Source organism: Ipomoea triloba, chromosome 5 (genome assembly GCF_003576645.1).
Source record: "Ipomoea triloba cultivar NCNSP0323 chromosome 5, ASM357664v1".
NCBI lineage: Eukaryota > Viridiplantae > Streptophyta > Magnoliopsida > Solanales > Convolvulaceae > Ipomoea > Ipomoea triloba.
The window spans coordinates 2,122,669-2,185,999 of record NC_044920.1 but is presented as its reverse complement, the minus strand read 5'-3'; the positions used below and the strand labels follow the sequence as shown (position 1 = coordinate 2,185,999).

The 63,331-nt window shown below is 34.4% G+C and overlaps 6 protein-coding genes across 6 annotated transcripts; 5 read left to right on the top strand and 1 right to left on the bottom strand.

The window, feature by feature from the left end:
- The first annotated feature begins 8,419 nt into the window (after positions 1 to 8,419).
- On the top strand, positions 8,420 to 11,914 carry LOC116019304 (probable LRR receptor-like serine/threonine-protein kinase At3g47570). The gene is made up of 2 exons (XM_031259456.1): positions 8,420 to 11,149; positions 11,441 to 11,914. Exons 1-2 carry the CDS (start codon positions 8,458 to 8,460, stop codon positions 11,809 to 11,811), a joined length of 3,063 nt encoding a protein of 1,020 aa, XP_031115316.1. The 5' UTR covers positions 8,420 to 8,457; the 3' UTR covers positions 11,812 to 11,914.
- A 2,070-nt stretch (positions 11,915 to 13,984) lies between these two features.
- Positions 13,985 to 20,179, top strand: LOC116018954 (putative ABC1 protein At2g40090). Its single transcript, XM_031259010.1, has 12 exons — positions 13,985 to 14,263; positions 15,354 to 15,508; positions 15,662 to 15,787; positions 15,994 to 16,089; positions 16,173 to 16,273; positions 16,560 to 16,596; positions 16,697 to 16,915; positions 17,193 to 17,304; positions 18,305 to 18,396; positions 18,492 to 18,671; positions 18,967 to 19,080; positions 19,457 to 20,179. The coding sequence occupies exons 1-12, from the start codon at positions 14,080 to 14,082 to the stop codon at positions 19,661 to 19,663; spliced, it is 1,623 nt and encodes a 540-aa protein (XP_031114870.1). The 5' UTR covers positions 13,985 to 14,079; the 3' UTR covers positions 19,664 to 20,179.
- A 9,245-nt stretch (positions 20,180 to 29,424) lies between these two features.
- On the top strand, positions 29,425 to 32,984 carry LOC116019305 (GDSL esterase/lipase CPRD49). The gene is made up of 6 exons (XM_031259457.1): positions 29,425 to 29,705; positions 30,515 to 30,592; positions 30,696 to 30,836; positions 30,972 to 31,045; positions 31,222 to 31,371; positions 32,339 to 32,984. Exons 1-6 carry the CDS (start codon positions 29,595 to 29,597, stop codon positions 32,550 to 32,552), a joined length of 768 nt encoding a protein of 255 aa, XP_031115317.1. The 5' UTR covers positions 29,425 to 29,594; the 3' UTR covers positions 32,553 to 32,984.
- A 1,978-nt stretch (positions 32,985 to 34,962) lies between these two features.
- Positions 34,963 to 38,545, bottom strand: LOC116021030 (CTD nuclear envelope phosphatase 1 homolog). Its single transcript, XM_031261626.1, has 6 exons — positions 38,079 to 38,545; positions 36,650 to 36,778; positions 36,425 to 36,545; positions 36,262 to 36,343; positions 35,478 to 35,631; positions 34,963 to 35,374 (listed from the first exon to the last, which is right to left on the bottom strand). Exons 1-6 carry the CDS (start codon positions 38,415 to 38,417, stop codon positions 35,240 to 35,242), a joined length of 960 nt encoding a protein of 319 aa, XP_031117486.1. The 5' UTR covers positions 38,418 to 38,545; the 3' UTR covers positions 34,963 to 35,239.
- Positions 38,546 to 48,710: 10,165 nt separating this feature from the next.
- Positions 48,711 to 49,886, top strand: LOC116019641. The gene has a single exon (XM_031259916.1). The coding sequence runs from the start codon at positions 48,711 to 48,713 to the stop codon at positions 49,884 to 49,886; it is 1,176 nt and encodes a 391-aa protein (XP_031115776.1).
- Positions 49,887 to 54,876: 4,990 nt separating this feature from the next.
- On the top strand, positions 54,877 to 57,914 carry LOC116018947 (PHD finger protein ALFIN-LIKE 2-like). The gene is made up of 5 exons (XM_031259002.1): positions 54,877 to 55,037; positions 55,138 to 55,170; positions 55,281 to 55,503; positions 57,200 to 57,320; positions 57,400 to 57,914. Exons 1-5 carry the CDS (start codon positions 54,944 to 54,946, stop codon positions 57,679 to 57,681), a joined length of 753 nt encoding a protein of 250 aa, XP_031114862.1. The 5' UTR covers positions 54,877 to 54,943; the 3' UTR covers positions 57,682 to 57,914.
- The last annotated feature ends 5,417 nt before the right edge of the window (positions 57,915 to 63,331 follow it).

Genomic DNA, 63,331 nt, shown 5'->3' with positions numbered 1-63,331 from the left:
TAATCATTAATATAATATACATATTATCAAAAACAAACCTGCAGATTACATTGATAAAACTTGGGTTAGAATCCTACAGATTACAAACACTGCAGAAACTTACTTTAATTCTTCAAATTACATTATATCAAAACACGATTTCTAAATAAAAAAAAAATATTATATTATCCAAACACTGCAGATTTCTATATAAAACAAACACTGCAATTACATTGATAAAACTTGGGTAGAATCCTACAGATTACAAACACTGCAGAAACTTACTTTAATTCTTCAAATTACATTATATAAAAACATGCAGTTCATAATAGATATATATATATATATATATATAAAAAACACTAGATTACATTAAACTGGGAATCCACGATTACAACTCGAACTTACTATACACACTAGATTACATATCAAAACACTTAGATTATAATTAATCAAAAACACTGCAGATTACATTAATATATTATATATATAAATAAATAAATAAAATGAGAATACATGAAATATATATCATATACACGCAGTCCAACCATTCAAGTAATACAAGTAATACAATGAAATATATATCATATACAAGCTTACGGATATACGAGATGCAATAGTAATCATTAATATAATATACATATTATCAAAAACAAACACTGCAGATTACATTGATAAAACTTGGGTAGAATCCTACAGATTACAAACACTGCAGAAACTTACTTTAATTCTTCAAATTACATTATATCAAAACACTGCAGATTTTCATTAATATATATATATATATATATATATATATATATATATATATATATATATCAAAAACAAACACTGCAGATTTCACAAAACAAACACTGCAGATTACATTGATAAAACTTGGGTAGAATCCTACAGATTACAAACACTGCAGAAACTTACTTTAATTCTTCAAATTACATTATATAAAAAACACTGCAGATTTCATTAATATATATATATATATATATATATTATATAAAAAACAAACACTGCAGATTACATTAATATATATATATCAACCTGTAGTATCAAAAACACTGCAGATTACATTAATATATATATATATATAAATAAATAAATAAAATGAAGGAATACATGAAATATATATCATATACACGCAGTCCAACCATTCAAGTAATACAAGTAATACAATGAATATATATCATATACAAGCTTACGGATATACGAGATGCAATAGTTTTTTTTTTTTTTTTAATATTTCTATTCAAGTATTCAACTACTAATGCTTGTTTAAATTGGATTATTATTATATTATTGTTGTTGTTATTTCTAAATTAGCAATATGACATCAACAAATGATAATATGGATGGAGAGAATTTTAAGTGGACCAATGAGTACATGGTGGTCTTTTGTGAGATTTGTATCAAATATATTCGAAAGCATGGGCGTGGATTAATGAAATGGAAAGAAATTAAAGAAGAGTTTGAATCTACTGCCAAACGGAAAATTTCAAATAAAAGTTTAAAGAATAAGTGGGATGCTATGAAAAAAGAATGGAGAACTTGGAAGCAGCTGAAACGTGAAGAAACTGGTTTAGGGTGGGATCCTAGTACACATAAGATTAGTGGCTCTGATGAATGGTGGGAGAAAAAAATCAAGGTTAGTATTATAGATTTTTAAGATTAAAACATAATTATATTTTGGTGTTGATTGTAAACTTATTCTTTTCATTTCTTTTGTAGGAGAACTCCGAGTATAAAAAATTTCGTAATAAATCCATCGATCCTGCAATGGATGATTTGTGGTCTAAATTATTTGAAGATAGCTATGCAAATGGTGAAGGTTGTGTTGCACCCACTATGGATCCTCAATTAGTGCAACCTGTTGATATTGAGGAAGAAAATATAGAAAGTGAAGAAGAGAATAGGACTACGCAAGGATTTGAAGATTTGTTATATTCTCAGGATAACCAACATTCTTCCCAATTGCATGATTTGGAGGTAGATGAGTCTTCATTTTGGAATAATTTCATGAGTGAGGTGAACCATTGTGTTGGTAACCAGGATGTTAGTGGTACTCAAGTACCTAGACAATCTCAAAGTAATAATGTTAAAAAATGTGCAAAAACTCAGAATATTGGTCTTAAACCCACTCAAATGACGCGTAAGAGGAGACAATCGGGAGGAGCAGCTCAACTTTCTAGTCAATTGGATAGTTTGATTTCAAATTCAAACCGGGCATTAGACGTTTTAATAGGGGATAGTACTGTGAATACTCAAAGCACTACAACTGTTAGTCTTGCTGCAGCAATAAGTGTTATTAACCGCATGGTTACTGATGGTATTATGGAAAAAGGTGGAGATTTGTGGTGTTTTTCTCTTAGCTTTCTTAAAGATGATTTGAATAGGGAAATTTTTTCCAATATTGATGATGACTTCTCTAGAAAAGCTTGGTTGAAGTATATGCATGATACAAGCAAGTGAATGCTCATTTTATTTCAATATGTTTTGTTGTAATTTCAATTTGACATTTGTGTGTTTGAACATTAATTTTTGTATGAATTAATTTTATGAACTATAAACATTTTGTTTCACTTTATATATTTTAAAATATATGTTCTTATGTTTGAACATTATTTCAATATGTTTGGTTTTCATTATTTTATATTTATTAGGTACATCATGGAGTTGGAACGGAAAAGAAAAAAGAGAAAGCATGCACTTTGTGCAATTATAACATCGTATGCCACAATTGCTTTAACCAAAACATATTACTATAAATATATTTATAAAGAACCTTGTATGACTTCACTTTTTAGAGGACAGGAATGGATGAGAGAAGTCTTGAATGGACATCCTATTCGATGTGTAAATACATTTAGAATGGATTCCGCTTTGTTTAAGAAATTAACCTCCAGATAAACAAGGATATTTGGTACCGTATCCAAGAATAAGGTATCATCAATCTCAATTTGAACAAGAGCCGCCAACTAATGCTCAAGAAGCATTCAATCGTGCACATTCTTCTCTTCGAAGTTGTATTGAGAGGTCGTTTGGAGTATTGAAGAAGAGATGGAAGATACTTGCTAAAATGCCACAGTTTAGTGTGGAGACCCAAATTGATGTTATTATGGCCACATTTGCCTTACATAATTATATTCGGAAGAATTCACAAGATGACATGATGTTTAATGTGCTTGAGCAGCATCCAGATTACATACCGCCCGATGAACTTCAAGATTCAAGTAGTAATACCTCCACCAACGAAAGTTTAAGTCAGACCTCTACTGAGATGAAGGAGATTCGCAACAATATTGCTACTTCATTATGGGATGCTAGATCATGATTTGCTAATAGTTTTATTTTCAAACGTTAAATTTTAATATGTAAACAAACAAATTTAAATTTTATGAAGATGCCCTTTTTAGTCTTTTTACATTTATCAGCTTATCAAAAAGCTAATTTTACCAAACACTTTTAAGCATAACAGCTAGCTTAACAGCTCACCTGTTTCAGCTCCTAACTTATAGCTTTTCAGCTTTCAGCTCCTTTTCAGCTTTCAGCTACCTTTTCAGCTAGGTTTGCCAAACATAGCCTTAGTCAAAGTTGGTGTTCTTTTTTTTTTTTTTTTTTGAGAAGTTGGTGTTCTAATATTACTCCGTACTATTTAGTATTTTTTTAAAATGAAAAAAATACTTAAATATATTACCTAAAATGATATATATAACTTACTGACAAATTATACTCTAATCGAAGATTACTATAACAGAATCTTAATTTATGTGAAATCCACTCAGCATTATTGGAATTGGCCATGCAAGTGGGAAATACTTTTTCAAACAATTATGTAAGTGATTAGCTTATTGATGATGATGGGGGACGTACACTACGTATAAGACTTGATAAAAAAATATTAATAAAAAATAAATTTGTAACATCTCTATATCTCTATATATATAAAAGCCACAAACATGGTCCAAGTATTTTTTCGGCTCATTTGGAACGAAAATTTTAGCAAAGGGTATTGTCAAAAAAAGAAAGAAAGAAGGGATCTGATCGTTCCGAATTTCAAGGATACTATATTATGATGACTTTTGAATTTATCATATTATTAAATTTATGGCCTTTATTTATGTGACTTTTGGATTTATTATATTATTAAATTATTAAATGTTTGGTTACCCAATGAAAGCCTCGATATCCGAAACCATCTTTGAAATTCAAGCTTGTATAAAACCTCTCATCATGGCAACTTTATGCCATTCTAAAAATTAATGCAGCGTTCGACACAGCGTATACACTACTGTGGCCGTAAATTTCCAGTTGCTTCAATACTCAAGCAACAAGAAGATTTCAACAAGAAAAATCAATAATCAAGTTCGGCAGCAAATTTCCAGACTCGAAGACAGAAAAATCATGGTTGAACAAGCAATAAGAAAATTTTCAGACTCAAAGAAAATTTCAACCCAGAAATCAAGGAGAGGAGACCGAAGTTCCTTGACAGTAGAGGCGACGGAGCAGGGCAGCCGGCAGCCGTGGATGCAGGATATGGACGAGTGGTCTCTGGTCCGATGACGAACAAGGTTAGGGATTTGGAGATGAAGTTTTGGATAAACTGACCGGCGATTTGGAGATGGGATTTGGATCTCTGGTCATGAGCTGTGTTCCATTGGAGGTGAGCACGCGAGGTCCGTTGGTCGCTGAGCATGCGAGCTGCCGAGCGGTGTTCTACGGGTTTGTCTTCGTCTTCACTTTGTTCGTTGTAAATCATATTTAGGAATTACTCGGATGAATTCAGAAGATAACTTACTTTTATGTGCACATATTTTTCCTCCGTATAAATATTTAAATTTCTTTTATGTGCAAATTATTTCTAATATAATTATTTTTATACTCCTTTTCTATAAATGTTTTTTATAAAAAAATGAATAATGAAGCAAAAGGAAGATATAAATGATGTTTTCTTTGCTTCTCTGCTGAACGAAAGAAAGAAGAAAAATGGCGTTTCTACTCTTTTTCTGCATGCTGCAGTGTTGCCCAATGAAATCAATTTTAAATTGAGAGTTGAAGTGAGATACAAATACAAGTGATGATATAAGTGGGTCTTGCGAAAAGAGAAAGAGTGGGAAAAGTTACAAAAAAATTGGCATTCCGCATGCATTGCTGTCTCCCAAACCTTTAGTTTCTTCCCATGCATTTAATATAATGGTTGGTTGAAGGTTTAATGGTTGTTCTTATGGAGTTTTTCAGGCTGTTTCATTGCATGCCGGAGAGCCCCTCGTGGGGCAGAATGAAGAACACGTGTGGTGAAAGTCAAACATTTTACAGGGCTCAATGTTGGGATTATTTTGTATAGAGTTTGGGAGGCGTGCTAATGGATTAAAATTTTTGAGCACAAATCATGGAATCTGGCATGTCTAATTACCTTTGATGGATGTTGTGCTGGAAATTTACTTTTTTTTTTTGAAACCTGCTGGAAATTTACTTGGTGGTCGACAAAGCAAATTTATGGTTTTTGTGTTCATTTTCGAAGTGTTGATTTTTATGCTTAATATATATATGTTGTGTATATTTTATTATTTGTAGTAGTATATATATATATATATAAGTATATAACCATTGTTTTTAATATTCGTCATGTATTTTCGTCGCACATACAATTCTGTCATTAATTTTTTTTAGAAAATAATTCACTTTGTATAACGAGGTATTTAACATGTAATTTATTTTTTGTTCTCATTTTATACCTTTAACATTTATTACTTTTTAGTTTGCTTACATTTTAAAAATGAAATTAATTACAAGAAAATACGATCAATTTTTTACGAGCATAAATTAAATAGTTACAATGTATTTATCGTGCATCGCACGGGCAACTTACTAGTTTAAATATAAAAATCATACATCATCTACTTAATCACTCTTTTCTGAGCGCAACATCAGTTCTTTACGCGTGCAATATAATCACTTTGCGTAAAAGACTTGATCAAGAAGGGTGCATGCATGCCTTGTTCAACTCCTCGTCTCCTTCCTACCAAATTTCTTTACATTTTTTATATTTCCCCTTCCTTACCTTAATTTAAAATATACTTGACTTCTACTTATTGGAAGAAAAAGAAAAATTAATCCAGGTTTTGGTAACCAACTTCATTTTTTCCTCTATTTATTTATTTGTTTATTTATTTATTTACATAGTAGGTAGTTTCTGAATGTTGTTAGTATTATTATGTAACCACGCTCAAGATTCCTAACTTAACTGTTGACACTATTATTGGTAGTGTCCAATACAAATAAACATACTTATTTGATCATATCAAATAAATATTATCACTTTAAGGGTTGGTTTAAAAATTCAAAAAAATATTTTTTTAAATAGCTTATTTTTCATAAAATAATTCAAAATTTTAGTGTTCGGTTGATATATATATATATATATATATATATATATATATATATATATATATATATATATATTTGTTTGGTTCACTTAAAAAAAATAAAAATATATTACATATGGTGGGTTGGCTTTTACAGAAAATATCTTCAAAATAAACATCTTAGAAGAAATTTTTGCTAAAATGAGTTTTTCTCTTTAAGCATAGTGAGTATTTTTCGTTAATTTTATTTCCCTTAAATAATCAAACACCAAAAAGAAAAATTAAATATTGACTTTCATCGGACTTCCAAATGCAACTTAAAATTGAAATATTATAAACAATTAAATTGTAAATAATTCAATTAAACCTGGTTATGTGAATAATAAGTAGTTTCTGAAAAAGTAGCTATGAACAGATACTACATTGTAACAGAGTCAGTAGTACTCAAAAAAAAAAGTAGTTTCTGAGAAGGATTCTTCTATTACATGAATAATATAATGAATATGAATTCACATTTTGTATTAATAGATTAATTTTTTTTGGACAAAGTATTAATAGATTAATTAATTAGAATGTTGCTTCACTCTTTTATATTTATCACTTACACAAACTCACTCACAGTCATTTGTGGTAAGTTAAGATTTAAAATTTAAAACAAAAAAAAAAAAAAAACACACACACACACACAAATAGCGTTAAGGAGTAGTTAAAATTATGTGATTTTTGTAAGGATGGAAAGTATTTATTGATTAATTAATACATAATTCAAGAACAAAAAGAATGTACATATATTAAACTTGATGATCAAACATCGTGTCGGCGTCAACGGTCAACGTCAACGTCAAGATCAGAGTCAGGCAAATGGGGAGCCGAGGGCAGTATGGGCAGTGCACTGTGTTTTACTAAGAACAGTAATGCCTGCCTAATTGTTCTGTCTGTTACCATAACAGTTCAGACAAACATAATAATCAAGTTGACATTATGTAATTAATTAATTAGTAATCACTGTAAGAGAATCTTCACGTGAAATCCAGTAAACATCATTGATTAATTGGAATGCAGCACTGAATAATACAATAAATTACGTAAAATGTCTCATCAGACAGTGTAGAGTGTAGACGGGTGTGTGTGTGTGTTTTTTTTTTTTTTACTTTATTTTTCATTCATCACATCTTGCAGATTAATGATTTAGATATATTCACAATTTCTCACCGGTGAAATGGTTATCGGTATTGTTTGGTAAATAATTAATCTATCAACCAATTTTGGCCTATTTGACTATTGTTCTTTTTTTTTTTGAAACGCCTATTTAACTATTGTTAGTTGTTTGATTTGGTTAAAATATCAATATAAGTGTTGGTTAATAAAGTTTTTGTAACTCCAAAATACTAAATTTCAAAAGGCTACTCAAAGCAACCTTTTTAATTAGACTTTTGAGAAAAGAAATTATACAAAACAGCTATCAGCTAATTTACCAAACACTTTTCTACAATGGCAAAAACTTGTGTGAGACCGTCTCACTGTGAGACGGGTCGGGTCGGGTTGAGTCATGAGGTAATGTAACACTTATACGCACAAATGTCATACTTATATGCTCAAATGTAATACTAATTAGGAATAAAATTTTTGTTACTTATAAGGGTAAATGTAATACTTTTATGGGAAAATATAATACTTTTACTTTTCAATTTAAAAGTATTACATTTTTCCTCAAAAGTATTATATTTTCTCTTATAAGTAAGGAAAAATTGTCAACATTACTTATTATGAAAAATGTAACAATTTTTCTCTTATAAGTAACAAAAATTGTATTCCTAATTAGTATTATATTTGAGCATATAAGTATAACATTTTCACGGTACTTCGACCCGACCCGATCCGACTCACGAATAAGGATCCGTGAGACAGTCTCACACAAGTGTGACCCTTTTACAATTAGCTAATATTATCAATTAATTATACCTTCTAACATAATCAGCTAACAGTCATTTATCAAACAGGCTCATTGTATAATTAGTAAATAAAAATACTTGCATTGTGGCATTATTTATATGCCCACTCTACCATTTTAAATCTTCACCTTGTACGCACCTTGTGGCTAGTGTCATCTTTCAACACGCACATGATGCCTTTTCCCATTTGCTCATCACCTTTCAGTACTTCCAACTTTATCATTTTGCTGTATTTCCTGAGTTTCTTACTTCCAGCTGCCTCCAAACTACAAGGCAATGCAACAGATAGGGATTCGCTTCTTGAATTCAAGAAAATGATCAAAGGTGATCCCTTCGGTGTGATGAGCTCGTGGAACGAAACCATCCATTTCTGCGAGTGGCCCGGTGTTTCATGCGGCCGCCGCCACCGGAGAGTCACAGCCTTAGGCCTCAGCTCCATGAAGCTGGTGGGGTCACTTCCTTCTCACATTGGGAACCTAAGCTTTCTCCGGGTTCTAGACCTTCAAAACAACAGTTTCTCCGGTGACATCCCGCCAGCAATAGGTAATTTGCATAGGCTGCAGGTTCTGCTTCTGCACAATAACTCATTTACTGGCTTCATTCCTTCAAATATTTCTGGCTGCATAAACTTGGAAGCTCTGAATTTCTCAAATAACTATCTCATGGGCAGCATTCCATCACAACTTGGCACCTTAACTAATCTCCAAACCATTCATTTTGTTCACAATAACCTTACCGGTAAAATCCCTCCTTCTCTTGGCAATCTTTCTCTTCTGTATGAATTCTTTGCCAATAAGAACAACTTGGTAGGAGAAGTACCTGATTCTTTGTGCAGAATATCAGGACTACAATACCTTATAGTCTATGAAAATAATCTTAGTGGCACACTACCCTCCTCTCTATTCAATCATTCATCCATGTTGGCTATAGATGTGGGAAACAATTTCATAGAGGGGTCTTTGCCTCCCAACCTTTTTATCACCCTTCCTCGCCTTCTCTATTTTAGTATTCATAATGATACTTTCACTGGAAATATACCTCCCACATTATCAAATGCTACAAACCTGCAGTTCTTCTATATTAGCAGGAATGGACTCACAGGAAAAGTACCTGACCTTGGAAACTTGCATAAACTTCAAAGGTTCTTGATAGCATTCAATCATCTTGGGGAAGGGGAGGATGGTGACCTGAACTTCCTGTCCTCATTAACCAATGCCACCAACTTAGAGCTTTTAGAGCTTAATACGAATAACTTTGGAGGTGTCTTACCTGAATCCATCTCAAACCTTTCAAGAAACCTTATAGAAATCGGCCTTTCCTACAATAAGGTTTCCGGGAAAATTCCAAGGGGGATTTCCAATCTCATTGGCTTGGAGGCTCTATATTTGGCTTACAACAAATTCAACGAGGAAATCCCGCCTGAGCTTGGGTTTCTTAGTGGATTGCAAGAGTTGGCTTTGCTAGGGAACCATTTATCTGGAAAAATCCCATCCTCTTTTGGAAATCTAACACTTTTAACCCGACTTAGTTTGAGAGAAAACCATCTCCAGGGTATCATTCCTTCAAGTTTAGGTAAATGCCTGAACTTGGCCCTGTTGGATCTTGGTCAAAACAACCTCAGTGGCTACATCCCACAGGAAGTTCTTCAACAGTCATCCTTGTGTTTGGATTTCTCACAAAACCAATTAACAGGTTCCATACCAGAAGATGTTGGAAATTTGAAATTTTTAAACTACTTGGATCTGTCTTATAATTCACTGTCAGGCCATATCCCTAAGACACTTGGGAGCTGTGTGCAGTTGGAAATGCTGAACTTGACAAACAACAACCTTCAAGGCAACATCCCCTCTACTATGCAAAATTTGAAGAGCCTGCAATTTTTGGAACTCTCAAATAATGGTTTGACAGGTGAAATCCCAAGCTTCTTCAAGAACTTCAAATATTTGCAGAATTTGAACTTGTCCTACAATGACTTTGAAGGTCCAGTCCCAAGTGTAGGAGTTTTCAATGATACAAGTTCTTTTTCAATCATTGGAAACAGAAATCTCTGTGGGGGTATATCTCAGCTCGGCCTACATGAGTGCGAAACTACAAAACCAAAAAAGAGCAAATCAAGTACTTACTTGAAAATAGTGATCCCTGTCATTTCCGGGTTTCTTGTGCTGACATTGGTAGTATGTTTTCTTAGCATTCGATGGCTTAAAAGATCAAGAAAAGAACCCCCTCCAGATTCACAAGAAAACTCCATCTTAAGAATGTCTTATCAGACTCTCCTCAAGGCCACAAATGGATTCGCCTCAGCCAATCTGCTTGGAATAGGTGGTTTTGGAGCTGTATATAAAGGAACTTTTGATCATGATGGCACAGTTTTTGCTGTCAAGGTTCTTAACCTCTTGCACTCTGGAGCTACCAGGAGTTTTATGGCTGAGTGTGAGGTCCTGAAGAACACAAGACACCGTAATCTTGTCAAGGTGCTAACTGCATGTTCGGGTGTTGATTTCCAGGGAAATGATTTCAAGGCCTTAGTTTACGAGTACATGAAGAATGGGAGCCTTGAAGACTGGCTGCATTTCAGTCCACAGGAAAATTCTCAGAGTGAGGAGCACAAGAAGCTAAGTTTTGTTCAAAGGTTAAATATTGCCACTGACGTGGCATGTGCTCTGGATTATCTTCATAACGACTGTGAACTAGCCATAATTCACCGTGATCTCAAGCCAAGCAATGTTCTCCTTGATAACAACATGACTGGACACGTCAGTGATTTTGGATTAGCCAGATTCGTACAGCCATCTATTCTTTGCTCTTCAGCATCTCAGACAAGTACTGCAGGTGTACGAGGAACTATTGGTTACATGGCACCAGGTACGTATAACAAAAGCAGAGTATTTAGTTTTGGATGTTTATAGAAATATTAATTAAATGGCTTCCAGCATAGTTGCTGAAAGATGAAAACTAAACCAAAATAAGCCAATATGTTATGCAGTGAGACTAATTTTACAGTGAGATTTCTTTCAGTCCTTTTCATGATATAGAAAATCAGGCATGACAGAAATGATTGTATAAACTGCTAAATGCTTTATCAACCCTGTGAGCAAAGTTCAGATAAAAGTTTTTATGACTGTTATTCATGAGAGTGGGATATGAAAATTGCAGAATATGGAATGGGAAGTGAGGTATCAAAATCTGCAGATGTATACAGTTTCGGCATACTGATCCTGGAAATTTTCACTGGGAGGAGACCTACAGATGAACTGTTCAAAGATGGATTAAACATTCATAACTATGCCAAGGCTGCATTACCAGTGAGAGGGATGGAGATTGCAGATCCTATACTTATCCAGGAAAGAGACGAACAGGCACAAATCAAACAAAATCACAAATCCCACAACAGGAATGATGAATTTCAAGAGTGCTTAGTTTCTTTGCTTGAAATTGGGGTCACCTGCTCTGAAGAATCACCTAGAGATAGAATGAATATTGGTGAAGTTGTAGGTAAATTGAATATATTAAAGAAATCCCTGTAGGAGACATGTAAAAAAAATGTAATTCTAGCATAATAAATGACAGTTTCAGAAATTGAGTTTCATGGCTGTACACTTCAATGAAAATCCAAATCAGTCTGATCCAGATCTACTACTCATTCCCAATATTAGAAGCACTGAATCTATCCTTAGAAATTACTTAACAGGCCTATTTGCATTGGATAATTAGGCAATGTTAACAGAACACTCAAATCCAATTACTAATCTGATACCTAAACTAAAATCAAAGTCATTCACAATGTAGGCAATGATTGGAACAGAGCTTTGATTCTAAGTTAGTAGCCTTCAGTAATATGAATTTTGTTATTCCATAATAAGTCATAGTATAAATATGATATGAAAATATTTAAACCAAAAATGGATATGTAAAATAATACAAATATAAACAATAATTCAACTTCTTACCTGTGGTTCTTCTTCTCTATTATTCTCCACCGCCGGCGATTGAAACGCAACGCAAGCCTATTGCCGTCATCTTATCTCCTCTGCCCGGGATAATGAAAACAAATACCAAAAAAAAAAACGAAAATTCCTTAGCTCATACAAACATACACTCCTTACCTTTATGTATCCTTTAAGGCATAGATTATGCATTTTCTGACTCGATTGGTCGTTTGGAGAGGCGACGGAGAAGATGCGGCTGCGGTGGCTGGTGCAACTGAAACTCCAGTAGAGGGCGGGAACCCGTTGCCTGGCCGTTCAAGCATTTTGTTCCGTATATAAAGTCCTAAATCACGACGTCGTTTGGCATAAAACCAATTAATTATGCACATTTTTTTTTATTTTGCTTTTTTCATTTTCTTCCTCCATGTCTTTCCTAGTTGGAGAAAAAAACTTGAAGAAAATTATAAACGGTTAATGATATGCTCTTAGAAAAGTAGAATCAACATGAATACGTGAAAAATAAAAAATTTAAAAATATATGATGGTCTTGTTTTCAAAAAAAAAAAAATATATATATATATATATATATATATATATATGTATGTATATGGTGGTCCTCCATTGACGATCACACATTAACACACTAACTTAGTAAATAGAGTCAACTTTTGTCTCTCCTCTCTCCTCTCTCGTCTCTCACTCACCTAAGCTAAATTGAGCTTTTTGCAGGAATTGAACAAAAAGAAAAAGATAAAAAACAAAGAAGCCAAGAATGAGCATGACTTGCGCATCCAACTAGGAGCGTTAGGGTGGTCGTCAACTGGCAACCACTTTAAATTTAAAAGTAATAATATAAAAACTAGCAAGTTACTAAGATAGGCAAATTGGGGTTATAAACTTCGTGCACTAGGTTCATGTGAACAAAAAGTTTGATGCATACGCTAATTTGGAATATATAGGATGTAACGTATTTATGAAAATACATTACATTGTAACCGCGCCAATAATACAAAAAAAAAAAATCAACATATTTTTTATCGGGAAAATGACACTTTTTCCCCCTATGTTATGTGCATATAGCACTTTTTCCCCGTGTTATTAAAGTGGTAGTTTTTCCCCTGAAATGTTAAATTGACATTGTTACCCTTAAAAATAATTATTTCATTTATTTTTCTTCTCCAACAAATTATTACTTATATGTATGGATGATCATGATTCGGTTCGAACGTAACCAAACACTGTAACAATCATACCGAAATAGTATGGACGGTTTTGGTTACGATTCAAAACCGAAAAAAATAAAATTAAATAATTGTTGAACCGTGAACCGGAACTTAACCACAGTCATATATAGTAAAAAATGATCAAACACTTTTTTTGATAAATTGCTACGGTTCGGTTCCAATTTCGATTTTGAACCGCCAATCAAAACTTATTTATTTATTTATATAATTTTATTTTTTATTTAAAAATAGTCTAAATTCAACAATTATTTTATTTTATTTTAAGGGCAAAAATGTCAACTTAATATTACAGGGAGAAAATTATCACTTTGAAAATAACTTAAGGGGGAAAACTGCCGCTTTAATAACAAAGGGGGAAAAAGTGCTATAAGCACATAACATAGGTGGAAAAAGTATCATTTTTACTTTTTTATCCAGCCCCTTAGTTCCTACAAATTTGATTCACCATTTAGCATAATAATTAATTATGACAGCTGTACTAGTACCTACTAACGTCTAACGGCACCTTGGTCTCTACGCAAGAAGCGCGTAAGTTCATCGGGCTGTACGCTACTGGTACGGTCCATCTTCTACCTCTCACTTAGAAATTCTATACGGAGGAGGTAGTAAGGGAGTAGACGCCATGGCTGCGCGGTTTCTGTGGCGTGCCCAGACGAAGCTGCTATTTGGAGCCACCGCCGTTGGTGGCGGAGCTGCCGCCGCGGCTGTTGCCAATTCCGACGACCCCGCTACCGCCCTCAAGCTTTGCACCCTTGTTCCCCTTCGCCTCTACCGCGATTCCGTCACCGCCGCTGCCATAGCTTTCGGTACGCCTCTCCTCAGTAAATAAAGAAATTTAACTACTCATATCTATGATCTGCCAGCTCAAATGGCTGAATATGTAAGATAAGTTCAGTAAAATTCTATCGAACTGAAGCAATTGAGTGTAATTGAGTAGGTTTTGGGGTTAGAATTTACTGTAAAAATTTGCATTCCAGGATGTTTTCAATTGTTCATTCTGGATTACAAAATTACAATGATGCTCTTGCTCGCACTGCCAATTGAAGCAATTGAGTGCAATTGGAGATTTGGAGTAGGCTTCAGGTTTAGAGTTTACTGTAAAATTTCAGGATGTGTGCAATTGTTCATTCTGGATTACAAAATTACAATGATGTTCTTGCTCGCACTGCCAATTGAAGCAATTGAGTGCAATTGGAGTAGGCTTCAGGTTTAGAGTTCACTGTAAAATTCCAGGATGTGTGCAATTGTTCATTCTGGATTAAAAAAAGTACAACAGTGTTCTTAGCTCGCACTACCGATTGAAGCAATTGAGTGCAATTGGAGTAGGCTTCAGGTTTAGAATTTACTGTAAAATTCCAGGATGTGTGCAATTCTTCATTCTGGATTACAAAAGTACAATGGTGTTCTTAGTTCGCACTACCGATTGAAGCAATTGGAGTAGGCTTCGGGTTTAGAATTTACTGTAAAATTCCAGGATGTGTGCAATTTTTCAATCTGGATTACAAAATTGCAATGCTCTTAGCTCACAATACCAACCTGTTTCAAAGGACAAATCTTAATTTATATTAACTCCAAAGAGAACCAAATTGTTCATGTGAAGCTGACAACTTTAGTATTGGAGTTAAAATTGCAGTAAAGATGTAGTGTTCCAGCATGTGTCAAGTTGGTCATTCTGTATTGTAAACTTACAATGATATTCTGAGGCTCTGAGCTCATGAAATCAATTTGTTTCAAAGGATAAACCTTGGTCTATATTAACACCCAAGATGACCTATTTGTTCATGCGTTTTTATAGAATCTGTTGACAACTATGGTATTGAAGTTAAATTTCATCACCAAGGTCAAACCTTTGTCTAAATTGAATTAATGAATTTAGAACTCTTGACCTGTTATCAGATTACGAGTATTCTCTCTGGGGACTACCAGAAGGTAGTGCAGAAAGACAAAAAGTCAAACATGAAGTTCATTTGAGGAGTGCACGTAGACTTGAAGAACTTTGTTTTAAAAACGGTGGAATATATATAAAATTTGGTCAACATCTTGGTCAGCTGGTATGCTACTCCCTTCCTCTTTAGGTAATTGCAAAGATATTTGATTGGATCATGTTTGAGCTTTATATCATGACATAGCAGAAGTTTAGTTGACAAACAATTGCATATCTATTATTATGTTCAAGCCTTCAACTTTTATCTTTTATTTTTCAGGAGTACTTAGTACCTGATGAATATGTTCACATAATGAGGGAATCCATGCTAAATAGATGTCCTCAATCATCTTATGAACAAGTTTGTGAAGTTGTCAGCAAAGAACTTGGAGGAACACCTGATCAAGTACACATGCATTAATTTCTCTCAAAAATGATAAATAATAAATTCAACATAAACTATAGTGTCTACATATGACCAAAAAGAAAAAAAGAAAAAAGACAAAAATAATGCATCGTATTAAGATATTGCTTAGACATGAATTTCTTAAATTGGATTCTTCGCTTCTTCGCCATACTAACTATTTTTTTTTTAAAATTTTTTTGTGACAGATATTTAAAGAGTTTGATCCTGTACCAATTGCAAGCGCTTCTCTTGCTCAAGTACATATTGCTCACACACATGATGGGCAAAAAGTTGCTGTGAAGGTTTCAAAAATGTTACTGTTTATATAGTATTCATAAACAAATTTTCTAGTGACTTATCTTCATCCTCTTATACTGAACTGCAGGTTCAGCACACCCACATGACAGATACTGCTGCTGCTGATTATGCTACTGTGGGGTTAGTTGTGAACACATTGCATCGGTTTTTCCCTGATGTTGATTACAGGTTTGAAGATCATTCTTTCTTGTGAAATGATTTTAATAGATTTGGTGTACTGAAACATACCTTTTGTCACTGTGTGGGCAATGATAACATGAGCAGACTTATGCCCATGCATCAGATATAAATTTGATTCCCACACTTCTCATGCTCCATATATGTGTAACATTTATTGTATAGTTAAAATCAAAGCCTAGCTCCGGAGTATTTCACGAAAACTCCTGATGGTATAATCCTCATATATCCTGTTTCATTGCCATCTATTGCTGATCAATTTTCCTGATTTATATAGGTGGTTGGTTGATGAAGTTCGTGAAAGTGTACCTAAGGTTAACACCTTGCTTTCTATATGTTTTTGTTTCTACTATCAGTATGCGCTATTGATTAGTTTTTGATGAAATGTTGATAATCTTTAGTGGTGTCTATCAGGAACTAGATTTCTTGGTTGAGGCCAAAAACAGCGTAAAATGTATGGATAACTTTCGGAAGCTATCTCCTCATATTGCAGATTATGTTTATGCCCCTAGGGTATATTGGACTTTAAGTACCTCAAAGTTGTTAACCATGGAATTTATGGATGCTGCACAAATAAATGATGTGAAGACCATTCAAACTCTTGGAATCCGGCCAAGTGATGTTGCAAAATTAGTAAGTTTCAGGACTTAGTTCCAAATCCATGTGATATGGACATATGGTGGAAAATGATTAGTCTATGCCTTTTAAGCATATTAATATTTTGACTTTTGGCTGTATTACAAAAAGTAGTGGATGCCAGGACCTACTTGGTTGGTTATACCTTGAACCCAGATTTCTCTGGAGCTAGTTTTGGTTTTATCTACTTTATCCAGATATTTTCATTCAGAAACTATGCACACATTTTTTTTTTTCTCATTTAACTAATAAATGCTTATATCACTTTGTGCAGGTTAGTCAGGCTTTTGCTGAAATGATGTTCAAACATGGATTTGTGCACTGTGATCCCCATGCTGCCAACATGTTAGTTCGCCCCATGCCATCTGGCCAAAGGACCCTTTTTGGTAAGGAATTCAGAATTTTCATTTTGTATTTATACTTATATTTAAAATAACTATGTTTGCCTTCCCCTTTTTGTCACATGATAGATCAGTATATTATTATTTTATTTTTTGGGTACAAAGATCAGTGTAATCTTTACTGCAACTTTATTTTCCAAATTCCTCCCTCAATTTCACAACTTTAAGTTGAAGTCTGACTCACCTACACATTGCTTTAGTTTGTGTATAGTTAGGAAGTTAACTTCAAAAGTTATATTTCTTATTCCATTCTATAGTGTTAGATTCTTTGTGGAGTCCTTGAGACATCATATCTCTCTAAATAACTTCAATGGGTAAATTGCAATTGGTCCCTTAGCTTTTGTTTGGTTCACAAATGGTCATTTACTTTTGATGTTTGCAAAGATCTAGTTTTGAAGAAAAATTACCTTAGCTTTGAAAATTGGCAGAATGATAGTGTTTGTCCTTTTATTAATAGGGAAAAGAAACAGTCCCTAACATAAATTGATTATCAACTAAACACATACACTATGTAAATCCTTTTGAATGCTGGTAGTTCATTGATATTTAAGGCAAAAAGAAAAATGTGAAGTTCTGAATTTTGTTTTACTTCAATTGTAGCAGGAATTGTGTCTGTTTGTTCTTTTATTGTTCTCATACTAGTAGCTATCCGTTCGTGATGGATACAATTCCTTTATAAAGTTATTTTAAAAAGAATGACAACCTTTTTTTCTAACACCCTTAATAAGACTTTGTCTGGTTATTCTGCCATAGACTTTTAGTCTTTTGATTGTCTACAGAAACTACATGTAGAAATTTCACTTGATATGCATGCACAAACACCACTATGGTAGATTTCATGGTAAAATCTCCTGGCATACAAACAAATTTGTTGGCTGAAATTTTTATGAACCCCCTAAGTCTGCTATACTTAAATTTGAGAATTTGTTATTCTTGTTTTTCTCTCTGACCTTTTTTTTTTTTTTTTTTTTTAATAATTGAATAGGAAAGAGAAAGCCACAATTGATACTTTTAGACCATGGCTTATACAAAGAACTTGATTCCTCTACAAGAATGAGCTATGCTGCACTCTGGAAGGTGAGTTGCTCTGTCCAACAGAACGAGGTGTGGCTCATCCTTTGCTGCATATTTTATTTTTTTTCTTACCAATTATATGATTTTTTTTTCTATAGGCATTGGTAAGTTCTGATGCCAAAGGTATTAAGGAAAATAGTGTAAAACTGGGTGCGGGCGAGGATCTTTATGTATTGTTTGCTGGGATTCTTACAATGAGACCTTGGAATAAAGTTGTAGACCCTTCTGTTGATCATTTGGTGATCCAAGGCACAGATAACGAGCGTTCTGAACTCCAGGTGATCACTCTTCTTAGAGAAGCACTTGCATTGATTTGTGTCACTGTATTAGAGATCGAGATTTATTTTATTTATTTATTTTATAATAATTCTTGGAAAGAGTAATTTTATATAATTTGCCAACAGTTTTTAGTTGTTTCTGTTTGTGAATAATTTGGTTGAGGTGAATTGTGATTTCAATTGAAGTTTGGGGGGTTTTTCATGTAACCAAAAACCAAAAAACAAAAAAAAACAAAAAACAAAAAACAAAACAAAAACTTCAAGCAAGTTCACTAATATTCATGTTGTTTTGCAGATGTATGCTTCTGCATACCTCCCTCAAATTACTGAGCTACTCAGGAGATTGCCTCGTGTTATTCTTTTAATGCTGAAGACAAATGACTGTCTACGAGCAGTTAATAGGACCTTGGTATGACTTAGCTAGAAGTGATAATTAAATTTTTTTTTTATTTATAAAAAAACAGTTTGTTTTTGCTGTGAATTTTGCAAAGTTCTGTCCAGCCACTCCAGCACTCTAGCCTTGCATTAGACTAGTTTACCATGAAACACAAAATAACAAATAGGTACCAGATTTAATCAATGCAAGATTACTAAAACTATTCTGCCAGACTAAAAAAATAACAGAAAGGGTCAAAGCATTAATCAAACTTCTACAAGATTTGATTTGAATTGAATTGACTCTCAAATGCATGGCATAAAATTCTTCATGAAGCATATTTCCTACAGAATTAATTTCTTCCGACATATCAAATAATACGAGTCTTCTCTGTTATGCTTTGCTACAGGTCCAAGGTTCCTCTCTCGAGTCATTTTATATCATTGGGAAAGTTTCTTCTGAGGCAGTTCTTGACTCAGTGTGGGAGAAGAGGTCGTTATTATCTTGGATCAACTTCTGGTTGCAGAAAATATTGTTAGAAGCCCGGCTTTGTGGAATGCAACTTGCTGTGTGGCTTTTGCAGCTTCAGAAAGTTTTGACAATTGGAAATCACTAACCACCTTGAGCAGTGGTTAGTCTGAAATTACGTGACATTTTTGCCGCAGGCATAGGTGTTCTTTGTCTCAGGAACCATCCCTTGCAGTCTTAATAATAATTTGAAAATAGAGCTTCAAATCTGGCGATTCTTTATGAATCAGATGCATGAAAGACTGCATCCGACAGAGGCTCCTTGCCCATTAGGTACAATTCTTTAACTATACCGAATATAAACATTATTTCACAGTGATTCCTTCCCGATTAGATACGATTCTTTCACTGTCCCGAGTACAAGCATTATTCCAGTGGGAGTATTTGATTGCGTTGTGATCTCCTCAGTTGATTGATTTTAAACATTTTTTTACAGTTTATTAAAGAGAAATAGTGATTATGATACAGAGTATTTATTATTCATTAGAATTGAGACATGTCAGGGAGAGGGTGTAACTCATTACTACTACAACAAAAATCAAACCAAACATGAACATCCATGATTGTTACTTGTTAGCATGGGGGGCCCATATGGGCTACTGCATTTTTTCCTTTTTCTTATGTGCTTGAAATGCTTTACTTATTATGATGCTTGATGTCTTCTAAGGTTGAAATATCTCAGTATTAGATTTAGGTAGCACGGAAACAACGTGGGAAAACACATCACACACACACGCACATTAAAAATCTTGTGTAAAATCGTGAGATATATAATAATTTTAACTAAAATGTAATACTATTCTACGGCCCCTTAATAATTACGGAGTATTACATTTTAGTTCAAAAGTATTACTTTTTAGTTAAAATGTAATATTATTCTATAGACTCATAATAAGTATTACATTTTAGTTCAAAAGTATTACACGCTTGATGTGAAACGGCATTATACAAGACTTATTCATATATAAAATATAGGGGTTTATCTTGTAAATATTTTTCTTTAGTATACCTAAGTATTAACAGGCCGTTTGGTACTTTCCCATCCATTAAATTTCTAGAAAAATGTTTCAGAGAAATATGTTTGATGGAAATTAAATTTCTAGAAAAATGTTTCAGAGAAATATGTTTGATGGAAATTACTCTACAGGAAAAATTAATTAACATGTTTGGTGAATTGGTGTTATCTGAAAATATAATAATTAAATTACCTGAAAAATTAATTAACAATGTTTGGTTCGTTTAAATTTTCTCAGTACAATTATTATAATCGCTAATATATCTTTTCTATATAAAAACATTAAAAAACAAACAAATATTTAGAAATTTAAATTACTTGTAAATTAATAATTAGGAGTTTAATAATACGGAGTAGTATTCAAAATAGTATTCAAAATACAAAAGGAAAAAGGGTCAAATAAGCCCCCGAACATTTCACGAAAAGTCAATTAGGCCCATAAACTTTTAAAAAGTGCAATTAAACACATCAACTCACAATTTTAAGGCATTTAACTCCATTAGCAGGTTACCTCTAAGGTAAGTTCCGGTAAATGCTTATGTGGCTCGCCACATAAGCTTTGTTTTGATTATTTGGCTTGTCACCTAAGCATAAATTAAAAAAATTAAATTAAAAAATTAGAAGAGGATTTAAATATCAAAATTCCAGATTTCCAGCTCCAATTCTCAAAATCTTCATCTGCATTTTTAAACAATTGCTTCGTCTTCTTCACCGTCTCCAGTAGTTCTTCACCGTCGAACGACCATCACTCCTCCACCATCGTCGCTGCACTCTAGTAGCAGTAAAAGACTTTTCTTTTTCTTCTTCTTCATCCTCCTCTTCGTCTTCTTATTTATGGTTTTAATTTTTGAAGATATATTAAATATTTAATTTTGTGTAGCTTTTCAGAATTAAAGAGTTTCTCTTTTTCTTCTTTCTTTTTCTCTCTCTAAATTTCTTGAAAAATGGTGATTTGACACCCAAAAAGAAAACACAGAAAGAGAAAATTTTGGTGGTGATGGTATTACATTGGATTGTAAAGCGTGTGCTTTGCTAGGAGATTTGTAGTTGAAAATGTCTGGCCGCAGCAAAGCGTGGTGGTGATGTTGGAGATCTGGGATAGATGAAGGGTGGATTTAGCCAGGAAAGCAAAAATGATTTGGTAGCACTGGTGAGAAATTTTCTATAAAATGGAAGCATTGGTACACCAGGAGTGCTGTTATGTATTGGTATAAACTCCAGGTTGCATTATTTAGTTTCTGTATTTTTAGATATGCATAATATATGCAGGGACGGTGAAGAAATGGAGAAAGAAGATGATTAGGAATTATGGTCGGACATGAGAGGGTTAAATTCTATTATTATTATTTTTTTTTTTTCTTACTTATGCTTATGTGGCAAATCAAATTTTAATATTTTTGCCAAGTAAGCTGCCACGTAGGCGTTGATCATAGGTAACCTGATGGTTAACCGGCTAATGGGGTGAATTGAGTTAAAATTGTGAGTTGACGTGTTTAATTGCACTTTTTAAAAGTTCATGGGCCTAATTGGCTATTCGCGAAATGTTCAAGGGCTTATTTGACCCTTTTCCCAATACAAAATAATATGCATGCATAAAAAGATCAAGTCATCAAATTAAAGTACCTAATGTGTGTGCGCGCGTTTATATGTATCTACTATCTATCTACTATACTAATAAGAGCCAAAGAAAGTTATGCTAGAAAAAATGACGGTCAAATTATTAAATCAAATGGAGTTTATATGTATCTACTATCTATCTACTATACTAATAAGAGCCAAAGAAAGTTATGCTAGAAAAAATGATGGTCAAATTATTAAATCAAATGGATGGTTCAGATTGTTTAGATTTATATTTTTCCTTGAGATTTTCTAATTTATCTTTAATTATATGATTATCCGTTAAATATTATCTTTTTCATTAATATTCTGTTTAACTTTTAACTTACCAATTAATTTTTATAAGTAAGGTCTTAGGGTCGAACCTTATCCCAATCAAAGTTGACATAATTGTTGAACATATACTACAAATATGTTAGAGTATATTATTCAAAAGTAAATACCGCACTCTATTACTCTTATTAAATTAAATAAATTAGTAGTTACAACAAAAAAATAATACATATGCATTTTTTTATTTTATAATTCGATGTCTACAATGCCTTTATTCAAAAAAAAAATATTCATTATCAAAAAATTTAAAAAAAGATATAATTTCATTAGTTATATTGTCTATATTTTTTACGATACAAAGATTCTTTATCTTCAAATTTATTAATTAATTATATTCACTACATTGTTCATTATTTTTTTCTACACTATCTTGTAATTAAATATCAAAGTTATACTAAAAAATAATTATATATATTTATTTACCAAGTATTATTATGTTAATAACATGGAAATTTTTTTTAAAAAAAAAAAAGTTTAAAGTCAATCATATTAACTACTTAAGAGAATTTGTTGACAAATAAGACATTCAAATAACTCAATAAATTGAAGCATGAACATCTCCTATATAATATTGCATATACTTTGAAATACTTATTTAAAAATAAATATTGTGCATTATCTCATTCGCGCAATGCGCGTGAAAACTAGTATACATACTTAATAAAAAGAAAAAAAGAAAAGGAGGGGAGGGTGTTTTGGGGGGAGGGCGATCGTAGCAAAGAACAAGAACTCACATTTCTTTTGATTTTTTTTTCTTCTTTCAAATTAGATCATTGAAATGCATTTTGAATGTATTTTACATTTAGGAAGCGTGCCTTCATTGTTTCTTTTAGAAGCACTCCACTTCAAGGGAGTATTTGGTTCGATGGAATTTTTTTCCAAAGGAATTATAATTTTTAAAAGGAGCTTATTACCGAAATAGTCCCTCGACTATTGCGAAATTACCAATTTGGTCCTCTATAATTTTTCGTGCCCAATTTAGTCCCTCGACTTTGAAATTTTTAACCAATTTGGTCATCCGTTTATTTTACCGTTAAACATCCGTTAAATCGGGACCAAATTGGTAATTTTGCTATAGTCAAGGGATCAAATTGGTAATTTTTCAATAGTCAATGGACCATTTCAGTGAAAAATTAGTTACCAATTTGGTCCCTTGACTATTGAAAAATTACCAATTTAGTCACTTGACTATAGCAAAATTACCAATTTGATCCCGATTTAACGGATGTTTAACGGTAAAATAAACGGAGGACTAAATTCGTTAAAAATTTCAAAGTCGAGAGACTAAATTGAGCACAAAAAATTGTCGAGGACCAAATTGGTAATTTCGCAATAGTCGAGGGACCATTTCGGTAATAAACTCTTTTTAAAAGTAGAAACAAAAAATCAATTATGCTTTGTTGATTCATGGAATTTTTTTCTAAAGGGAATTTAAATTCCTTAAATATGAAGAAAATATTTTCTTTAGCTATCTTAGATATCTTTTAAAATGGCACTAGGAACAAAGTTTAACCTAGTATGAACAAATTAGCTTAGTATGACTTGATTGTATCGAGCATAGTTTAGGGATGAAAGTTATCAAACAATGCCCTTATTTAAACATTACTATAATATTTATTATATTATTATATAAATTATATAATTATAATATTGTAATTCAATTTTTAATTTTTAATATTTTAACTTATAAATTATAATATTTTAATTTTAAATTATTATTATTTTTATTATCATTATTATTGTATAAGGACATATTGATATTTATACTCATTATTCCTCACAATTTCAAATCCAACGAAACAATATAATCAATTTTTCGAGTAATTTTTTCCATGAAATTTAAAGTTCTTTCCTCTTCAATTATTTTCACGAACCAAACCGCCATAAGGCCTGTTTGGTTGGATGTAGTTTGGGGGGAATTGCAATTCAGTGAATTCCCAAACTACAGTGTTTGGTTGGAGGGAATTGCAATTCTGCGGAATTGCAATTCCCTCTAAATGATGAATTGCAATTCGGTGGAGAGGATGGACAATTTGTTTGTGTAAAGACAATTTTTGCCCCTCCCATACCCTTTTGTCTTTTTTTTTTTTTTTTAATTTGAAAGAATAATTATTATTATTATTATTATTATTATTATTATTATTATTGCTACTACTACTATTATTACAACATCTACCACAACATAAGCGAATTTTAGTCATTTAGTCGCTTATTACGTTTCAATTCCCTGTACTCCTATTTCTGCATACCAAACACTGTAATTTCAATTCCTACTTTATTCATTGAATTGCAATTCCACCGAATTACAATTATTTTCCCTCTTAATTCCCTCTTTCCAACCAAACGCCCTGTAAGTGTTGTTGCACATAATAGCATCACAATTCACGTGTCTTGTTTACTTGGAATTCATGATTTTGTCACCTTCAAAGTGCAATTGGTCAAAATGAACCACACCAACTCCTCCCAATTTAGCATTTGAAAAATAACATAACATATAGAGAATTAAATGGCACAACTGCACAAGTACAATGCCTCAACAACTCAACATATTGTTATGTCAATTGTTTTACTTTGGGATGATGTTCACAATTATAGTTGCAAAATTCTGGTAAAAAATTGAATGCACAATGGTCAGCAAGTGCATTTATTGTGTGTTTGAAGGGGGGTGGGTGACCCTCTTCCACCAAGAAGAAGGTGCCTGTATTAATGTTGGACGTTGAACAAATGAAATGCTTACACAATTTGGTTGGACTCTTTACTCCCTCCTCCTACCAAACCCAATCTCATTTGGAAAGTGCAAGTAGTTTTTTTTTTTTTTTTTTTTTTTTTTTTTTTTTTTTTTTGTGGTTGGAAGGCAAGTAGGTTAATTTTTCGAGAGTAATATTCTCATCATGTGTCCCTCGTTAAATAAAAGAGAAAGAAAAAGGAGAAAAAAAACCTCGCTTATGATCAACAATGGTTTGTTGCTGCATCAAAAAAGAGTAAAATTGGAGTACATGAAGATGGTGAAATATTACTCTTTTCATTTAGGGCAACTTTTTTCTTTAGGCAAAATTACTTTTTTTTTTTTTTTTTGGGTCATACATGGATCACTGGATGATCACAAATTTGATTATTGTCAATATTTTTTTCTGTCAAACTCTCACATAGATGGTCTTTTTAGTATGATTTACCTTTATGTGTAAGCTACTACAAAAGAGCGAGACTTACATAGTACACATTTTCAGCGGATGAATTTCTCTCGTTACTCACAAAAAATTATTTTAGATAAGATGGATTGGAGATTGTATTTGTGGCATTTTATCTTAAAATTACATGTTAACCATAATCCTGGTTTGGACTTACTAAGGGTGTGTTCGGTTCGCACATGGGAATCAGAATCGGTATGGGTATCGAATACTTGGTAAGGGTAATGGGTTTTAGTAAAAGTATTTTGCATGTTTGGTAGTAGGGTGGAATGGGAATGATTATTAATAGTTGGAGAAGAAATAAGGAAAGGGAATGAAACTCTTATTTCATTAGGGTCAGGCCCGTTCCTATCATTTTATAGGCCCGGGGCATAGCATAAAAAATGGGCCTTATATGAAATTAATTTATATATGCGTAAGGAAAAAAAAACTAATGACAAATAACTTGAAATAAGATTTACACGTTTTTAACAATTTTGCATACACAATAATAATAATGAAAACAACTCTAGATGCATGCTGATTTCAAAAAAAAAAAAAAAAAAAAAAAAAAAAAAACCTAGATGCATGCTTTCGTTAGTTATGAATGAATTTTTCTTTGTTGGCTTAAAAAATACCAAATATTCAATATTTGCATATGTGTCTTCATAAATAAAGAATTACAGTTAATAAAAACGAATAAACAATTTAAAATCAAATAAGCTTATAGACAATCACATTGTTATTATAATAAATAATAAAATAATTAAATTAATAATAATTATAAAACACAACTTACAAAAAAGAGTAGAGCATGAAATCTTAATTACTTGGAGCAATAAATCAAAATACTTTAAAACGTAATAAATGGTATTCGTAACAAAATATAAAACATGATTAATTGGATAAAATAGTTTGAATAGAAAACACATTATAAATCACACATATTCTTTATTGATATCATATTTATAAATAATTTTCTTTTAGTAAGATCAATTTCAAATTTTTTTTATAGATTAATATGAATACAATGAGTCAATGACACATAATAGAACTTCTAAACTACATTGACTAGATAATTCATAAAAAAATAAACTATCTTTTAAAATTATTTCATAACTAAATCACAAAATATATTACATATACTTAAATCGTTATAAAGTTCACAAAATAACACATGTTCTAAATATTAATAAATTACTCGAATATAAATATATTCAAAATTTGATATGAATCACAGATCAATCTATACTATAAATCTCATTATAATTATAGAAATGTAAAATAATCACATAGTTACAACTCAAAAAATACAATTAGAAATAGAAATAAATTCCATATGTTATAATTTGAATACTATAAAATATTTTTAAATCATCTTCTAAAGAGTATGGAGGGAAAATTAAATTTCATAAGTTATAATTTTATTTTAATTTTAATATACTATATATAATATCTCTAAATTTGTCTTGGGAGGAAAAATTTAAAGTATCCATGGGAATTCAAAAATTTAAAGTTTAAAAAGAAACATATGTAGCCATAAGGTTTTGACCCCATGACCTCAACATTGTGGGCAATAAGTCCCACCAACTAAGCTAAATCAAATTTATTCTATTTAAATGTATATTAAATACTTATACCTAAAACTTTATAGTATATATATATATATAAAAAGTAGTGGGCTAGGGTGGGCCCCTTTCAAGCGTGGGCCCTGGGCAAGGGCCCAGCCCGCCCTTGCCCAGGGACGGGCCTGATTAGGGTATGATTTTTCTAATTAATGAGGTATTCCAAACCCATAGTAGTATTCTAAAAACCTATCAACCAAACAATAACAATCACTTTGATACCCATACCTTATGCCTAAACCCACCAACCAAACACACCCTAAATATGACAAACTTTAAAATGATATTGTAATCTTAACCAAAATGAGAAGTTATCAATTTAGTAAAATATTTATTACTTTCTAATAAATAAATGTCAGGATAATGGAATTTTCCTCCAATAGGGTCTTAAAATAGAGGATTTTTTTTAAAGGTAACAATGAAGATTGAATAGTCATCCAAATGAAATTTGATAGCAACTTATAACAAGCTCAATAGAAATTTTTGTAGGACAACCTTAACAACTAACTTGATAACTATAAAGTTACAAGTTTGATTCTTAACAATAGTGAACTATTGACCTTTTTTATATGAGTCATTACTTGCATGTATAATAAGCACATGCTCTTCACATGCTTGTTAGTTCTGTTAGGGTGGTCACCAACTGACAACCACTTTAAGTTTTATTTATTTCTTTATTTTTTTTAACCTTGTACAATTCACCAGGCAATTAAGCTATAAAAAAAATTGTAAAAATTTCTAAATCATTGAAGTTGCTCTGATTTAGTCAAAACTTTCTTCTTCTTCTTTTTTTTTTTTTTTTGGGAAAGATTTAGTCAAAACTTTCTAAATCGACTAAAATGCATTGGAAGAGTTCATAAAAAAGGAGACAATATATTGGTTTTGAATTGATCAGACTCATAGTGTTATGTAATTATTGAATATCAAAAATTATAAATTAAAAAGGGAATTTTTCAATTAAAATTCATACTTTTTTTTTGTTTATATATTATATATAATAAGACTTATAATTAGATACACATATAATGAATAATATTACTTATTACATGTACTTAATACTGAAACAAAATAATTGAAATACAATTGTATCAAGTAACAATTTAAATTAATAGTTTAGATATTTCAATTTACGAGAAAATTTATCATCTTTATCTAAAAATACATCCGGGATAATATTTGCTTAATAACTCTAATTGACGTAAAACCAAAAAAATATAAATAATTTATTATTTATATGATGTGTTCTATTTTAACTTAAAAAATTAAATGGATATGAAACTAAACTAGTTTGGTTGGCGTATGTAGTCATACACTCTTGTTCCTTAAGGGAGGTCGGGAGTTTGGGAGGTCATGAGTTCGAATCGAATTCCCTCTTGTATGAAAAAAAATAATCAAGCTAGCACATCGAATCCCCTCTTGTATGAAAAAAATCAATCAAGCTAGCACTTTGCCCCTTAATTGGGCCAGACTCATACACTCCGCAAATTTTACTGTGGACCATGCATCAAAATGACGTTGTTTTGATTGTGGACCATGCATCAAAATGACGTTGTTTTGATTAATGACAGTTAACTTTCAATTTATATACACTGACACAACTGCAGTTTCTTTTCGATATAACTGCAGTTTCATTCGACATTATAAACTCAAATATGTGAAATTTTTATTCAGTTTCCTTTCAACACAACTACAGTTTCTTTTATAATATACTGCAGTTTCCTTTCAATACAACTACAATATCATTTCGATATAACTACAGTTTCATTGGACAATATACATCCAAAAATGTAAAACGGTTAATTATTATTATTTTATATACACTGCAGTTTCCTTTCAACACAACTACAATTACATTTCGATATAACTATTGTTTCATTTGATAATATAAAAACAAATGTGAAACAGTATCTTTTGAGATGAACTATAATATCTTTTATGAAGCTCTGCCGCAATCGTTTCCTTTACTTAATGAAACAACGGCGTTTCTTTTACATTGTGGACCCTGGTCTGACAAAAAAATTAACGGGATATATTATACATTTATTTCCATATTTATTTCTGGATACTGCCATACTGTGAGTCTGACCTCAAAATTGGCAGCTCAAAGAAAACGGTAGCGACTAGCGAGCTACTTTACACCCCACTTTGTAACAAACACTCGCGCTGCTACTCACCGGAAAACTAAACGTTACGGCGCCGGCGTCGGATACCGCGATCCGTAAAAGCTTTCCTCTCTAGCGCATTATACTGCGAGTCACAGAAATGGTGGGGCCACAGAGACCGCAGTTTGTGCTGTTCGGATCGTCGATAGTTCAGCTCAGCTTCAGCAACGGCGGTTGGGGTGCCATTCTCGCCGATGTCTACGCTCGTAAAGTACGCAACTCCCTCTCCCTCCTTACAGTTACAGACGCATAAATACATTTGAATTTTGAATTGTTTTAACTTTTAAGCATTTGCCAGTATGCCTATTGTTGTTCGTATGGAACGATCGTCGAAGATATGCTAAATTTAACCAGGTTTTGATGTCATGATCCATATATTTCACTTTTTTTTTCTTTTTTTTTTTTTTAAATTTACGGCTTCTTATTTCTTAGCCGCTTAGCTATGTTGTAATTCTGAGATCGTTGCTTTGAGCTTAAAGTTTGATGCTCTCTAGCGCAAAAACAAGAGGAAGTAAATTGAACTTGTCTTTATTGGTTTCTGAATGATGATAATATGATAGCCATTCATCCGGTTTAGCAGTCTTCATTTCTGAAATTAAAAAGTGAAATGAGAAATCAGGCACTTCAAATTTGTTCCTAGACTACTTCTCAATTGTGGTAAATAATTATTAAAATAATTTAAGTTGTAAGGCTTTCTACTTTTATGGCCGAGCAGAATTTTTTTTTTTTTTTTGAGTGACGAGGAAAATGCAACCACCAGTCTAGGTAGGCCGCTCTCGTTGTAGTCGAATATGTAAACTTATGGAGTTATGGTTACCAAGTCATTAGCGTGACCAACTTGGCAAGCAGGACTTTTTATTACAATGATAGTAGGATATGTTTCTGACTCGTTTTTGTATGTACAGTTCATAAGATGGTTGATCTGTCTCTTTGTTATACATTATAATTCCAATAAACTGACTTACCTTGGGTGTCTTAACTTAGTGCAAAAATATCATCTTCTCTACTGATTTCTTGTAGGCGGATATAGTATTACGAGGTTATTATGGTTGGAACTCACGACGTGCTGTCCAAGTTCTAGATAAAGTTTTTCCTAAGGTAGTGTCTTGTTCCTAATCGAATCTTGCTATTTACTGGGAAAAGGTGTATGCTAGACTTTTTTGGTTCCATTATACCAGCACAGTGTTTTTGGTGTTTGCAGGATGCTGCAGTTCAGCCTGAATTGGTGATAGCTTATTTCGGTGGTAATGACTCGATGGGACCACACTCTTCTGGGCTTGGTCCTCATGTACCACTCCCTGAATACATTGAAAACATGAGGAAAGTAGTACTTCATCTTAAGGTAGCTTATCTTGGAGCAAGAATATGATTTTATTATAATTCAGGGAAATATTTGCACCTTCTCTCTCCTCTTTCACTTGGTAAAGAAATTATCCAAATTAACTGTAATTTGATTATTTTTGTTATGTGAAATCAGAGCCTTTCAGACACAATTCGGATAATCTTTCTCAGTTCCCCCCCTGTCAATGAAGCCAAAGTGAAAGAGACCAGGTATGCTTGCCAATCAGTTCATACTCCACCCATGCTCTAAGTCTTAAATCCTGATTTATAATTAATGGAGCTGTTTTCTAGGTATACTTTCTTGTCAACATTTTTCCCCCAATTGGATTTCTCGAACACTGATTTGACACCTTCTTTCTTCTTTAACAATTTTCTCTTTCAAACAGTTCATATTTCAGCGAGCTAGTTAGAACCAATGATTTATGCAAAAAATATTCAGATGCATGTATAGATCTGTGCAAGGAGCTGGGTGTGATGGTTGTTGATCTTTTCACTTCAATTCAGAAACGTGAAGATTGGGAAAATACTTGCTTTATGTAAGCATTAAGTTCTCCTAGCTCATTTTCTTTGTTTTTTGTCTATGTGAGATGATCTATTTTTTAATCTATAAGGGCAATCAACAAAACCCTGGATACAAATTAGTCCTGCTTAATTTTCTCTCCTGTTTTAGCAGACATTTTAATATTTTAGTATAATACTCATTCACTCCTTAGTTGCTTTGAAAGTTAAATTTTCTGTGTGCATTTCTTTTTGACTTTTGTACTAGTTAGACCTTCTGCCATGCATATGGGTCAATCCAATTTCTTTTACAATGTTGCTGAAATTTAAGCAATCTAGTGACACAGTCATTTCCTTCTTATATTTGCTTTGCCTTCATTTTGATATCAAACATTTGAAAGCCAATCTAGTCTCACAGCATAGTTCCAACCTGCACTGATCTCTAGGTTCTAGATGTTGGATCACACAATTTGCACCTAACTGGTCATGCCTAAATAACCTATTAGTGCTACCATTTTGGTTTTTCAAGTTTACTATGCTTGTGCTACGTCTAAATGTCTAATATTTTGAGGTTATTCCACTTCTGTTAAATCTGACATGTTCTCGGTTTTTCATGAATGATAAACATCATATCTACAATGTAATACGGAGTAATATTTTGGGGAATGATCAATATCAGCTCCATAATGTTCTTATTAACAAATAAGGGATACCATTCTCTCGGAATGCTAAAATGCAGATCTGTCACTCTGCTATCAAAAATCGCAAATTCTTCCATTGATTGGTTAAGAAATTTGCCCTGTTTTGCATTAGGCATTATATGAGAAAACTAGTCCGAAATGTTCCTGGAAACACAGCCCAACAGAAAAAACAGGTTTCACCTTTTCAAGAATATACTTTTTGCAGAGAGCATAATGAAGTTTCTAACACATAGTAACACTCCACTTTTCTCTTTTGGCATACTGTGTCTCTCTTTCTAAAACTTGGTCTCTTATACTTTCCCAGTGACGGGGTTCACCTAGCTGAAGAGGGCAGCAAAGTCGTCGTTGAAGAGATTCTCAAGGTTCTGAAAGAAGCCGATTGGACGCCAAGCCTACACTGGAAATCCATGCCTACCGAATTCCCCGAAGATTCAGAATATGATCTAGTTGCTTCTGATGGGAAAACCACCTTAAATCCCAGTGAATGGACATTCCATCGTGCAATTAAATGGGATTAGACAACTAAACTGGAAAAAAAAAAAGGTTTGAGCCAATGTATCCAACTCCTCACTTCAGAAGTACCAGCATTAGTCATTAAGGTAAGTATATGACTGCAGAAGAGCAAAGATTTACAGACTTGCAGTAGTTCCCAGGGAATTGTTATTGCTGCCAACTATAATTCCCACCTATATAATGATTATTTGCTTATTTGCCCTTCCATACATACTTCACTACTATTATACAATGTAGTATCTGATATATACTTTCTCAAACGTTTTCAACCCAAAGAATCTAAGCCCTCACCACCGGGGTTTGAACATATGACCACCTATTTGGAGTGGTAACCGATATGCTATTACATTGCATGGTAGTTGGCTCATTACTATTACTCTCTATAATGTAGTTGTATCCCAACTTTATGTAAGTTATAGAGTTCATTTCAATTTTGACCTGTGGACTCATGCGTTGTTATTTGTTTTGATATTTTGAGTTCAAAATTGACCAAATTTAGCAGTCGTTATACCGTGGACCATGGGCCATGGCTGATACTGCAGTTGTGTTGAAAGAGAACTGCAGTTGCACGGAACAGAGGCCGTTTCATTCGTCTGAAACTGCAATTGTGTTGAACGGATGAACGACCTCTGTTCCGCGCAATGGTTCGGGTAATATCGAGTGTCTTAGTACCTAACCCTCTCTACTCTGCTCCCAAACCCTCTCAAACTCTATTAGGATAGATTCATAGATCCAGGTAATTAACAATCATTATACCGTGGGCGGATTATGGTCCACCTTGACATACAAATTCATTTTTAAAATATAGAAATTAGAAAGTTGATTTGCTAAAGACCTTGTGGTCAAGCGGCATCTGGTGTATACTCCCATGTGGGAGGGAGTAGGTTCGAGCCTTAGTGGAGGCATCTGTTTCCTTGACTCCTCTTTGCGCTTCAGTAGGTTAGGTTGAGAAAGTGGTTATGTTTTACAATATAACAGTTGTTATGCCAGGGATCCGAAGGTCCATGTTCAACAATACAACACAAGTTTTGAATCTATATAACAAAATTGTGAATATTGAGTAATGTAATTTTGTATATTGAAATCTAAAATTATCAATATATAGTTCCAAATTTGTGAACATAGAGTTCTAAATTTGTAAACACACACACACACGCACACACACATATATATATATATATATTGCATTCTTTCATTTAGTAGTAAAATATTTAGAAGTATTTAAGTTAAATTTTTTTATTTTTATAAATTAAAAATAGCGTCGGGGATTCCCCGTTCCCCGATAATCCCCGTGGGATAGGGATGGGGATGGGGAGATTTTTTCCATCACCGATGGGGATGAGGATTGGGGGAGAAAGTCGGGGGCTAGGATGGAGGGTATACCCCCGCCCCGTTAACATCGCTAAGGGGTCCTGTGGGCTTAGAAAGTCATTGACGCAATATGTCAAAATTAAAAGAATAGGATTAAATGTGACAATGTCACAATAGACTAAATGTGACAATGCCATAATAGTTGAGGACTAAAAGTGAAAGTTGTTCAAAGTCAAGGATGTAATATGACAAAATTAAAAGAATATGACTAAATATGACAATGCTACACTAGTCGAGGACTAAAAGTGGAATATGCTCTAATGTTATATAACATTGTTGGTTCAAATTAGGTAATTACATAGATAATCTATTATTACCACCTAGGTAATGTTGGAGGTAATGTGATTGCCCATTTTCTAAGAATTCTTACATCGTTTTTTAATATTTAAAATTTACACTTATCAACTATTTTTATCAAATAACAACAACATGTATTGATACATATATAAAATAATATACAAACATGTGTGTGTATTTATTTATTTATTTATATAATATAACCTAAAATATAATATCAACTAAACATTAATGTTACATTTTCAAAATTCCAACTAAACAAACAATGTAATCTTATATTCTCGCCATCTTACATTATCTTTCTAAAGATAATATTACTCAAAGATAGTCTCACAAAAGTAACAAAACCACAATTTGCATTCACTCAAATTTTGACACATCTAAGGGATCTAGTTACTAGTTTCATGTAGCTTCATTTAGCTTCTCTTTTTTCTTTTTTCTTTTTTCTTTTTTTTTTCTTTTTTCTTTTTTCATTTCTTTTACCAAAATATAAAAACTCATCGAAAAATTAAGAGTTAAAGACCCAAAATAATAATAATAATAATAATAATAATAATAATAATAATAATAATAATAATAATAATTCAGTAATACATTTACTTTTGAATCTCTTTAATTTAAAAAGTAATTCAAAATTATTTTTTTTAAAAAAAAGATAATGAAAAACATTAATAATAATAATAATAATAATAATAATAAATAAATAAATAAATAAATAAATAAATAAAAGTAACCACAACCTAATTATTTGGGAGAAGGAATATAATAAGAACAATTGTACATACATTAACGAACACCAATAATACAAGGTAGCTATAAACAGAGTTATACAAGAATCTTCGAATCCACCAATTATACAGGCTGTCACCATTGTCTGAATGGGAGAGACTACACAACCTCTTTTCACTACTTCACTTCACTTCACTTTGTCTATGCCATACTCATTCAGACAAAATCATGCTATACAAAAATTCCCTTTCTCAGAAAAGTAACTTATTATCACAACAATAACATCTTCTTCATCCTACGTTGTCAATCCAGAACTTGGGATTCCATGCTTTTGAAACCATTCCGGCATATGGAACCTTTGGTTGAGCACCGGCCGCACGTCCTCCTGCTGAGAGAGATGCTTGAGGAGCGGAAGTATCACGTCCATTAGCTGATAGAACGGAAAAACATTATTAGACACGAGCAAACAACGTGGGAAAAAGCGAGAGAGAGGATTGAGGAAGGGTGCGAGTTTTTGAGTTTGCGAACTAGACCTGCTCATCGTGCGGCTGTCCAGCAGAGAATGGAATGCAGGGAATCCCGTTTAATGGTTGCAATAAGAAACTGAAGGGGTTGTTGTCAACAATAACAATTCGGGATAAATCATTTGATATGCCAGACAAATCCTTCACGTGCTCTCGATATTCCCTGTGATATAATATAGCACACCCCATAGGTGTAAGGTGAAAGCCCGGTTTTTAACAAGAAATTCTCCATGCATAGAATCTCAATAATATCACAGAATAGGGTTACAAGGTGTAGTGGCTGCGGGTTTCCCTCGTCATCCAAAAATAATAATAATAATAATAATAATAATAATATCACAGAATGGGCTTCAGGAATACAGGACCATGGTAATATTTACATGCATAATTTCTAAAAACAAACAAAATTCATGATGATTGCCACAGAAGACTATGGAGTACGGCCTTTTAAAAATGCAAATGTAAAAACGACATGAAAAATTGAAAGTAGATGCCCCGTGAAAATGAAGTTGAGGTCAAGCATAGGTTAAAGAGCCTCACAGCAAAGCACAGGAGACTAGATATTAGGCATTTACGTTATTCTTGTATTGTATTTTCTCATTTCTAATTCCTATTATGATAGTTTATGTGCTAACAGAGTAAGATAAAACCTGAAGTAAATTTATAAAATGCGAGCCTCCAGATAACCAAAAGGGTGCAAGACAAGAGGTGGCTGCAGATACTGTTTGAAATTAAAGAACTGATAAATCAAAACCTAGAGAATACAGTGTGGCGAAAGAGCTGTGATACTTACGTGCTAGTGGTCGAAGGCCTGTAAAGTCTGCGAATAAACCGATTTTCAACATCTATCTTGTCAACAAGGGGCCTCGCATAGCCTACAGGGAGACAATAACCAAACATCAATAAAGGGCACAGTTCAGGGGAAAGAAAATAAAACCATGAAGAGATGAACAAACCTTCAAGTCCAGCAGTAAATAACACAAGGTCAGCAAATGTGCCAAGTTGTTTCAGAAATTCATGGAGTCCAGGACGTTCAAACACCGTGACATAGTTGATCTTAGGTTTGCCATCGCATTCCTTGAGAACAACAAAAACAAATTTTAAAAAATAAAAAAGAAAAAAAAATCATTTCAAAAATTTGCCTTGTAAGTAATTGTAGAATGTAGATATTGAGTTCTCACCTTGTCCGAAGATACACACTCGAGTTCAAACCAGTTCAACCCGGCCTCAGTAGCCTCAGTAGTTATTATAGAAGGCAAAGTTGATGTCTCATATGCACAAACTAAAGTTTCATCCAAGTCAAGAACCACCTGCTAGCACTCGACAAGTTGAGACAAAACTATAGTGGAAAGTAAGCATTTAAAGAAAATCTTTTATCAAAGTGGCAAACATATTTACTGTTGGAGAATCATTATGCTATGCAATCTATAGTACTGAAATTAACTCCTATTTAGTAATAAATTTTAAATTAGTTGCACAGAGTTAGTACACTATTTACTCATCAGTTTAGCGCATCTTGCACAAAAACTCCAATTTGCATGCAATGAAAATATGCCAATCGTTGCTACAAGGATATCTCATAAATATTGCAGACTGCACCTTCAAAATGCCATTTTTTATGCAAGCTTCCAATTTGGTAGAATATTCAATGTATCCCTAAATCGATTTAAAAATGCTAAACTGGAGGTGAAGCAAATGGGCAATCCAGCAAGAAGTAATTCCACTTTAAAAATCTGAACTTCATGCACAAAAAAACACTTGATAGTAATCAATAACCGTTATCTTTAATCTAACAGCAGCAACAATGTCCCCGAGCACAGTAATTCACCAAACCTATCATTATCAATCTTTCATCTCAAATGACATTACACTAGAAACTGAAAAGCAATTGCTGGCATATACTTCTATTCATTTCCCATAAGATTGTCAAATTGCCAAATTGCCAAATTTCTCTATGTACCCTTCCTCTCTCTTCTAAAAGGTTCAAAAAATTTCGGACTTTTCCTATGAAGAAATTGAGGTTTCAGAGAATAAAAATGGCAGGCAACTCTAGAGGAACAAAGAATGTTAGAAAACCCAACTCAATTAGAAACAAAGTAAAAAAATTATTAAGCTTCAGATGTATGGAAGATCAAAACTTTAAACTTCCATCTTCATGACCTTAAAATTAGAATCTTGGCATAGCATTTATAATTTATTAGCATTTAATTCCTGCCTTGCATCCATACAAACATTAACTGTTAACCTCATCTATTATCTGCCCAATTGAAACTAAACTTCTAAGCTGCAAGAGTCTAAGCAAACTAACAAAGTAAGGCAACACTCAATTTGCCCCAATTTCTTCTTATGCAAAACCATCTCAAATTCATTTTCATCTATAGGAACCAATAAAATGCAACTTCAACTTCAAGTGCAAACCAATCCAAAGTGCTGATGAACTGAATTTTATCCTTTTAGGTTATTCTCTTTTATCCAGATGAATGAGAGCCAATCAATCGCGTTTAAAGCTACTGATCACACAGACAAAGAGACAGAGCAGATATCAATCAATCGGTCAATGGAATTCAAAACAAAGCATAAAAAGCCGCTATTTGCGGCAGTGGACCATACCGTGAGCCTCGGCAGAGGATTCTCGCCGTCGCAACCGGCGACTCTCCCCTTGGCGATTGGCTGAACGGCCACGGAGGGCGGCGGAGGCGGCGCCTCGTCAGGCTCCGGGAAGTCGGAGAGCTCAACCGTCCCCAACGGCTTGAACTCCGGCGGCGGAGAGGAGAGGAAAGAGGAGTTGCGGAAGCCGAGGTAGGAGAGGACCTGAGTGAGCGACGGCGTGCCTCTGACGATCTGAGCGAGGATCTGGAAGAAGAAACACAGCCAGTTCAACAGCGCGCCCCACAGCTGTGGACTCCTCGGCGCGTAAACGTCGGCGGCTGCCTGAGCCATGTCCGCCATGAGTGGCCGGAATCTCTCGCTTAGAAGTGAGTGAGCGTGGAGTGGCTTCGAGCTTCGCCGTGGACGTGTACACCGGCGTGACAGAAATGAAATAAATTAATTGCAGCTCTACAAATCAATAATAAACCACAACTAGTGTAAGACAACTACGGACTAATCTTATTTATATTCATCCCATAATAATAATACACAAAAACTTAAAAGAGTTAATACCATATAGGGTCCTCCGGGTATAATAATTTTGCCGTATTTAGTTCTAAATTTTTAAATTGACCACTCATAGTCCTTCGACTTTTTAAATTGACTCATAGTCCTTCAACTATCAAATTTTAATTATTCAGATGCGGGTTAAATTTTGAAAGGTGAAGGACTATGAGTAGTTAATTTGGACCACAAAGGGTAACAATTTGAAAATCAAAGAACCATATATAGTCAATTTGAAAGTTTAAGATTAAAAGTAGCAAAATCATTGTATTCACTATTCAGAGGACCCCATATTGCATTAATTCTTGAATATTAAACCGTCTTACATAAAATGAATCGTAAACATATATCACATCTTGGTACGACAAATATTAGCATTTATGGAGGACCCTAACCAAATTGGTAATATAATTGACTCGATAACCATAATATTTTAAGTTTGACTCTCAATAAGACCTCATTGTGGTCCTTTGTCGACTAAAGTCACAAAACATGGTTTACCGATTGTACACTTCTAGATAGTGACTACGAATTTTCCTTGTAATCATATGTATGTATATAATTGGTTTGATAACTATAAAATTTCAAATTTAATTTTCCCAATTATAAAAACTTCACCTACCGTGCATCTTCTAATCAAATATAATTGAAATCTTGTTGTGCATCTAAAACTATCATTATGGTGAATACATAATCATAATATTTGCGTATATATAGGGTTAGGTTCCCATGCGGTGCTTCCCGTACGATCACTCATCATAGGTACGCATAAATGCACTACAAAGTATTCGAAAATATATCATTAAGTGTGATGCATTTTTTTTTGTGTGATGCATTGATACATTTTCGAGCACTGTATAGTATATTTTGTATACTTAATGATGAATTCGTACTTACCACATGAAAAGTACTCTTCGCATTTTAACCCGTGGAGGGGTGCGTGTGTGTATATATTAAAGGGGGGAAAATGCCACTGGCCTTAAACGGTAGAGAGTGGACAAGATCCACAATTCCACACTCATCACACTATGCATGTTCTTAAGACAAAAAGCGACAAACGAGAAAAGACTAAGGCCTAAGGGGCTGTTTGGTTGAGTTTGTTTTAAAATTATAATTTATTTTTATTCTTAAAAATGCCAATCACATATAAACATTTTTTCTAAAACTTACTCGATTTTACCAATTATTAAAATTCTAATTTTGATTCGCATTATAACTTTTCTGTATTCAACCGAACACCCCCTTGGTGGCGTTAGAATCTGCCAATTCGAAGTGACAAATCTTCTATATTTGGAGGCTTTTTTGTTACTATTATTCTATTAATAGGCTTAGAGCCGTCATTCTGACAATCTGACTCATACTTAAAGATAAGCATAAAACTTCAGTCTCCAACACATCCACGCAAGTCATAGGCAAACAAGGAAGAAGATAGAATCCTAGCTACTACTTTTAAAAAAGTTTTTATAAGAAAAATCGAAATGTGAGTCGTGTGATAAGGTTGTGATTTTGGTGGGGTTAATGATTTTGTGGTTGAGTGATATAAAATTTAGTAATTTTAACACCAAAAATGTTATAGTATTTGTCTTTAATCACATAAAATACGGAAAAGAATATTGGTAATGATATTATTGAATCATGTGATAATAGTGTGTGTTTGGTCGAACTAATGCTTTTGTGATTGCGCGATATAAAGTTTAACAATTTTAAGGTTACAAGTATAGTATTGATCTCTAATCATAAAAATAACGGAAAAGAACATTTGATAATAGTATTATTGAATCATGTGATAACGTTGTGTGTTTGGTTGGGTTGATGATTTTGAGGTCAAGAGATGTAAAGCTTAGCAACTTTAAGATAAAAAAGTATAGCATTCATTTCTAATATGTGACCGAACATGTGTTAATAGTATTATTAGAAAACGTATAATTCAACTAATGATAACATACAATTTTGGTATTAAAAATAAATTTTCTGAAATAAGGAATACACACAGCATAAGATTAGATTAACTTGAAAACGAATGCTCTCAACGGCTCTAGGGTTTCTGTGCTAACTTTGGTAAGTTTCCCGCGTCTGGCTGGCCTCGACGATGGAAGTCGAGACGGTGCCTCCGACGTGCAACGACAGAGGGCCGACTGGGAGTATGGAAGGCGGTACTAGGAACGTCAAAAGGTTTAAACACCTCAAACGCTCCTTTGTAGAAGTTGCGGCGGACTGCCCCACCCTTGAGGAGGTGGATCCGGCTCTGCCTGAAGAAGCGAACTGGTTCGAAGACGAAATCATTGTTGATTCTGACGTTGAAGATGAACCCTGCGAGAGAGATGATGGCATCCCGGTGGTGAGATTCTCCAAGAAAGTTCGCGAAGACCTTGTTAAACCATGGAGAAACGCGTTACTGGTGAAATATCTGGGGAAGCCGGTGGCCTTTTCCCTGTTTCAACAGCGTATGCTCCGCTTATGGAATCCGTCAGGTAAAGTGGATTTCATCGATGTCGGATCGGGATGGTTCATTGTGAGATGCCAACTCCAGTCTGATTGCATGCACATACTTGCGGATGGTCCATGGAAACTGTTCGATCAGTATGTTGTTGCTCAAAGGTGGAAGCCAAAATTCGACGCCTCCACGGCGAAGGTTGAACGGATGGTCGTCTGGATTCGGGTGCCGGGTCTCCCGATCGAATACTTCAGGGAAGACGCGATTAAAGAGATCTTGGCCATGGTAGGAACGCCGCTGAAACTTGATATGACTACGACAGGAGTTCAGTGGGGAAAATTTGCGCGGGGTGCGGTAGAGATCGATCTGACGAAACCACTTGTGGCAGTGGTGATGGTTGACGACGTTCCTCGTCGAGTGGAGTTTGAGGGCCTCCATGTCATCTGTTTTGACTGTGGAGAGGTTGGTCATAGGTCTGTATCATGCCCAAAGAACATCTCAGAAACAGAGGTGGTGCAAGACTCTCTGCAAGAGGAGAATAGGACAGATAACATGCACGTGGAGGAAACACATCCACCACCTCCCATCGCCAAACATGGTGCATGGATGATTGTCAATCGCAAAACGAAAGGGCCGGCTAAGAGGCCTGAGAAGGCGAGAGGGAAACCGACCGGAGAGATCAAGGCTAAATCGACAAGAACATCTAATGAACACAAAGCCACGCAAGCCGATAATGGAACTGGGAGTGCGAGTAGAGCGGTTCGTTCCGCTGGGAAATCGGCACAGCAAGTGCACACTGCGACCAATCTCACAGGTAAAGGAAAACAAGTTGATATCATTCCAGTGTCTAATACTTTCTCTTATTTGCAGGATCTGGAAATTTTGCCGGAGGCTCCGGTCTTGCTCGAGGAAGAAACGGCACCAAGGAGCGCTCCTAAACCCAAGAACCAGCGTCGAAATAATAAGGGCAAAAAACAGACATCACCGGCGCCAGCGACTACTCTTGGCCGTGCGGGATTTCTCTCCGAGGGGGGTCCTGTTCCGGATCAGCTCTTTGTCTTCGGTAACCCCGCTGGCGCAAACATGAGCATGGATGGTGCTCCAGGTGGTAACGAGGCTTCGTCCTCGAAGGGTTCCACTCAATCCAGTAATCAGGTGACGTTTAAGGGAGGCGGTCTTAATGCTCCCTTGCCTCGCGCTGGTTCCCAATGATTTGTATTAGTTGGAATTGTAGAGGCGTGGGGAACCATAAAACGGTGAATCACGCTAGGCTCATGATGCGAGATAAAGAGGTGGGGGCTATTTGCTTCCTGGAAACAAAAACTAAAGATATCAGCAAAATTAGAAATATGGCTGAAAAGCTTGGGTTTGATAAACATTTTGTGGTAGATCCTCTGGGCTTTGCTGGGGGGCTTGCTCTTTTCTGGAGAACTAGCAACTTTGATTTTTCAATTATTAGGCACACTTCTCAAGCTATTCATGGAATCGTGAGAGGGTTAGGGACGACAACCACTAGAGTTTCGTTTGCCTACGTGAGACCTAATGTTTTGGCTAAGGAGATGTTCTGGAGTGGTTGCAGAAATTACGCCAATAATAACGGGGGTCCCTGGATTATAATGGGGGACTTTAATGATATCATTGATGATACCGAACAATGGGGTAGTTCTGCAGTTAACATGAGTCGGTGTGCAACTTTTGTGGATGGGTTTAATGCTTGTGGGCTTCTAGACATGGGTACCATGGGGGTTAGATACTCCTGGTTTAGACAAGAAGGTGGACGTACGGTGCTTCGTAAAAAGTTAGATCGTGTGTTCTGGAACCTTGACGCCCAAACTACCTTCCCGGAGGCTAAAGCAGCTATTCTCCCTCGAACTCACTCAGACCATCACCCGATTAAGTTTCTTGGGGTGGCTGGGAGACCCCCCCGTAAAGAGAATAGGCCCTTTCATTTTGAAGGAGCCTGGCTGAGGCGCGATGATTACAAAGTACTTTGGAATAATGTCTGGAATGACTCAAATTTGGATTTCGTTGGTACGATCGCAGAGGTAACAACACAGAGTAAAGAGTGGAATCAAAAAGTCTTTGGGAACATTTTCAAAAGGAAGTCCAATCTACAAGCTAGGATCAAGGGCATTCAAGAATCTGTCTACTTCCCTTCGTCAAGAGGTTTACAGGTTCTGGAGAATAAGTTAATCTCTGAGTTGAATCAAGTCCTACAGGAAGAAGAAATTCTTTGGTTTCAAAAATCAAGAAGGCAGTGGATTCAAGACGGAGATAGGAATACGTCTTTTTACCATAAGTCAACCCTCATTAGACGCAACCGGGCTAGAATCAGGATGCTCAAAATAGATGGCGAGTGGAATTCCGATCTCAAGGTAATCTCAGATCATCTTTCTAACTTCTTCATTGATTTGTTTGACAGGAGGGATCCGGAACATGGCATCACTGATGTCATCTATGAGGGCCCCAAAATCAGCCACGCTCAAAAGGTGGCTCTCTTCCGGTCTGTTGGCACGGAGGAAGTAAAGACAGCGGTGATGGGAATGAAAAAATTCGGGAGTCCTGGCCCTGACGGGATTCAAGCGGTTTTCTACCAAACCTTCTGGGAAGGGGTCAAAGTTCGGATCACATCCTTGGTCAATGAGGCTCTTACAACGGGAAGGGTTCTGCTTGGACTTCTCGAAGCCTTCATTACTCTCATTCCTAAAAAGCAAAACCTCAAATCAGCGGCTGATTTTAGGCCTATCACTCTGCTCAACGTCTCCTTTAAAATCATCACCAAGGTGATCGTGAACAAGATGCGGCCTGTTATGAAGAAACTCATTGGTCCTTTCCAAAATAGCTTCCTCCCGGGTAGGTCTACAATGGATAACATCATCCTCACACAGGAAATCATCCACTCCATGCGTCACAAGAAAGGGAAGAAGGGCAATATGGCCATCAAAATTGATTTACACAAAGCGTATGACAGTATCAGCTGGGATTTTCTGGAGTCAACTCTTGAGGACTTTGACTTCCCTCCTCAAATTATCAAGCTTGTCATGTTTTCTTTAAGGGAAAGTTCTATTTCTCTACTATGGAACGGAGAGAAACTAGCCCCTTTCCACCCCGGTCGTGGTCTCCGGCAGGGCGATCCCCTGGCCCCTTATCTCTTCATTCTGGTCATGGAAAAACTCTCATGGGCGATCCAGGCTGAAGTGAATAGCAGCAATTGGAAACCCGTGGTAGATTCGAGAGGTGGGACTGGTGTCTCCCACTTATTTTTTGCAGATGATCTGATGCTTTTTGCAGAAGCCTCTCAAGCCCAGGGCCGGATCATTATGGACTGTCTGGAAGATTTTTCAAGAAGATCAGGTTTGACCATTAATGTGAACAAATCTTGTATTTTCTGCAGTCCTAACACTAATGCAGGTACGAAAAGGGACTTAAAGAGGACGATGGGAATTCCAGTTTCAGATAACTTGGGAAACTACCTTGGCATCCCGATCCTTCAGAGGCGTGTCACCAAGCAGACTTTTGGCGATATCCTTGAAGGTATGAAAAGGAAACTAGCCAATTGGAAGGCGGAGGCTCTCAGCCTTGCGGGGCGCAGGGTTCTCGTACAATCTGTGCTGGCAACCCTGCCGGTCTACTCCATGCAGGTTTTTAAACTCCCCGTGGGGGTCTGCAATGCCATTGACAAAGTGTGTAGGGATTTTCTCTGGGGTGACTCTGAAACTAGCAACAAAATCCATCTGGTTGGGTGGAATGAGGTTTGTAGACCTAAGAGCGCAGGAGGCTTAGGACTCAGACGGTGTGTGGACTTTAACGAAGCCCTATTGGCCAAACTTGCATGGCAAATGAACACTTGCGATGACAAACTTTGGGTCCGTATCATGAAAGAAAAATATGTAAAAGCGGGAAATTTTTTCACGGCGCCAACCCCCCTCCAATCATCCTGGGGCTGGAGGAGCATCCTACGAGGTCGGTCTACCATCGAACTAGGTGCAGCCTGGAGGGTGGGAACCGGGGATTCTCTCAACTTTTGGTCGGATTGGTGGGTTGGTGACAAACCTCTTGGGCTCCTCGACAGCGTGTCAATACCCGACGAGCTTGCTTTCGCTAAGGTAAGTCATTTCATCCTTCCTAATCGTTCATGGGACTTTGATAGGTTGCAGGCTATCCTCCCGCGCGAAGAAGTCAACAAGATCAGATCCATTCCGATTCCACTTGATGACCTTGTACCAGATGCTCTCTACTGGCCGACATCCCCTGGAGGTATGTTTTCTGTGCATGAGGCTTACAGGTACATTGCAGGAGGAGATAGCTCAGATGAAGTGGACTGGGTATGGAAAGTGAAAACTGCCGAAAGGTGCCGCATGTTTCTTTGGTTGGCAGCGAAGAACAAACTGCTCACCAATGCGGTTAGAGCTAGGAGGCAACTTACGGACGAGGATGGGTGCACGGCATGCGGAGAGTTTTGCGAAAGCATCGACCACATCCTAATGCATTGTGACGTTGCACGAACCTGCTGGAGGAAGACCCACACCCCGACGTCCTTCACACTCGGAGCCGCCTCGCCGTTCATGCAGTGGCTAAAGTTCAATTGCTCATCGACAGATATGTTGAATGGTGTTCCCTGGAGTCTAATTTTCAGCTACACATGCTGGGAATTATGGAAAGCTCACAACAGAAGGATCTTTGATCACGTCAATCCCTCGCCGCAAGAGATCATTCGGCGCGCGGAATTCACAGCCCGTGATACTTTTAATTATGGTCATCAGCGGAAGCCCGAGCGGATGGAGAAGACGCGATGGATTTTCTGGACTCGACCGAATCAGGGTTGGGTCAAAATTAACACAGATGGCGCATACAAGAAAGGTACAGGCCTAGCCAGCGCAGGTGGTTTGGCGCATGACCATTTTGGGAATTGGTTGTATGGGTTCATCACAAAAATTGGGTTTACTAATAGTTTTGCCGCTGAGCTGTGGGGCCTAAGGGAGGGTCTACGGCTGGCAAAAACTAAGGGTATTAGGAAAGTGGTTTTAGAAATGGACTCCGAATCGGTTGTTGCTCTTCTGAATGGCGATCTAGATGACCACGGGTACTACTCGACACTCATCAAGGATTGCCAGTTTCTTTTGGACAGTTTCGAACAACGGACACTCCAACACATCCTCAGAGAGGGAAATAAATATGCGGACCACCTTGCGAACATAGGCCAATTAGGGGAGTGGGGTACCGTCTTTTTGGACCCACCTCCTGCTAGTATTGAGGTACTCCTTGTTGCGGATGCCGCCGGAGCTAGTTCCTTAAGAGTTTGGTAACTTTTGTATCTCCCGTCCTCGACGGGTCAATCTCACCAAAAAAAATAATTAAAAATAAATTTTCTTATTTGAAAATCGGTAACGCATCCGTTTATAATTTAGATGGTTTATAACTTTATATCACTTTATATTCAAATCATTTGATGGTCTTATTTTTCAATTTGTTCACATTTTTCATGTATATTAATTTGAGTAAGTTAAATTTCAAGTCACTCTTATAAAGAGTAAAAATGTGTTATTTCTTGTTAACACTCTTTTTCTCACACTCATCACATAAGATATTTAATTTATAGTGCGATTATCTTTTTATGTATGATTTGCGAGCTGCATTATACAAGAGAGGGATTAACCTAGTGCATACCCTCGAGTAATACATAGTTTGTGTGTTTCGTTGAGGTTGATGAATTTGCGATTGAGTATATAAAGTTTACAAATTTTAAAACAAAAATGTGTAGTTTCTGTCTATAATCACAAAAAGTACAAAAAATGAACATTTGATAATCGTATTATTGGAAAACGTATAATTCAAGTAATGATAACATACACTTTTGGTATTAAAAAGCTTCTTATTTGAATTGGTAACGCATCCGTTTATACTTTAAATGGTTTATATCTCTTTATATTCAAATCATTTTATGAAGTATTTTTCAATTTGTTCACATTTTTATGTATGTTAATTTGAGTAGGTTATAATATTTCAAGTCATTCTTAATAATGGCAAAAAAGAGTTACTCCCTCAGTCCCGCAATCCCTGTCTTCTTTTCTTTTTGCACGAATTTTAAGGTAGCCAAGTACTCAAATTTTGTCTTCTAATTTTACCCCTCTATTTTCTCACATGCAATAACCCACTAGAATTCTAGAACACACCATACACTTCTTCTCTCTCTTTATCTTTCATTCTTACGGAATACTTCTCTGGTTCCAATTTTTTTCTCCGATAAGAATTCTAAAATTATTTCTTCCATGAAACCTTTGTGATCTACATCGCCATACTGATATGGGAAGATATTGAAGATATGCATCACCTAATTTTGTAGAGATTTCAGCACACAAGTATGGAGTTTTGATGAAATTGGAGCATGGGTTCTGCAATCTTTCAAAAAATTTGAGGAATTGATACCAAGGTTAGTGTTCTACACTCAATCTATGGAGTTTTTCTACAAATAGTGACTTTAAGATTAAAACTTTTGAAAATTTATTCTTAGTTCTCCTTCAATCTAGGTTTTTTTTTTTGTTTTTTTGTTTTTGTTGAATCTCAAATTCTACAAATTGAAATACATATTACCAAAAAAAAATTTGTAATTTTGAATCCCTCTCTCTCTTTTTCACTTTTTTATACTCAATTATCTCAATTTTAATAGTTATACAAAACACTCTTTTTTATACCATGAACTTCTCAGAGAAAAATTACTCTGTAGTTTATGTCGATATATGCTGTAGGATCACTAAAATTGTGAAAAATTAGCGGGATATATGCTGTAGGATCACTAAAATTGTGAAAAATTAGCGGCAAAATTTTCCGCCAATTTTTGATATGACATTTAAAGATTAAAATACTCTATCGCCAATTTTTGATATGACATTTAAAGATTAAAATACTCTATTTTGTTTACCTTATATGACATTTAAAGATTAAAATACTCTATTTTGTTTACCTTATGGTCAATAGAATGATTAAAATACTCTATTTTGTTTACCTTATGGTCAATAGAATTTTTAGTACTCCGTATATATAGTGTGTTTGTAGGAAGCATTTTTTGATTTCTTTCTCAGAGTACTTCACAATAGAGAGGTTTTCTGTATTACAGTAAAAAAAAAAAGTTCTTGTCTGCTAATGGAGTTTATACCGGAAGAGAGTTCTAATGATGTTCACTTAAGCACGGGATGTTCAAAGGATAAGAGAAGTGTTATTTTTGAAACTTTGCTAAAACACAGTGTGAATGGAAAAGTGAAATATGGTTCAATTAAAGATGTTGCAAATGTGTACTCTGTTTCTACAAGAACTGTTAGTCGAATATGGAAAAAAGGGATTGCTTGTGTTGCAAACGGTGTTCCAGTTGATATTTCTTTAAACTTGTCATGTAATGTTGGAAGGAAAAGGATTGCAATTAATCCCGAAGATGTTGCTAGAATCCCCTTGAATCGCCGGACAACAATTCGTTCTATGGCTAGTGCACTAAGCNTAAAGATTAAAATACTCTATTTTGTTTACCTTATGGTCAATAGAATTTTTAGTACTCCGTATATATAGTGTGTTTGTAGGAAGCATTTTTTGATTTCTTTCTCAGAGTACTTCACAATAGAGAGGTTTTCTGTATTACAGTAAAAAAAAAAAGTTCTTGTCTGCTAATGGAGTTTATACCGGAAGAGAGTTCTAATGATGTTCACTTAAGCACGGGATGTTCAAAGGATAAGAGAAGTGTTATTTTTGAAACTTTGCTAAAACACAGTGTGAATGGAAAAGTGAAATATGGTTCAATTAAAGATGTTGCAAATGTGTACTCTGTTTCTACAAGAACTGTTAGTCGAATATGGAAAAAAGGGATTGCTTGTGTTGCAAACGGTGTTCCAGTTGATATTTCTTTAAACTTGTCATGTAATGTTGGAAGGAAAAGGATTGCAATTAATCCCGAAGATGTTGCTAGAATCCCCTTGAATCGCCGGACAACAATTCGTTCTATGGCTAGTGCACTCTTGAATCGCCGGACAACAATTCGTTCTATGGCTAGTGCACTAAGCATGTCAAAAACAAGCCTTCACCGTATGGCTAGTGCACTAAGCATGTCAAAAACAAGCCTTCACCGTAGAGTTAAAGAAGGATCTTTGAAATCCCACTCAAATGCTATCAAGCCTATGCTAACAAAGGAAAACCGGAAGGTAAGATTACAGTTCTGCATATCTATGATTGATTCAAGTTCGTCTCATAATAATCCAAGTTTCATAGATATGTATGACCGCGTTCATATAGATGAAAAATGGTTTTTCCTCTCAAGAACTTCTCAAAAATATTACCTCCTGCCTGAGGAAGATGAACCATATCGTACTTGTAAAAGTAAAAAGTTTATAACAAAAGTTATGTTTCTTTGTGCTGTTGCTCGCCCTCGGTTTGATTTAGAAAGAAATGAAATGTTTGATGGGAAAATTGGGATGTTTCCATTTGTTTATAAAGAACCAGCTAAGCGTAGAAGTAAGAACCGGGAAGCTGGAACCTTAGAAACTAAGCCCATTGAATCTGTAAATAAAGAAGTGGCAAGAAAATGGTTGATTGATTATGTATTGCCTGCAATACGAGCAAAATGGCCACTAAGTAGTTCCAAGACTATATATATTCAACAAGATAATGCAAGGCCACATATTAGTATGAATGATGTTGAATTTTTGGAGGCTGCAAAGAAAGATGGCTTTGATATTTACTTAATCTGTCAGCCTCCAAATAGTCCGGACATGAATGTATTGGATCTCGGTTTTTTAGAGCTCTTCAATCTTTACAACATCAAGAAGCTCCCCGCAATGTGGATGAACTAGTTGCTGCTACTCATAAAGCTTTTAATGAGATCTCAGTAGAAAGTCTGAGTAATATTTTTCTAACATTGCAACTATGTATGGTTGAAGTTATGAAAAAGTATGGAGGGAACAATTATAAACTGCCACACATAAATAAGCAAAGGTTAGCACGAGAAGGCTTATTACCTACCACTATATCATGTGATCCAGAAGTCTTAGTTGAAGCAATTTCAAGTCTCCAGCAGTAAAGTACTGAAAATGAAGTTGCTCGGCATGAAGTGTACTTGTAATTGTATTTTTGGTGAACATTTGTATCTAGCACTATCGCTTTTAGTAATGTATTTTGTCGTGTATGGCAGGAGACACTGATGATTAGAGTATTTTATTTTGCTCATTTTGTATAAATTGATCCATGTGATCTATGTAAGGGTGCAATGCTTTATTTAAATGCTTATGTATTGTGTAATTGGTGGAAAATGTACTATGTTCATCTTTTCTTTACATTCTAATGAAGACTACTTTGTGTTCAAACACTATGTATGAAGATTAAAAGTCTATTTAATCTGTAATTTGTGCATAATTTGTCCAGGTTCTGCTCAGAGGTCCTAAGAATTTATGTGAAGCAGTTAAACACTATAGTTTGCAGTTACAGTACAAGTTTCAGTATAGTTTTTGCTATTTTTCCTATGGCAGTTTTAACTTTGTTTTTAAAATGGAAGCTTTCTCCATTAATGCCTTAGTTATAGCATTTGCATTTTGGAGTGTGCTTTTATCTTTATGCTACTCTGTATTGTTTATGACAAATGATTGCAGTGTATGGGTGATAACTGTGGAAATAGGAATAATGTTAAATGAATGGCTATTGTAGTGTATGGGTGATGACTGTGGAAGTAAGAATAATGTTAGATGAACAAATAAGCTACAATTTCAAATTGCATCAGATTCAAATGTGGTTATTAATATACGGAGTACATAATTTTAATTAATCGAGAATGAAAATTTATGTCAATAAATTAAAGTACTCCGTATGTGTTTGCTTTCCCTCGTTGCAAGAAAAAAAAAACTTGTGTGAGACCGTCTCATGGGTCTTAATTTGTGAGACGTGTCGAATCTTTGATTAATCAATAAAAAATTCGACCCATTAATCAATTATTCGACCCGTCTCACTGATTGAAACCCGTGAGACGGTCTCGCACAAGTGTTACTCAAAAAGAAAATTAAAAACTTTGTAGAATATTATTGCTTTAAAAAATTAGCAAATTATAAATACCTTAGATATTGTAGAACTTCTAAGGGTAAAGTTGGAAAAACAGAATAATAATGATGTTCAATTTTGGAAAGTAGACAATATTTTGGGACAGACTAAAAAGGAAAGTAGGACAGATAAAATGGGACGGAGGGAGTATTTATTATATTGCCAACATTCTCTTGGTTCAATCCTTATATTATGCTATGGACCAGGGTTCACAGTGCATTTTAAATTCTAGCGTATATATATGTATATATATTTGTCTTATATTTTGAGTTTTTGTGTTTTGTTTTATGAAATTTTGTACCTTAACAATATGAATTCTGTACCTAAGACAAATTAGTAATTATGTCTTATGTTATGAATTTTTGTGTTTCTGTTGTGAAAATCTGTACCTTATGAGTATGAATTCTGTACCTCGTCATTTCGATCTAAAGTCTATAATTCTATGTGAACCCTAATCCATGATATAATTTGTTGGTTGAGTTGGTCAAATACAATCCTTTTGGTGCAATTTATTTAATGTCTAACTTGAGGTCTATTAGACATGAATAGAGGTTTCCTAAGGCACATCTTCTGATAGTGGGCATGGGTTTCTTCAGTAGTTATATTGTGTACCATGGTCCACAATGCATTGCAGATCATGGGTCATGGTTGATACTGTAGTTGTGTTGAATGGATACTGTAGTTGTGTTGAACGGATACTGCAGTTGTGTTGAAAGGAAACTGCAGTTGTGCGGAACAGAGGCCGTTTCATCCGTCTAGAACTGTAATTGTGTCAAACTGATACTGCAGTTGTGTTAAACTGATACTGCAGTTGTGTTGAACGGATGAACGGCCTCTGTTCCGCACAATGCAGTTTCCTTTCAACACAACTGTAGTATCTTTTCAACACAAATTGTAATATCCGTTCAACATCAACTGCAGTATCAGTCATGACCATGGTCCACAGTACAATTTGCGAGGTTTCTTTGGTCACCCAAAAAAGGGGTAGGGGGTTGGGGTGGGTTATGCACAAATAATCAGTACATGTACTTTCTAATAAAGCCGAATCCCTTAGAGAGAAATTGATTTGATGTATTTGGTATTTAAAATTATTTTTAATTCGTTGCTATTAGGTTGAATTTAAATATGTTTCATTATATTATTGATTTTTTTGGCAGTTTTTAATATTAATCTAAAAAATGATAAGTTAATTAATCCAAAAACAATACGATAATATAATCCATATCTAATTTATTTTTTTATTGAAATTATTAATTTATTTCTCTTTTACTAATAGAGATCAATAATTATTAAAAAAGAAATGACAATAGTATGCTACATTTTTTTTAGTACTACTGACTCTATTACATTGTAGTATTTGTTCATTTAAACTTTCTCAACTTGTTAAAGCACAAGAGTCAATATCAGTCAATACCGCCTCCACTTGTTCATCTAAATTTTCTCAACTGTAATTATATCGAATTGATACTGTAGTTGTGTTGAAAGGAAACTGCAATGTATTATAAAAGAAACTGTAGTTGTGTTGAAAGGAAATTGCAATGTATTATAAAAAAAACTGTAGTTGTGTTGAAAGGAAGCTGAATAACAGTTTCACATATTTGAGTGTATAATGTCGAATGAAACTGTAGTTATATCGAAAAGGAACTGTAGTTGTGTTAAAAAAAGGAACTGCAATGTATATAAAATGAAATTGAATATGTTATACACACAAAGTCAACGGTGCGGAACGAAGTCGTTTCTGCCGTTTCTTTTCATTATTCTGACATCGTTTTGATGCATAAACCACCATGCATTGTGGACCGCGGTCCATAGTAAAATTTGCGCCATAATGCTATATGAACCCTAATCCATGATATAAATTGCCCTCTTAGTTGAATCTGTCACATACGATCTTTTTGGTGCAATTTATTTCACATGTGTGGTTTGAAGTCTATTAGACATGAATAGATTTTGTCCGAGGCACATTTTCAGGTAGTGGATGTGGGTTTTTCTTGTAAAAAAAAAAGGTTATGTGCTAATCAGTACATGTACTTCCGAGATTGAAAGATAGTCAATGGATTGCGTTGAACAGGAGGGTCACTAAGGAAGAAGTGAAGGATGCCCTTATGGACATGGCTCCTCTCAAAGCACCAGGCCCGGATGGGTTACACGCCATGTTTTATCAGAACTCTTGAAACATTGTGGGAGATAGTATTTTTAAAGTGATTAATGATTTCTTCACTTGTGAGATTCTCCCGGAAAGGCTTAACGATACGAACTTAGTTCTCATTCCTAAGATCCAGAATCCAGACAAAATCACGCAAATGAGACCCATTAGCCTCTGCAATATTGCTTATAAGTTGGTCATAAGGTATTGCCAAATAGGCTTAAGAAGTGTATTCAGGAGCTCATTGGCCCTACCAAGAGTAGTTTCGTTCTAGACCGACAGATTACTGATAACATCGTTATTTATCAGGAGATCTTACAATGATGGTTCCTCTAGCGCAAAGCACAAATATACTGCGTGTGGGGGTGTGCTAAGAGATGAGAATGCCAACTTCCTAGGAGCCTTCTCCCATCGTATTGGCATGAGTGGACCTTTGGAGGCGGAACTGTGGGGCATTTATGATGGTGTGAAGCAAGCTTGGCACCTTGGCTATTGAAAAGTCATCATCGAATCAGATAGCGCCAAAGTCATTCGTTTAATTAATAGTGGCGTGGAGTATGTGGGTGCGGGGTGCAACCTTGTTGAGCTGTGTAGAGATGCCATCAACTGGCAGTGGGAGATTCGGTTTGAGCATGTGCCAAGAGACCAAAACAGGGTGACTGACTTGATGGCTTCCCATGCTCTAAAACAAGACGGAGAGTTTCTTTTCTTAAATGAAGCTACTGACATCTACAAAAGCACCTGCGTGAAGATGAGTTGGGGCTTTTTGGGAACAACAACATTGTGAGGATCAGCTAATGATTTAGGATATCCTCCTCCCTCTTCTACAAAAAAAAATATGAGTTTTTGAAAAGCTTTTTGTTTATGTGAGGGAGTGCGTATGGGAGGGGAGTGGCCAGGTGGGGTTAGTTTAATTTTGATTTTTTCGCAATGTTTGTCTAAGAAAAAAAAACCGTGAGGGAATCTATTGACAATTTTTTTTAATTATTGAGTATTTTTAAAAAAAATCTTATTCTATCTTTTTTGACTTGAAAATAACCAACATATGTGTGTGTGTACACACACATTTATTGGTGTTGCTCTTAATGAACATGTAATAATAATTTAATGAACAATTACTTATCACTTAATGTAGTTTGATATTTTAATTTTATTTGTAAAAAAGAAAATAAAAGAATAATTAGTTTAAAAAAATTAAGGAGTGAAGTATTACTTCATTAAAATCTAAATTAAAATTCTCAATAATTTTAAAAGAATTCACAACCATTAATCCCCCAACCGATGAGAATGATTTTTTTTTTTTGGAACTCTATTTTATTATAAGTACAATATATATTAAATAGGAGGTCATGGGTTCGAGTCGCAACGGGATACTGGATTCGAGTCACAATTAGATATTGACTCTTTGTGATATAATATTGTTGAAAAAGTATATATATGAATGATACAACATTGTAACAGAGTCAAGTAATACTAATAAAAAAAATTAATTAAATATTTAATTATAATAATTTGAGTATTTGAAGAGAGAGAGTTGGTAAATAAGCTAACCCTAGTCCACATCTAGGAGTCTAGGACGGGCGCAAAGCGCATTAAATTATCGGCGCTATTTCTCCACTTATTTACGATCCTAGCCCTCACATCTTCCGTACAGTAGAGACTAGAGAGGCGATCAACATGGCTTCTTTCCCCCCAAACCCCCGCTCCGTCGAAGACATCTTCAAAAACTTCGCCGCTCGCCGCTCCGCCGTTCTCTACGCCCTCACTCGCGGTAAACCACCGCCTCTCAACTGCGTTTTCCTTTTACTATATCTATATATTTGTGTTATTGTTCCTGTATCTAAATTCGCCTCTGTTCTGTAAATTCTCAGATGTCGACGACTTTTTCTCGCAGTGCGATCCAGGTTGTGTAGTCGTTGCTTTCGGTTTGTGGAATATTTGTGTTTGTTTGCATGTGCGAGCAGAATTTTCTTGATTTTTTTTTTGTTTGCGGTGTGCGGCTTGAATTTTGCAGATAAAGATAATTTGTGCCTGTACGGTCATCCGGACGAGAGGTGGGAAGTCACATTGCCGGCGGAGGATGTTCCGCCGGAGATCCCGGAACCGGTGCTAGGCATCAATTTTGCGAGGGACGGGATGGAGAAGAGAGATTGGCTGTCGTTGGTGGCTATGCACACTGATTCTTGGCTGCTCGCCGTGGCTTTCTACTTCGGTGCTCAGCTTAATCGAAACGAAAGGTACATTCTGTGGAATTTAGTTGTGTGATTTTCTTACCAATACCGTTTTCATCCTGAAGTTGTAATGAGAGCACATTCATCACTTAAATTCCATAGCACTAATTTTCAGTCTTAGAATATAAGTTACCCTACTGATAGAGACATAGAGTTAAGGAGAGGAGAGTCAAGTAAGTGGAATTGGGAAGTTCTCCTTATTTACCAAATTGAGTTCAATTCACTACTTCATTCTTAGGTATTATAGCCCTGCTGTTAAGCTTAGTAAAACACTTGAAATTTTCTAGGGTTTAATTCCAATTGGGGGGAGGATTTTAGACTGCAAATTGGTATGTTTAAAATTATGGAGCTATTTCAAATTGTATCAATAATCTCAGTAGAATATTTGTAGAATGAGTTCTAAACCCATACTTTGATCAAGTGAATGTGACATTAAGGATGGACACTTTCATTGTTTGAAACAGCATTTTGCATGAGATGCTGGAAATAACATGATGAAAATATTTTGGATATTTTAGATTTGGTATTACCTGAGAGATTTGTGCATGAGCATCACAAATCTAATCTAAATGGTGTGGATGCAGATGGAAACTTAAGGCTTTTGTTTTTCAACAAATTATTTTCTTTCCTGGAGATGCACTTTAGTAGTACCTCTTTCTATATGTTTGGTCGTCATCACCTCTCTTTTTCACTTGTGTTTATAAGCTACCAATTAGCTCCCTTAAAGATGGTTGGGTGATTTCTCTAAAAATATTCAATTTTCTCCCTCCATTGAAAGATTGCTTTTCTAAATATTTGACTTCTGGATTCCCAAATTGAATCCTTTTATGTCCTGAAAATGTTCATATAGTTTACCATGGAGTATTTTATTCAAAAGTATATAGGTGTTGCTGTGTTGCATAAAGTTGTAATTTGAGAGGATTAACTGCAAATGTTTTCTTCTGCTAGATGAAAATTTTAATTACCAAATTTCTAGTGGGTTAAGTTTTGAATGTATGTTATCGCAATAAGTGGTGTTTTTAAAATCTCACTAGTGTAACAGAAAACCAATTGTACAAGAAGATTGTATGACAAGTCTGGTTCCCCATATTGGGTTATTTCTGGTGAATTTTCAATAACTTTGTGATGCTTATTGGAAGGATAATTAGTATCTGCAAACTCCGTTAAGAGAATTGGATGTTTTCATAGTTAGTCTCTAACCATTTTGTAAAATCATCCAGTTTTAACATATTCATAAATATCAATGCACTCATATTCATTTTGCAGGATTTACTTTTATTATTTATAATAAATCTTGGATCATTTAGCATCTGCTATCCATCCTTTTCTTGACCTGTATGTTGCCCCGGAAGAACATGCAAAATTTTGCTGTTCCTCACCTTATTACTCCTTCTGGAACCATATGTAACTCCCTATGAATGTCATACTCTTAAACTCCTCTTTTTCTTGGTCATTGAGGTTCACAACTGAAAAGTTATGTGATGTAAAAATGCCTGACGCAATGAAAGCATTTTTTCTTTAAATTTCTGCAAGCAAGATGTTCCGTTTTCATTAATAAGTGTGGCTCTATCATTGTCCCTTGTCTCATTGTCAAAGCATTCACTTTCAGAAATTGTTTTGAGTTTTATGATTGTCATTTCTGATCCAATATGCCTTTGTTTTAAGTTGCAACCCCTATGCTAACTGTTTGCTTAATCAACAGGAACCGTTTGTTTTCCATGATAAATGAACTGCCTACAATCTATGAAATTGCATCGGAAAGAAAGCCCTCAAGGGAAAGACCAATCGTCAATGTTGGTAATAAATCCATGACAAATGCAAAGGTAAATCCATGACAAATGGAAAGGTACCCTTCTGAACAAGAACTTAATTCTGAGCATTATTGTCACTTTTTGCATGCAGAAAGACAATCAAGTCCTAGGAAATCCAAGGATGCACGAGAACTATGAAGAAGATGAAAACGAGGATGAAGATGAAGGCGAAGACGAAGATGATGAAAGTAATACTATTTGCGGGAGCTGTGGAGGAAATTACAACGAGAGTGAGTTCTGGATTGCCTGTGATATATGCGAGAGGTGGTTCCATGGCAAGTGTGTTAAAATAACACCGGCAAAGGCACAGTCTATCAAGACATACAAGTGCCCATATTGCAGCCACAAGGCCCACAAAAAGGTTAAGGGTTAAGCAGTAGTGTGGGGGTAAGGATACAGCCAGCTTTAGCAAATATATACTATCATGTTAGCGAGTTTCGGAAACAAAATACTGCAGTTGTTAGAGGTCCTTTTAACTTCAATCTTTAATTGATTCCTTTCTATTACACAGAATCAACTTAGAATTCTCTGTTCTTTTAGTTGGGGTATAGTTTTGAAAATGTTTCACAATTTGAGAAAAATACAGGTTTCATATTAGTGTTTTAATGCTGTCCATTTTGGAATAATTTTTTGATTTTTCCACAAGTAATTCAAAGAGACTAAAAGCTAAGGTTCTGTTTAGAAGAGCAGACAGATTAGAGCAGTTAGAGACTTAGAGTGGCAGTAGTGAGATTGAAGTGATGGAGTACTCTAATTGTGCTGCTTTAAACGTTGGAATTTAAAAAATACTAAAGGCGTCTAGACAAATGAATAAAGTTCTAAACAACGCTTTTAAATGTCAGGAATTTAAATATACTAAGAAGGTGATTGATTCAACATAATCAAGACATTTTAAAGCTTATATTCTCATCTTTGATTCATGTTATCTTGCTCTTTTTTTTTCTTTGGGAATATAACATTCCCTAAAAAATGCAACATCCGTATAACACAATTCTTAGATTATATCTAAGATTACCATGGATACCTACTAATTTTGTCAATTTTAATTCTAATTATTATAAAAAATATATATTTTATGTTAGCTTATTATATTATTATATTTAATTATTTTTGAAATTATATTTTTTATTTTATTTTTTATTACATCATGTTAAGTTATTTTTTTTTTGAGAAAACATCATGTTAAGTTATAAATAAAGTTTATATTACATACTTTAATTTTAACCAAACACAAGAATCTAACATTCTCATGGTAATCTAACATTTCGTTAACCAAACAATCCCTAATAGGCATTTAGATGGGACAACTACATACTTTAATTTTAACCAAACACATGAATCTAACATTCCAAGATAATATAACATTTCGTGAGCCAAACAACCCCTAAATAGGGATGGCAATGTGTCGGGTGTGGGTCGGGGAGGGCTACATCCATCACCCGACCCACCTTATATTTTCTCCACCCACCCCCACCTCCAACCCGCATCGGGTAGACTTTTTCTAAACCCACCCCCACCTCACCGGATGCGGATGCCCACTACGGGTACCCACCACTTATCATCTTATGAAAAAAATTAATATTAATATTTAAATTACTTACACATAATAAGATAAAAAAAATTCATTAGTTCTACTAAAACAAAAAATAATAAAAATATCCAAATATAATAACTAAATTGTTAATTTTTAAAAATAAACTTAGTAGTTTAAATATAAAAATAGTGAAAAGTTATAAAAAGTTATAGAAATTTTTATAAGAAACTACATACTAGTACTTATTTTACTATTATATATATACATACACACACTGACACACATGGTGGGTCGGGTGGGGTTCTAGGCGGGTTTTGTACATAGAACCCGAATCCAACCCGATCCACCGCGGGTTTACGTTTTTAAGATCCACCTCCGATCCACCACCCACTATCACCCAAAAAAACCCGACCCATGCGGGGTGGATTCGGGTGGATATCCATGGGGCAGATTGAAATTGCCATCCCTACCCCTAAACAGGGCAGGATTTTAGGTTGTGCAAAATGTCCAAGAGCATGTGGCCTCAATTTTTAGATTGTCTAATATTTATTTTTGATCTAGCTACTTAAAGAAAAAAAAAAAGCAATTAAACTCATCAGTTATTTTCCCAAATCACTTCTCGGCAAAACCGTTCTGTTTCCCAATGTCACAGATGAAGTCTTAAGTCCTGTATTATATTATTTATATTTTTTAATTATATTATTGTAATGTCCTTATAGGTCATTTTAAATGTTAACCGTTAAACCTAAACAACTAATTTTACTAGACATCATTTTACAAATCGTTGATACAATCCGCTAGTCAAACTCGCTAACACAATCCGCTAATCGCTAACCACTAACCGCCATTTGCCAAACAAGGACATTGTTATAAGAATTGGACTCATTATTCCTAATGTAGTAGGATTATGGCTTATTATTCCAAATGTAACAATGACTCTAATATGAGATAGTCTAGGATTTTTATTCCTTATAGAGCTTTTAGCCCTAATACATGGGGAGAAAGGAGAGCAATATTCATCAATAAAATGCCCAAATTGATATGAATTTTCGTGAGGAGAATTCATACAAAGAGTTATTGCCCAAGATGTTCTCAAATTCAATGGATAAGGAATTGCCTTTGGTGCATACAAGATCACCCTTGAGCCCTGATTTCACGAAGGACCAAGAAACAACCCTTAGCATGCCTCAAGTTCCCAAGAACGCAATATTCATACCTAAGACTTTTTTTTTTTTATATAAATTAATGGGTAAGTTAAAAGTTAACGGAATATTTCATTACTAAAGTTAAAAGTTAACGTGGGGTTATTTAAAGGAAGAAAATAATATAATAGAGGATAAAGAAGGAAAATTATAAAATATTACTAAAATCAAAATAATATAGATCATTCGTTTAAGTAAATAATTACACCAACATTTTTTTTTCCTCGTTAGAACCTTAAGTTTATTGGCTCTTATTAAGATCGTAGATTTTTTAAAATTATTTTCATTGACTACTCATATACTAATCAACCCACACCCACTATATGTTAGACTGTTAGTTATGTTGCACGAAAAGGAGAAACGTAGAAGAAAAAAAAGGAGGAGAAATGGGTAAACAACATTGAAAAAATATAGGGGACAAAATGTCGGAAAACATGAAAATATGTAAAATATGGTAGTCTATTTTAAAACATTTCTTCTTAATATGCATAAATATTAATTATTTTATAATTAAAACTATTACACTAATAAATTAAAACCGTGCCCTAGATTATTAATAAATACTTAAATTGTAAGTACTAATTACCACAAAATAAATTTAAAATAAAAATACAATATCTAAACTTCAAAATACTATTATCATTGTCGAAGTCATTGATTTACAGAAAAAACCTGTCGTTGTTACCAAAATGTGTGTTCAAGGAGGTAAACCAACATGTCAAACCAAGAATACCAATAGACATCTCCGATCCCACGGAAAGTTCAACTTGAAATCTTATCGTTACTAACCCAACTATCCAACCAATTTAGCTAGAGTTGCTCCATCATTCTCAAAGTCTTATATGACATAATTGCTTATTTTGCCCAATGGGAATATTGTTGAGATATTTTCCTCAAAAAGAGTAAAATTTAGTTTTTTTGTATCTCCTCCTTAATCGATCCAAGGTAATTCTCCTTACTTCTTCTTCTACTCCCTGTCCTCCCATTGTTTTTCTTCAAATGCCGATCATTTCTGGTTCATTAACCCATTTTATTTTGTTTAAAAATTCAGTAATTCATAAAGATTGCTCTACATTTCCACCCAACGAAATATGTTTGTGTAGTTGTGTTTGTCTATTGATATTCTTTCTCTCTGTGTTTATAGTTTATACTCCCTATGTATTTATGTTTGAGTGTATCTACATTGTAGAGGTTAGAGATTTTAAGGTTTTTTAGTGAAAATTTAGAGTCACTATCTGAGAATGTGAATGGAGTAAATCCCGCCTTGTAATTTTACTTGCTCAAAGTATCAAAAGGAGGTAAACTAGTCTGGCTAGCTAGTTATTCATTACTGATCGGCTCAAACTAAGAAGGTCGTTCAAGCTGAGAGTAGACTTTGTAATATTGTGGTTACCAAGTTAATCACCTGACCAACTTGGCTAGGGTTGTTTGGATTTTAAGGTTTTTTATATTATCTGTTTGCATGTTGTGGCTGATTGATAGATTAATTGGAGATTAGGGTTAGTAATCTCGCATTTCAATGAAGAAATGTGTGTTTATACTCCCTGTGTATGTATGTTTGAGTGTATCTATGTTGTCTCTGACTCTGATCTCTGTGTGTTTATACTCCTTGTGTATGTATGTTTGAGTGTATCTAGGAGAGGTTAGAGATTTAAGGCCATGTTTACTAACTGAAAAATTTCTCAAAATTTCTGGAGAACTAGAAAAGTAGAGAAAACACATGTTTACTAGCACAGTTTTTTCATTTTGAAAATAAGAAACAATTTTTCAAAAAACTATTAAAAATGACAAGCACTTTGTGCTCAAATGGCATGTAATGACTCTCTCATATGGGAGGTCATGAGATTAAGCCTTAGTAGAGGCTAATAGGGTCAGTTGTATTAAAAAAAAACTATTAAAAAGTGTATTATTATTTACTTACATATTTATTTATCAAAATTGAAAATTATACCAAATTTTATATTTTGATTGAACTCATTTGATTATTGGTTTGGATATTTTTACTTATGTTATATTGTAATACAAGTTTGGTCCGGATATCGGAATTTCACATATATTACATTTTAGAATTCCAAGTAAAAATTATGTATTTATATACATGTCATACAAATGAATATATCCAACAATATTTATTCTATTTAAACCAAATATATTTTTAAATATTTTAAATATAAGGTCTAAAAATCACTCGAAATTAAACTTGTGTTAATTTTATAGCATTAATCTAAAAAAAATAAATTTAAAAAATAAGTGTTAATAAAAACGTTTTCTAAACAGAAAACATAGAATGAAAACTAAAAAATTAAAAAACAGAAAACATTTTCCAGTTAGTAAACCGATCCTAAGGTTTTCTTGATTATCTGTATGGAGCTTACGGCGGTTGGTGATTGGGTTAGTAATCTGACATATCAATGAGGAAAATGGCTCGACTTTGTGATTCCCGCGTGGTAAGTAATGCCAAGTTTTTGTTTTTATGATAAAAAGAGTTCTAAATTCAATAATTTTTTTATATAAAAATATTAGTGTGGTTTATTCCATGCACACATTTGAATAGTAACAGATTAACAGATAGGTTTAGAAGTGTGCAACTTCTGTGCACTTTCTGTACTATTTTGAAATAAGAGTGAGTTTATTTAGTACACACATTTGAGTAGCAACTGGTGGGCTTAGAAGTGTTCAACTTCTGTGCACTTTCTCAATTATTAATCTTAAAATAGTAGTGAAGTTTATCCTACGCACACATTTGAGTAGTAATTGCAAGTTTCTCGTTTATTATTATCTAGTCCAATGGACTTCCTTACTTGACCCATCTCTACAAACGTTACTCTTTCACAAAATTTCCAAGATTTTCGTATGCACCAAATCAAATATCTCGAACACTTAAACCTATCATGCATTATTAGCAAAATTTTAATGAAAACTTGATGTGAACCATTATTTTAAAAATCATCTAATGTAGCTTTACATATATAATTAACTCGATCTATTGGATTTTAGACACAAGAGAATTAGGATTAAACACTCATTTTAGACACAAGCATTTTACGTTGAAATCTAAAAAAGAAAAATCATAGACTTTTCTCAATGGTACCGAACCAAATGGTTCCACTATTTTGGTGTAATGTTACATATATGCACCTAGTTGAAAATCCTAGACAACCATTAATAAATGCTTCTTTTCTTCTTCTTATTTTTTTGTTTTTTGTTTTTTTTTTTTTAGAAAATGGGAGCTATAGTTCTTACATTCTGAAGAAAAATAGAGCCCCCCCCCCCCCCCCCCCCCCCCC

Excerpts from the sequence above, each read along its gene's own strand:
- LOC116019304 (XM_031259456.1), top strand. The coding sequence starts at position 8,458 with ATGATGCCTTTTCCCATTTGCTCATCACCTTTCAGTACTTCCAACTTT. Across the intron at positions 11,150-11,440 it reads TATTGGTTACATGGCACCAG|AATATGGAATGGGAAGTGAG; the intron begins GTACGTATAACA and ends TGAAAATTGCAG.
- LOC116018954 (XM_031259010.1), top strand. The coding sequence starts at position 14,080 with ATGGCTGCGCGGTTTCTGTGGCGTGCCCAGACGAAGCTGCTATTTGGA. Across the intron at positions 17,305-18,304 it reads TGGCCAAAGGACCCTTTTTG|GAAAGAGAAAGCCACAATTG; the intron begins GTAAGGAATTCA and ends ATAATTGAATAG. Across the intron at positions 19,081-19,456 it reads GAGCAGTTAATAGGACCTTG|GTCCAAGGTTCCTCTCTCGA; the intron begins GTATGACTTAGC and ends GCTTTGCTACAG.
- LOC116019305 (XM_031259457.1), top strand. The coding sequence starts at position 29,595 with ATGGTGGGGCCACAGAGACCGCAGTTTGTGCTGTTCGGATCGTCGATA. Across the intron at positions 29,706-30,514 it reads CCGATGTCTACGCTCGTAAA|GCGGATATAGTATTACGAGG; the intron begins GTACGCAACTCC and ends GATTTCTTGTAG. Across the intron at positions 31,046-31,221 it reads GCCAAAGTGAAAGAGACCAG|TTCATATTTCAGCGAGCTAG; the intron begins GTATGCTTGCCA and ends TCTTTCAAACAG.
- LOC116021030 (XM_031261626.1), bottom strand. The coding sequence starts at position 38,417 with ATGGCGGACATGGCTCAGGCAGCCGCCGACGTTTACGCGCCGAGGAGT. Across the intron at positions 36,344-36,424 it reads ATTTACTGCTGGACTTGAAG|GCTATGCGAGGCCCCTTGTT; the intron begins GTTTGTTCATCT and ends GTCTCCCTGTAG. Across the intron at positions 35,375-35,477 it reads GACAGCCGCACGATGAGCAG|CTAATGGACGTGATACTTCC; the intron begins GTCTAGTTCGCA and ends CCGTTCTATCAG.
- LOC116019641 (XM_031259916.1), top strand. The coding sequence starts at position 48,711 with ATGGAGTTTATACCGGAAGAGAGTTCTAATGATGTTCACTTAAGCACG.
- LOC116018947 (XM_031259002.1), top strand. The coding sequence starts at position 54,944 with ATGGCTTCTTTCCCCCCAAACCCCCGCTCCGTCGAAGACATCTTCAAA. Across the intron at positions 55,504-57,199 it reads CAGCTTAATCGAAACGAAAG|GAACCGTTTGTTTTCCATGA; the intron begins GTACATTCTGTG and ends CTTAATCAACAG. Across the intron at positions 57,321-57,399 it reads AATCCATGACAAATGCAAAG|AAAGACAATCAAGTCCTAGG; the intron begins GTAAATCCATGA and ends TTTTGCATGCAG.